Consider the following 72,089-nt stretch of genomic DNA (forward strand, 5'->3'; position numbering starts at 1 on the left):
CCCAGATCAACGTCGAATACATTTATGGTTTACTATTTATAGTTTTTTTAAATGTTGAATTTTGAACCAAAATTTGAATTAAACAACTAAAACTCTCAATATCTTCCAAACCTTTGGTCCGAATGAGCTGCATTTTTCAAGAATAATACTGGATACATGTTTGAGTTACCTCCAATTAGCTGCAATTTTTTGAATGAGCTAATTAAAACCGCAATTGGAGGTCCTCGGTTTGACCGATGTGCCGCCACGCATGCACTTATGGGTGGGAACCCACCCGTAAAAAATCACATAATGTATCTAAACACTGGATTAGACTTATTTGCAACGAATGGCACCAATATGTGGTGTTTTGTACAACAAAACCGCGTTGGAGGGATCCCCTGCTGCTCTCCTTCGCCAGATCTGAAGACGGCGCCCCTGTGCTGCTGCTTCCTCTTCGTCAGTCCTGCCGGATCCGGCGGCTGACTGCGTGGATGTGGGGTTGCGAGCTCTGGATCAGAGTAATTTCTTGGCCGGCTGCGGCGGCCACGACGCCGGCGGCGCTCCGGGCGCTGTTTCCTTCTTGAAGGCGGCTTCGAGATCCAACTCCCCCCCTCGTCCTCCCCCTGCACCCGGGTGAAAACCCACAACTTTGGTTGGGCGGCGGCGGTGCCCGGCTCCGTCACCTTCTTGAAGGCGCCGCTTTGGGTCCGCCGAGAGGTGGGACAGCTGCAGTGCGTTCTTGGCGTTCCTGATGGCGGCGGTTCTCTCTTTAGTGGTGTCGCTTCGCCATGGCGGTCGGCTGGTCCGGCTCTCGTGGTGATTGTGGTGCTCAACTCTTCGCCGTGTCTTCCTGGGGTGCTCCCGTTCAGAGAGGCTGGAGGTGGAGCGGCTTCATCTTGCACGGAGCTTTGGTGGAGATGTCAAGTCATGCCTGACAGACAGGTGCTACGCTTTGTCATGCCTGGTCGGCAGGTGCTACGCACGACAGATTTTTCAAAGACTTCAAGCTGTGTCGGCTGGTGGTACTTGGCAGCATGGTGCTGAGGTGTATCAGTGGCGACCGCGACGTGCTTAGCTGATTGCGTGCAGGGAGGAGGTGTCGTTAGGCGCCGTGGTGGCGTCGACGATAGCTGGACCGAGCAAGGTTGATGCATCAGTACAGTTCTGAAGATGGAGCGGTGGCAGTTGGCGGCGGCGGCCTCTGAGTGCACGCCGGACCGGTGAGACCCATGCCCGGCAGGCGTCTTGGATGGGACCCCAGGCCTTAGATGTTAGGTTTGGCTGCGATGTCTGTTTGGTATTAGGCCCAGGCTATCTGCGCCCCTTCATCAACTGGATAGGTGTAGCGACAGTCTGTTGCTTAGACGGCGGCTTTAGTCCTACTGTTGTATTTTTTGTAAGGTCTTGTGAGAATAATTAATAAAGTGGCCGTATGCATCGCCCAGATGCAGAGGCCGGGGGTCATCCTCCTTAAAAAGTGCAAAATTGACACCAATAGTTGGTGGTTTGTGCAATTTGCTTGTTTTCGCCTTTTTTTAGAACTTCCCGATTTTATTTTTTTTGAGAAAATCCCGAAATATGTGGTGCGGTCAAAATGTGGGCGCGCACGTGGTTTGCTAGGCTTGATTACGTGCATACGATATAGGCCCGACCCGTTTTCCGGCAGCCCATTTCTGGCCTCGAAATTTTTTCCGCGTTGGATGCTGCTGCATTCGGCACGATCCATGGGCCCCATATCCAAGGCACAAGACAAGACAGGCCCGCGGTAAACACGAGTGCTCCCCGGGCGACAGAAAAATTACAGGGACGCATATAGCAGCGTGCGAGGACTGTAGAACTATGTAACTGCACCGTCCGTACATCGAATGGTGAGTAGATCTGCTTTTCATTTGCCATGATTCCACGGCACGCCTCTCTGTACTGCAGAGGGTAGTTTCTCTATTCCGACCGTCTCGAAATCTACATCACTACATGGGAAGCACAAGCTCGGAGTTTAGGCATTGGTCCGAGTGAGCGAATAACTGACTTAAATTCATACTACTTTCTCTGACACAAATTAATCAACGCAGCGTCTATATAATGTAAAATGAGCATTGTATAGAAGCTGCACCAATTAATTTGAATCGGAGGAAGTACTTAACCGAGTTTAGAGTGGGTGTTCGTTAGGGACGATATATAAACCGGGCTCCAAATCAGGTAGGATATAGTAATACTGGTGCACTGTATAAACTAGGCCACTACGTGGTTCTTACTTTTTACTAGTACGGTACAGTATACCGTTGTTTCGCTCTTATACTATACCAAGGATGGGAGAAAGGAAGAGGTTAGCGCTCAAATCACATGATTAACCTGCAAAACGATAGTGGAAACCGCCAAATCCACAGAGCCCGAGCCTGCCACCGACATTGCATGTACTGTAAACATATGCATGGCACTAGATCCCAAGAACCCGGCCTCTGGCCCCTTCTCTCAATCATGTGGCGTTGTCTGTCGGGTGGGGCCTCGGCTTTTAGAGGCGCGGTGGGCCCCACCGTCAGGGTCCGGGCCTCATAGCAGCACTCGACTTTCGGATTATAAGTTGGGCGTAAGCACGCGGACACAGGAGAGAGCAACGGCGTGCATGACACGTCCCTCTCACGAGAGCGCGCGTGCCGCGGGCTGTTCAAACGGTGGATCTCATCATTTACATTAGCGGCGGCCGGCGTGCACCTTTATATTATCACGGAATCCATCTAAAAATAATCCATCGACCTGCAGCCGTCAGGCGCTGCGCATCGTTAACTGGCCCGTAAAACGTCACGTTGACATCACAGGCAGAACTCCCGCGCAAAAAAAATAATAATCACAGGCAGAACTACTGTTTTACTACGCCAGTTCAGATTGACTGATCACGGTGAAATGCTAAACGGCGCGATACACACGGATCTTCCTCCCGTGGGCGTGAGCATGTCGTACGGCGTACACAACCGTAGCAGTGGCCGGCCCGGCCCGGTGCCCCCACCCGCCCCATCCGACGATCTTTTCATCCCCGGCTGACCGGCGCAGTTACTCGCGCACTACCACCGGCATCTGCTAATCACGGCTCCCCGTGCCGTGCCGCGCTAAAAAGGCTTTATTATAGGCGCTACCGGACACACCGCGACCCAAAGGAAACACTGCCCCAAAACCCGCGGCCGCGGGGTTCACGGGAGGGCATCCCACGCCCTCACTCAGTCCACACTCTCCACTCCACCCCACTCCCGCTGAGCTACCGTCTCACCCTCACCCGCGGCCGCCTACCCCGTGGAAACGACGGGGCCATGGCGGAAGTAGCGGCGCACGCGCAGGCCGGCGAGGCGCTGGTGCTGGCGGCAATGCGGGGGCGCGGCGAGGTGGACACGTCGTCGCAGTTCGAGTCCGTGCGCCAGGCCGTCGACCGCTTCGGCGGCGGCGCCGTCTCCCCGTGGCGCCAGCCGCCGTCGCCGCCGCCGCCGCCGCTCCAGCTCCGGCCGGAGGTCAGTCTCACCCACATCCCCTCCCCCTCCCCACCCGCATCTATTATACAGGCTTTTTCTTTCACGCAGCTGGTGCCGAGTGGCGACGCTGTGCTGGTGGCCGTCACATCTGCTTTCCCTCTCAAAGCGCTTTCTCATTTCTCCGTTTAATATAACCGCCGCTTTCCTCGCGTTCTCGCCGCGCCGTTTGCTTCGAAATCTCGCTGCCGCGAATCAAGATGCGAATGATTCGAGGGAGGAGAGACACTTTGCAAATCGCAGCCGCAAAACATACTTGTTTCCCTTTTCAAGTGGAGTGGTTCCAGCGAGCAGTGGTTGTTGCGGGAGACCGTGACATGACGCCGTGGGGGCTCTGGGGATCCATTTCATAATGGCGTTTAGCACCAGCAGGTAGCCTGGCTTGCCCGACACTGCAAATTTGCAAGTAGTAATGCTCCACTGTTGGATCTTGAGGCTGATTGGTTACGGGCATCCGGCGAAATAGGTTGTCACTTTCCCTGTTAGCGAAGTAAATTTACATTAATCCTGGAAGAAATTCAGGGATATCTGAGCATCGAGTAGTATTGCAAGGTTCGTATGCTGCGGAGGAACTGTAAGAACGTGCCAATAATGCTAGCCTAATGGTGTAATTGCTACGGCATCACGAGCAGGATGCGTTGTGCACTGTAAGTATACACTAACAGAGCAAGTGAAGTACTACAGTACTCTGCTAGTGTGAGTCCTTGACAGTCCTTCTATGTACATTTGTACGTGTGGGGCACTGATGTTTCCCTAAAAATACCATGTATGGTGGATTGCGTAGTGAGGACGATTTGGTGTGAAATTAAGGCAACATGATTGCTTCTGGCTCTAACACTGTTCTGGGTCATATTTTGTTGAAGATCTTGTTCGTGTTCCTTACTCCATTCTTGATTTCACCTTAGTAAGTCATGTTCCTGCTATACATCTTTATTGTTCGAATAAGTAAATTGATTTTGTTTCATGTGGTGTCATTTTTTCCAGGAGGTAGAACTCATGAAAGTTGAGGAACAAACTGTGAAGGTCGAGATGGGGCTCTTTGTTAAGGAAAGCGAAACATTCAAGGTGCTGAAAGAGTTGGAGTCAACAAAGCAGGTTATTGATGACTTGAAGTTACAGATAGAGAAGGCAACATCAGAGTGTGGAAATGCAGCAATAGATCATGCTGATACCATGAAGATCCATCCACTTCCTAAAATAGAACAGAAAATGGATGACCATACGGGGCCACTGATCCAGAGCATAAATACCATACAGTCTCCACTAGCCACACTGATGAAGCTGAATCAGGCAAAAGCATTCCTGAGCATGGACACTGTCAAGATGTTTAAGTGCCAGATAGAGGAGGAGAAAGCATCCCTTGAGAGAACCCGTGAGAGGGTGCAGTTGAATATGGAGAAAGCTTCAGCATTGGAAGCAGAGTTGAGCAAAACTGCCGCGCAGCTACAAGCAGCAAAAGACCCGAAACCTGTGCTGGAACCTTATGACATATGGCTGCAGATGAAGCAGTTGAATGCTGAAAAAGACAAGCACAGGAAGATGGTCGAGGATTCGAAGCTCGAGATTGGTGAATTAACTTCCACAATTGAGCACACGAGGTCTAAGGCGAAGACTCTTCAGTTCAGGATTGTCATGGCCGAAAAGTTGAAGGAAGCCTCAAGGAGGGGGGAAGCTTATGCCCTCGCGGAGATGGGAAAACGACGCAACGTGGAGGACCCGGAGAGTGCTACATGTGACGTCACACTTTCTGTCGAAGAACACTCCAAGCTCCTGCGCGAAGCGGAAGAAGCAGAGGTTGCCTCTAGGAACAGAATAGACGCGGCAATGCAGGAGCTCGATCAGGCAAACCAGGGCAAGGCAGAAGTTTTGGAAAGAGTGGACGAGGCAATGGCCGCTGTCGAGTCCAGCAGGAAGGTTCTGGAGGAGGCCCTGAAGAGGGAGGAGGCCGCAAACAAAGCTAAGCTCGCAGCCGAAGATGCGCTCGGGAGGCTGCGGTCTGACCAAATAATCCTGAACTGGCGACCGACCGGTAACATTAACAGCAATAATGCTGTGAAGTTCAAGACCTCGGCAACGCCGGTGACACCCCGGAAGGCGGCGGGCACGGGGATCTACGACGTGAACGGCCTGAGCCTGGTGGCCACCACGCCGAAGAGCACCAAGGCGATGTCCATCGGGCAGATCCTGAGCATGAAGCTCGACTGTGAGTTCGAAACTGCCACCACCGGGAAGACTGCTGGTAAGACGGCGAGCTCAACGAAGAAGAAGAAGGTGTCGCTGGGGCAGATGCTGAGCCAGAAGTACGAGATGTACTCGCCGATGAGGATCGACCACGACGGCGCGTCCCGCAAGCAGTTCCACCCCAGGCGGCGCAGGCTGGGGTTCGTGGTGTACGCGCTGCTCCTGGCCAGGCAGAAGCACAGGAAGAAGAGGCAGCAGGCCCGGGCATCCTCCTGCACCAAGGTCGTGTAGGGTAGTGTAGTGTAGTTAGTTATCTTCCCAGGCCGTAGTACTTTATTAAGCTGTGTTTTTACAACCGGAATAAATGGTGCTCCTGGTTCGGCCCACAATTCACAACCGGAGTACTAGTAGTACATGTGTAATTAGTTGGTATATGCTATATGATCAAGGTGGATGTTTAGCAGCTGATCCTGGTTCCCAAAATTTTGGTGTGATAACCTGTAAATTCTCTCTCCCGGGACTCACTGAGGGTATTTCTAACCGATCCCAATAACCATTTAGAAAAATAAAACCCGGTTTTACTTCTCTAGCTGGGACCTAGCCGATCCCTAATCGGCGCTGGTGGAGAATAAATAGTCCTCAGCCACGCCGCCGCCTCTATATTTACTCCACCGTTCGGCGGCCGAGTAAAAAAAATTCACTTCGCTTCCTCTTCCTCTTCTCCTCCCGATCCCCCGCCGCCGGCGACTCCCTCCGTCGTTCCCTGGCGCCCCTACATTCCCATGGCCGGATCCCATCGCCATCGCTCCCCGCCGCCGATCCACAGCGCGGATCCGCGCCGCCACGCTCGCGGTTCGTCTTCAAGCGGCGCGTCCTTAAGCAGCCGCCGCCCCTCTAATGCGGCCACCGCCCGCCACATCGCCGACTTCCCCGAGCTCCCTCCGTCGTGGGAACCGCAGAGGAAATACCTCGGCGCCCGCTAGCGAGCGTGAGGGACTTGGGCTACGGAGATCACCGACTGCGAGACCCACACCAAAAAGTGGATCGAGTCGTTCCACACGGTGGAGCTCGCCACGCTCGGTACGACCGGTGGCAAGTTCGGCTCCATGGTGCGGCGGCGTGTCTAAACTTCCCGTTTGGGACGGCGCCGGTCCACCTCGTCCCGTCGACGCCGGGTGTGGTGACCTCGGTGATGGCTCGGGAGGACCAGGAGGCGAGGAAGAACGTCGCGTCAGAGGCCGCCGACGAGGAGTACATGGCAGACCTCCGCCGCCAGTACCCCGGGCTCGTGGAGGCGGGGCGGGCGGTCAACGGCGAGGTCATCGTCATCTCCGACGACGAGGAGTAAGTGGCACGGAGAAGGAGTTTGACGCCTAGGAGTGGCGGCGCATCTTCCCCGACTTCGGCGACGACAACATTGGCCTGAACCCAATGGGCGGTGGCATGTCGAGGCAAGACTGGCCTCTACAATGGCAAGGATGATGATGATGAGTAGTCTAGATTAGGGTTTAGTGTAGTTTAAGTTTGAATTTATGTTTAAAGTTTGGTTGTCAAGACAATGTGTTCGACTAGGTTAAACTTATGTTTAATTTATTCAAATTTCGGTCGAAACTAGGTTGAACTTACACATATTTGATTTTCACCCTATTATATAGGAGATCGGTTAGGTCCGTCTAAATCTTAATGGAGTAAAAATACCTCACTAAGAGTTTACTCGGCGGATCCTCCGTAGGATCAGTTAGAAATGCCCCGAGGAAGTGAGAGTACTTACCCAGGTTTATCTGTGGTTTGAAGCGTGGATGCGCCGTCGTGTTGCTTCCTCTTCCCTGTGTCGGTGGAGAGCCCTGGATCCCTCGCCGGTACTGGCCGCAGCGGCCTCGTTCCAAGTTGTCGCCCTGGCCTCGCCTCTCCGGTACATCGCTCAATCCTGGAGTCTCGCAATACAACTCAATCCCGGCGCCGGCGTTGACAAATCTGGCCGGTTGGAGCTCGACAGAGTTGGGGGACCTCCACTTTTCCAGGCCGTGGGATACTTTTTTTTTCTTGAGGGGTCCAGGCCGTGGTATTCTGGGCCGAATGTGGTAAACGGCCGTCGATGGGCCGCACCCTTAGCAAAATAGCACCGGCCCGGATCCCCGTGGCCCAGGTCCTGGTGAGTGAGAGGAGACAGGGAGAGGATCCGCCCAGTAGGACAGTTACATTTCCGGCCCATGAATCGATCCGTGGGGCCCACACGTGGTCCAGTCGGTGGCCGCTCCAGAGCGCGCGAAAACGCACCCTTCCCGCCAGCATCTCCCGCCCCCTCCCGCCTAAAACGCGCCCCCTTTCGTCCCCAAATCCAAACCCATCCCCAGACCCCGCCGCCACATTCCCCACTCGCATCTCCCCTCTCCCTCCCGCTCTCCCCTCCCACCCCCGAAGCAGCGGCGGCGGCGGCAGCCATGGACGTCAACGAGGAGGCCATGGCGGCCAACAAGCGCGCCTTCCTCGACTTCCTCGACCAAGACGTAAGCGCGCATCCCCCTTGCCCCCTTCCCCCCCGGTCGCTCGCCCGGCTCCTTTATGACGTTTTGCCCCTCTGCCGCTTCCGCAGGTCGGGAAGGGGGTGTACATGCAGGCCGTGCGCGACATGGTGCAGAGCAAGCGCCACCGGCTCACCATCGGCATGGACGACCTCCGCAACCATAACCTCGACCTCGCCCGCAGGTCAGCCCCCCCTCCCGCCTCCCTTTCTCCTCCACTCGTGCGCGGCCGATTTGCCCGGTCGATTCGGTGGTGACCCATTTTGTTGAATCTGTAGGGTGATACGGAGCCCCGGGGAGTTCATGCAGCCGGCGTCGGACGCCGTGACGGAGGTGGCCAGGAACCTGGATCCCAAGTTCCTCAAGGAAGGGGAGCGCGTGCTCGTCGGGTTCACCGGGCCGTTTGGCTTCCACAGGGTCACGCCCAGGGACCTTATGTCCTCCTTCATCGGCACCATGGTCTGCGTCGAGGGCATCGTCACCAAATGTAATTGAATCCCTTTCTCCCCACCGTAATCTGGTTTTATGCCGTTCAGTTGATGTGATTCATGATGTCAATCTTGTATTAGTATTAATTAAACTGGTCAGAAATTATCGGAAAGTTCCTGTCGTATTCTAGCATTTCTCTTTCTCGTGGGGAATAGATCTAGGGTTGAAATCGTGGAACAGCCAAATAAATCAAAGAGAGATAAACTGTCGCCCGTATTAGGTTTAAGGCAGTGCAGATACCACCATAATGTGGATGTTAAGCTTTCTCAGACACTTGATTAGTACATTAAACATCTAGTTTTGCACTTGTGGTGTGAGTGCAGCCAATTTAACTGACCAGATGGCAATCCAAGTGTAGCTAACTAGGCATGTGAAATCCTTGTCAGGTGCCAGCATCTACATAATTCATGAGTATTTTATATGATGAAGATAACATAATATTTTGGTGTAATGTCTTTACTCCCCTGGTGCTAATGTTCTTTTATTTTCTAAATAATAGGCTCTCTGGTAAGGCCGAAGGTTGTTAAGAGTGTTCACTACTGCCCTGCCACCGCGGCTTTTATGTCACGTGAATACAGGGACATCACATCTTTTGTAGGCTTACCTACTGGTTCAGTTTATCCAACTAGGGTATGCTTTTATGTTCTATTTCCATTTATTTTGATTCAAGGAAGCCTCTTCCATGTTGTATGGCTAAAATCTGAATTGCTTAGGATGAAAATGGCAATTTGTTGGTCACCGAGTATGGGATGTGTCAATACAAGGATCACCAGACATTGTCCATGCAAGAGGTGCCTGAAAATGCTGCCCCTGGACAGCTCCCAAGAACTGTGGATGTTATTGTGGAAGATGATCTTGTAGATTGTTGTAAGCCAGGTGACCGTGTCTCAATTGTTGGTCTATACAAGGCTCTTCCAGGGAAAAGCAAGGGCAGTGTTAGTGGTGTCTTCAGGTTAGTCTATCTACTGCCTTCACAGAAGTCAAATTTAAAATATCTAGTTGGTGTGATCTGATGTGGTTTTGTATTTCTATACCTACAGGACTGTCCTTATTGCTAATAATGTTTCACTTCTGAACAAAGAGGCAAATGCGCCTGTCTATACTCGGGAAGATCTGAAGCGAATGAAAGAAATATCAAGGAGAAATGATACATTTGACTTGCTGGGGAATTCACTTGCTCCATCAATTTATGGCCATATCTGGATAAAGAAGGCAGTTGTACTCTTAATGCTTGGTGGTGTTGAGAAGAATTTGAAAAATGGAACTCACTTGAGAGGGTTAGTGTTTATACACCAGATAATTGCTGCTGCTATATGTTTTCATTGGTTGTAATGCTCATCATGTATCTTTCATATGCAGAGATATTAACATGATGATGGTGGGAGATCCTTCTGTTGCCAAGTCCCAGCTTCTGAGAGCTGTTATGAACATAGCCCCATTGGCTATATCAACAACTGGAAGGGGTTCATCTGGTGTTGGTTTGACTGCTGCTGTCACTTCTGACCAAGAGACTGGTAAGTTGCTGCAGTTGTCCATACACTTGTGTTTGGTTTTTGTACAAGTTCTAACCAAATGCCTGTGTCCAGGGGAAAGAAGGCTTGAGGCTGGTGCCATGGTTCTTGCTGATCGTGGCGTTGTCTGCATTGATGAGTTTGATAAGATGAATGATCAAGACCGAGTTGCTATACACGAAGTTATGGAACAGCAAACTGTGACCATTGCCAAGGCAGGAATACATGCATCGCTCAATGCGAGATGTAGTGTAATTGCTGCAGCAAATCCAATATATGGATCTGTAAGTTCTTGCAAGTTCTTTTCTGTGCTGTTAATGTCATTCTACTGGTAAAATTTATGTTTTCTGATGATAATTTTTGGTTGCATGACAGTATGATCGTTCAATAACACCAACAAAGAACATTGGGCTTCCAGATTCACTGCTCTCTCGTTTTGATTTGCTTTTTATTGTTCTTGATCAAATGGATGCTGAGATCGATCGCCAGATTTCGGAACATGTTGCACGGATGCATAGATACTGCGCTGATGATGGAGGTAATTTTGTGGTTTACATGACAGTGAGATTTATTTCAGGGCATTCCAGTTCTTTCCAAGTGCTAAATTAAATAAAATAAACCTGTTAACTGCAGGAGCAAGGTCTTTTGATAAAGCAGGATGTGCTGAAGAAGAAGATGGTGATGCCAATGCAGCCATATTTGTTAAATATGATAGAATGCTGCATGGGCAGGATAGAAGGCGGGGCAAGAAGGCCAAACAGGACAGGCTGACTATCAAATTCCTGAAGAAATATATACATTATGCAAAGAACCTTATTCAGCCTAGGCTCACTGATGAGGTAACTTTGCATATGAGATGAGATATTCTTCTAGTCTATCAGCTCCATTTGTTGTTACTAATGTGTATAACTAGTAGCAGTTCCCACTGCCTCCATCATTGAGTACAATCTCTGATTACAATTATGCTGTGTACAATACTACTTTTCTGTTTTTTGCTTTGTTGGTAGCCTTTTCTATTGCATGTGAAAATATTCATGTGTTAGCATAATACTCCTGCTTTTCCATAAGATAAGGCACATAAGTTTATGGTATTTATGAAAGTGTAAGGATTTAGCATGTAAGAATGGGTATTGTTCTATTTATCCTGTAAAATACTTTGGGTGTCATGTTTTTCACTTATTTCTTAAGCATTTTATAAGTGAAATTTTAGTCAAAGTCCTGCATTGGAAACTGTGAAAAGTCAAATGTGCCTTATATTTTGAAATCTGGGGAGTCGCCTGCCATAGAATACAAGGAAAACAACAATGTGTGTAAAAGAATGAGTCATTAGCTTTAGAATCTAAACATTTTGTGCTCTTCCAGGCATCTGACCACATTGCAACTACATATGCTGAGCTCAGAGATGGTGGTGCAAATGCAAAGGTGATCATGGGTCCTTTCTTGTTTATGGTATGTGTTTATGGTTGTCAGTGCCTCATACTTGCATTTTTATAGTCTGGTGGAGGTACCCTTCCAATTACTGCGAGGACGCTGGAAACAATAATTCGTCTATCTACTGCCCATGCAAAGATGAAACTGAGACACGAGGTATTTTGCTCCATACAAATCCAATTACCAAAGCAAGTTACCTCCAACAACTATCTAGAGAAGCATTGTGCTTGTGATGCTTGTTTATAAGATTAGGCTACCGTTCTATTTTTGGAAATAGCTGTATTCATTAGTTTGAAAGATAGCAGACACAGTACAATTTTCGTTGAGAAAATATAGTGACATCACCTGTATCTTGTTGCAGGTTCTTAAAATTGATGTCGAGGCTGCACTGCAAGTTCTGAATTTTGCAATATTCCATAAGGAATTGACTGACATGGAAGACCGTGAGCAGAGGGCGACTGAGAAACAACAAGCTGAACAAGATGCAGGTGCAGATGGTGATAATGTAGATGTGCCTGGAGGCGCAAGCGGTGGCAATGCAGACGTGCATGGAAGGTGAGTTTACAGCTTTATGCAGTGTCAAGTGTTCTTTATTAAGAACCGAGTCATCCTTTTTAATATGGAAATGGCCCCTCTCAGTTGGACTTTTCCAGAAAATAGCCTGTCTCTATTTAACTGTAGTCCTGAGAATGCGAGTTATTTTGTTAGAGAATTGAACTCCATCCATCCCCCTTTATGTAGCCAAACGAATGTTCAATGGAGGTAACTAAGCCGCATATTAGGATTTTTTTGTTGACATGCAATCCAATCAGAACGAAGATAGAACATCAACTCCGCTTTACAGAGCTTTAGATTTCACTGAAGTACTCTCTACTTTTTGATAAAGAGAGCTTTACTGAATACTCAGAAGCAGTAACAATCATGGCTAACCAATGTCTTGACACAACTTGGTATGCCAAAAGCCCAAAACACTGCACATCACACATGTTTAACACATTTAGCTAGGTGTGCAAACTCATGAAAGCAATTTACTGTTTTGCTGCAAATTGAAAAGACCACAAATAATTGTTTGCAATCTTGAATACTATGTCCTCATGTGCTTTTTCTGTACTCTTCCTCTTCGCAGCTCTGGCAACGACCCAATGGATGTTGATGGAGGCTCAGGCAATGCATCAAATGATCAGGATGTTTCTTCACAGAGGTCATTGCTTTGCCTGAAATTTGCAAAATTTGAACCTTCTTGTTTGACTCTTCTTTGTGGCTGAATTGTTTTGTTTCCCTTGTGATTTTGTAATGTGCAGAATGGAAGCATTTGAGGCAATTCTTGGACAGCATGTGCTGGCAAACCATGTTGATCAAATGTCCATTGATGAAGTTGAGCAAACAGTCAACAGAGATGCAGCTGTTGCTTACACTAGAGGCCAAGTAGAGTTCATCCTGGAGGTATGGTTTAATTCAGGGTTTTCTTCAGTGAGGCACCGATACACTTCGCTTCTTTATATCTGGGATATTAAAATTCATTTCTCTGCGTTTTTCAGAGGATGCAAGATGCAAACAGGATAATGATAAGGGATGGCATTGTTCGCATCATCTAATCACAACATGGATTGGCGTTGGACAAGCTGATTGTGGCATGCGCTGTCCTGATCTGTTCTCCGCTTTGTCTGAATTCCTGGAGAGGCTTCCCTGAAACTCTGCATGTGTGTCTGAGCTGTCTGTTGATGTACTTTGTATCTTGATTTTTATCAGTGAGGTTTAAATTGATGGTACTATTTATTCATGTAATGTACTGTCTGACCTAGTGCTATTTAGTCCCTGATTATGTTTGGTTTGCATGGTTAAATGCATCTAAACTAGTTGCACCGGGCATATATGATAGCCATTGTCACAAGAAATGGCTTGATCTGTTGGTGGCCAAATTTGCCCTACCAATAGTGCTATAATACTTGGCTTTCGCTTGCTTGTTTGCCAAAATCTTGTAATCTTGCCAGTGCCTCGCAATCCTTGCACAGATCTTGCCATTTTATTACCGAAAAAGGCTTTTGCCTTGAATTTGAAAAGGAGGGCCAAGTGGATATTAAAATTTCTATGATTTTTCTTTGAAAGTGACATTTAAGATAAAAAATCCTACAGTTTTCTCTTGCTCCATTCCTTTGAATGAAATACATGAATAGTAGCATCATATGAAACTTTACAATTCTTGTCCTAGTACAAACGCACGCCCCCACAACACACATAGGCGCTGAGCGTAGCAACACCATCCCTAGCACTGCAAGCGATAGCCTTGAACATGCCATCGCGAATAAGTGAAGCTGCATATGATGAACCGTGGGCTTCAAGGCGGCGCCTTTAAAAAAGGGATGACACTGTAGCGCCGCCATCGCTCGATCTGAGGATAGAGTTTTTCTTGGAGCAATACGACGGACAATGAGAGCCGTGACGACGCCTTTAAGAAGGGAATGAGCTTTGCTGCCGCCGGTCCGTCCGAAGATAGAGCGGGTTTTCACCCCGGCGATCACTCACCGCCATCAAACGCCACATCCCGGCTACCACACCGCCCACACGGCCATGGCAATCGAGCAGCACCAAGCTGCGGGCTCTGCCCATGAGCACCGCGGAACCACTACCAGGGCCGCCGCTACCCCAACCAAAGACACGAGCGAAAAGGACCCGCCTTTTCGCACCCCTGGGCGGCCCCCAGTGCCGAGACCCAATGGGTCGGCCAAAATTGGCCTCCATCGACCCGTCCCGCGGCACCGGACGCGAGACGAGCTCGGTCCTGCCGCTGAGCGCGAGACGAGCATGGTCCTGTTGCTGGGTGCGAGACGAGCTCAGTCCTGCTACCAGGCGCGAGACAAGGTCAGTCCTGCTGCTAGGCGCGAGACGAGCGATGGACCGCAGCCGGGAGATGGCCGACCCTTCGACGAAAGTAACGGCCAGGCGACGAGGAAAGGGGTCGAAGGCCGACACAGACCGCCTACAGACGAGCCGACGCCGGAAGAAGCCAATCACCGCTGCAGCTGATCTGCCACCACCACAGCACCAATGCCTCCACGCCCTGGCTAGATCCGCCTGGAGCCCCACCACTCCGCACCAGAGCACCGAGAACACCAGTCGCATCACCACCACCACATCAGGGCCGCCGGCCACCCCTGCCATCGCCTACCATCACAATCCACCGGATTTGAGCAGGGATGCCCAGATCCGTTGCCCCCGCCAACCACCACCATCCAGGACAGAGCAGGAGGCCAGATCCGCCGCCAGCCGACCCCTGGGTACCGGAGCCCCTAGACGCGCTGGAGGGAGGGGAGGAGGCGGCGCCGGCGGCCACAGGACGCCGGTATGAGGGAAAGGGCCGGAGCAGGGCCAACCCGACGCCACCAAGAAGAGGGGAGGCGCCCCGCGATGCCACCAGCTGCGCATCGGAGGGAGCCGCCCCGCCGTCGCCAACGCCACGCGGCCTTAGGCCGGCGACGCCCCCGGCGGCGGCGAGGGAGGGGGACGGGGAGGCGACGCTAGGGTTTCCTCCTGGGGGCGCCCTCGGGAGCGCCTCGGGGAGGGAGGGAGAAGCGTTTTCTTCCTCGTCTTTTTTGTTTCGGGTTCTTCCCTTTCAACAAGCCTTGCCATTTTATTTCCTCTAGCCAATTTTGTTTGGCTGGTTAATGGTTGATGAAAATTGGTAGGGCATGAGTCAAAGGCCAACATCTTACTGTTTCCTCCTGGTTGCCACAGAGCATGCTAACAAGCGCTGATAGTTTCTTAAGTATCAGTTCACAAATCGCAACAGTCATATATTATCAGAAGGAGATGTATTTCTCAAATAATAAAACAACCCAATAGGAGAATCCTACAGAACTTAAATGCAACCATCATTATACCCCAAAATTACAAATCACTGTTTTCTGCAGCGATAACAATCTGAAGAGGCACCATTTCTGTATATTCAAAAACAATTTTACAGAAATGGGGAAAAACCAAGCCTTCGTTCCCAACAATGGTAGACATCTAGGTGAGAACTGCAAGCACATTTACTAATCTAAGAGGCAAATATGGTTGTGGGTCTCACCATGAAATATGTGTGTGTTCGATAGCGATTTCAGTTAGATTATTGTGGCAGTGGGGCATTTGCAGCTAAATGTTCTAACCGCTGTGGTGGGAGCGGCGGCGGCCACTGTCGATCCTGAGGTTGCTGTGCCTGCTGCTGTGGTGGCCACTGTGGATCCTGAGGTAGCTGTGCCTGCTGCTGAACATCGCCATGCCATGACCAAACAATGTCCTTGAGTGATGGCCTAATGTCTTCTTTCAACAGTTTCTGGTACTCCATAGTGTCACCATTGGTCTTCTTCAACTCGACTAAGAGAAAAGACGACGTGAGCTCATAGATTTCTGCTTCAAACTCAAGAGTACCCTTCTTTCCTTCCCTCGGTGCGGCCAATTTCATCGCTCCATTGTCTTTCTTTGTAACTTTAAGCTTCATGCGTTGGGCAAGTTCCTCCAGCTTCACAAATACAGCTGCTGGCGGCTCATTGGAAGCAAACCGGGCCTCCCTTTGGCTATATCTTTCATCGAACAAACCAGATAGATCGAACCCAGGAGTGAGGGAAATGATATTAAATGCATTCATGCTCGCCGGTCCATCGGAACTGTTGCGACGTGCAAGGCCAGACGCAGCAGCTTCACTCGCATAAGTCTTGTCTTTTCTCAGTGGTGTTCTCTCAACCGGCTTCCTATACCAAGGACTTCTCTTTATCCTTGCGATGGACATTCTAGTATTAGGATCTGGATCAAGGATCCCACTAAGGAGCTCCTTCAGCTCAGTGGAAAAATAACGAGGGCATCTGTACTCAGCCTTAGCAATCTTTCTATACAACTCCATAAGGTTTCTTTCATGGAAAGGAAGATAACCGGCAACAAGAACAAACAGAATCACTCCACAAGACCATACATCTGCCTTTGCACCGTTGTAGCCTTTCCTGCTGAGCACTTCCGGAGCAACATAAGCCGGAGTTCCACATGCGGTGTGGAGCAGACCATCTCGCCACTTTGACTTGGTTAGCGCACTTAAACCAAAATCAGAGACCCTAAGGGTCCCATACTCATCCACTAGTAGGTTTTCAGGCTTCAAGTCACGATGGTAAACACCTCTACTGTGGCAATAATCTATAGCAGAGATCAACTGGTGAAAATATGTCCTTGCCCCCTCCTCAGTAAGCTTCCCCTTGGCTAATTTGTTGAAAAGCTCACCGCCTTTAGCGTACTCCAGAACGAAGTAAATCTTGCTCCTGGTAGCCATTACCTCAAAAAGCTGCAGAACATTCGGATGCCTTACAATTCTCATTATCGAGATCTCCCTCTTTATCTGATCCACGAGACCAACCTTCAAGATCTTGTCCTTATCGAGTATTTTTATGGCAACAGACTGACCATTTGCTAGATTGCGAGCATAGTATACCTTTGCAAAGGTGCCTTGTCCTAATTGCCTCCCGATTTCATAACGCTGGGTCAAAACACTCCTCTCTTCCATTATATAAGCACAAAGCCTGAATTTTTATGATGGTCTATCGACAGACTGGTTCAGACTCAAAGAGGAATGTTAGAGAAGACAGAGTCCCTCTCTTCATCACGCTTCGGATATCGGAACACGGAGGAGTCGAATGAAACCAGTCTGCAACCCACCACTCTCATCAGAACCGAGCAAATGAACCTGGGACGACGCAGTGGTGACTTTGTCACTAGACAATTGCCTCTTCCAACACGAGCTCAAGTGAATCACCTTCAGTCGTCACCAGCCTGACAAATCCTACCTGCGAAACAAAATAAACAGATTAGAATACATGTGCAAGTGTATGACACACACATGACAAATCTTCGGGGAATGAAGGGGGCATTTTTACACCCCCTATTTCTTTGTGACGAATCGAAAATCCAATCTACATTTCCATGAGAAGAACGCAGAGATATATTATCTAGGGATCCCATATGTCTACCAGGGCAAACTCTGAGATCTGAAACGGTAAAATTGGGACATTCAACAGCATGGCCAAAGCTCGCACAAAATGGGGTGTCCTCTGCAAGATTTGCTACAAGTGTAACTCCAACATTGTCCAATCGGATTGCCCAACAGGAGCGTCAAACTCCTAGAATTGAGGCGACAAAATAAAGAAAGCAAAATTGCTCGCAGATTCCAATCAGATCGAGCGAAACCAAGAACCGGATCACAGTTCAGGGGCTAGGCTATTAAGCTCACCTGATCTGAAGAATAACGGAATTCCCAAGTCCCACAAACGGATGGATTCGATTGGATTATACCGCGACGCAGACGGAGGGTGGCACCTTCGGGACATTCGTGATTCCTATTGCGGCATTGCACGGCGGCTCGCTGGCGGCAAGGAGGCTGTCTGGGCTTCTCCGGCTCCCTTCGTCCTACGTGTGGTGGAGCGGTCGACACGGTGCGTTAGGCAGGCGGTGCGCGGCGATGTGGGGACCGAAGTTATTTTTTTCCTGTTTTTGCCCTCGGTTCTTGCGAGTTTCTGTGGGACGGACGGTCAGCGGGCTCACCTGCACTGGCCAAACTTGCGATAACATTATCTATTTTTTTTGGGAATAACATTACTTTTTTTTGCGGGAATTACATTACCTACTATGCCGTTATAAAGAACATCTAATAATGCAATGGTTTTAAAATATATACTACTCCTAGTTTTTTACACTGATATCTGGATTATATTTTTATGAGAAAATAACAAAGATCACGGATTCCACTGCAAATCTGACGTTAGATTTTTAACCATGACAAATCGAACATTTTTTATGGCAAATTATGTTCCCCGATGATGGAAAATTTAGTTGGCGAGCATGACAAGCTCGTCTCAGTTCATTTTTTGTCTGAAAATTGCCGTGCTTTTAGACTAAATTTGTCATAATCACGCCAATATGCATTGCCATAAAAACGTTAGATTTGCCATGCCTAAAAGTTTGACGTCAAGATTTTTAGTGTTTCTGAAGAACATATATTAAAGTTGACCAACCCTTACAACTGCATCTGGACAAAATTAATAAATTACACACCGGCCATTGGGGAAACTCCTCTCAGACTCGCTATTGGCGCATCGTGAGGGAAGCTCGATGCCACCTCCGAACCACTGAAACACCATCGGAGCCAAGAAAACTTTGTTGATGCAGCGGCCGAGAAGTCCAGTTATAGTTAGAAGATACCGACGACAACGGTCTGGAAAATAGATTGTCACCCTGAAGAAGGCGACAACGAAGAGGGTGGGATGAACAACCTAGATACGACCAGATAAACCTAGGGAGACATAACCTCACAAGCCTTCCTGTGGATGCCGAAGCTGGTCGAAAGTCGTAAGTCATGAAAGGAACTACAGTACGAGATACGAAGCGGCGGCATCTACTCCGTCTAAAGACACCTTCGACGATCACCTGCATAACAATAGAAACAACCAGATCCAGCACTCCAAAAGAGATTTCCCGACCTCCTCTACGGTGCTGATGAGCTGGCAAAGAGCCATCGAAACCTTACTTATTAAAACGAAGGAGTAGTATTCAAGCAAGCATATCAGATTTCATACATATCATGCATTGCCACCTTTTTAGAAAAGTGGGAAAGACCCTTAGCCTCTTAATCGAGTAGTATCAAGTTGCCGCCTAGGATCACTCGTGAAGAGGTTGCGTAAAATCAACAAAAACATCGACAATATTCGTTTTAGAATAGCTTTATAACTCAAAACTAATGGCTTGTTTCCCGCAAAAAACCTAATGGGCCCTTTAATTCAAAGGAATTTTGGAGGAATATAATCCGTAGGATTTTTTCCCTAAATTGTTTGTTTGATTCATATGATTGAATCATGCAGGCATTTTTCCTAATTAAGGATTCTTTTGCACCACATTTCATAGTAACTTTAGCATCCACTCCAACCTTTTGGAAATAATTCTTCAATTTTTTTCTATGATACAGTAAAATAAATGAGAATCTTGCAGGATTCAAATGTGCATTACATTATAATCCTATGTTTTTCCATCCGCCAAAAAAATCCTATGTTTTTCTATTCATATGTTTTTAGAATCATGCGAATCAAAGAAACCATTTAGGCCTCCTTTGGTTCATAGGATAGGAATATTGTAGGAATAAGAATTTCATAGGAAGTGAGATGACATGCATCTTAATTCCGATGAAGAAAGAGATGTCATTTGATGCATAGGATAGGAGTTTTTCCATTGAGTCTAGGCTAATGTTTTTTTCCTTTGAAATGTGAAGGATTGGACCCTATCCTACATAGGAATAGGAATCCATTCCTACAAACCAAAGGGCTCCATTGGAATTTTTTTCCTTTGAAAATCCTATCCTATGAAATTCCTACAAACCAAAGGAGGCCTTAGTAGAGCTCATTCGGCCAGCTATAGAATTATTCTCATGATATGTAAACGAATGTGTTATCTGCTTATTGTGGGAAACTAAGTTGGCCCTGAAACACGTCTCCAACAGATCAATAATTTATGAAGTATTCATGTTATATTTAAATAAGTTCTAAATAGTTTTGGTGCACTTTTATATTGTTTCTATGGACTAACATATTAATCCAGTGCTTAGTACCGATTGTTGTTTTCTGCTTATTTTTGGTTTTTACAGAAAAACCATACCTTCATTGTAGATAGGCCATTTTGTGAAGGTTTTTTTTCAAACTTGTTTTATTGCAAGTCTATGATTTTTCCCAGTAACTAGTTCACACAAAAGGGAACCATGCACAAGGATTTCATTTTTTGAGGCCTTTTCATTTTCTTTGATTTTTTTTCAAAATGTGGTCAAACTTGAAAGGTTGACGAATCCTAGCAGATGGTTGGGAATTTCAACTTTGGTTATGCCCAGTGCCTACACCACCAATTCACAAGCTAAACATGATTTTTTTCCATTTTTCAGGACTAAGATACGTAACACTTGTAATTCAAATCTGACCAAGTTCTGATAAATCTCAAATGGATGAAATATAGAAATAAAACTAGATAATTCCTGAAACTTGGGTAGTGTGCATCCAATGTGGTCTAGTTTGGATGAAAAATGGCTAGACCCAATTTCATAACTTATTTCTGGCACTTACTTCACAGAACAAGTCATTTCTAGCACTTGAAAATGGAAAAATAAGTTTCTATTCCAAAAAAATATAATTGCCATGCAAACATTGTCCGCCGTGGTAGCACCCATGGGTGTGCCAAATTTGTACATGTAAATATGAACTATGCCATGGATGTGGCCATGACCATGGGCATATGCCTTAAAATCCATACAAGTTCATAGCAGATAGGCCATTTTTTGAAGTTTTTTTTCAAAGTTTTTTCACTGCAAGTCTATGATTTTTTACCAGTAACTAGTTCACACAAAAGGGCTCCATGCACAAAGATTTCATTTTTCTTTTTTTTTCAAAATATGGTCAAACGTGCAATGTTGACAAATCCTGGCAGATGGTTGGGAATTTCAACTTTGGTTGTGCCTAGTGCCTACACCACCAATTCAAAAGGTAAACATGATTTTTTTCCAATTTTCAGGACCAAGATACATGACACCTTGAGTTCAAATTTGACCAAGTTATCATAAATCTCTAGAAATTCAGTAAATGGATGACATATAGAAATAAAACAAGATAATTCATGAAATTGGGAAGTGTGCATCCAATGTGGTCTAATTAGAATGAAAAATGGCAAGACCCAATTTTATAACTTATTTCAGGCACTTCACAAAAAAGTCATTTCGAGCACTTGAAAAATGGAAAAGTAAGTTTTTATTCCAAAAATATATATTTGCTATGCAAACATTGTCCACCATGATAACACCCATGGGTGGGCCAAATTTGGACATGTTATTATGAATTATGCCATTAATGTGGCCATGACCATGGGCATATGCCTTGAAATCCATACAAGTAAATAGTAGATAGGCCATTTTTTGAAAAAAATTTCAAACTTGTTTTATTGCAAGCCTACGATTTTTCCTAGTAACTAGTTCACACAAAAGGGCTCCATGCACATGGATTTCATTTTTGAGGCATTTTTCATTTTCTTTACTTTTTTTTCCAAAATGTGGTCAAACTTACAAGGTTGACCAATCCTAGAAGATGGTTGGGAATTTCAACTTTTGTTGTGCCCAGTGCTTACACCACCAATTCAAAAGCTAAACATCATTTTTTTTTCTAGTTTTCAGGACCAAGATACATGATACATATAGTTCAAATCTGACCAAGTTCTGATAAATCTCTAGAAATTCAGGAAATGGATGAAATGTAGAAATAAAACTAGATAATCCATGAAACCTGGCCAGTGTGCATCCAATGTGGTCTACTTTGGATGAAAAATGTCAAGACCCAATTTTATAACTTATTTCAGGCACCAACTTCACAAAAAAAGACATTTCTAACATCTGAAAAATGGAAAATAGGTTTTTATTCCAAAAATATATAATTGCTATGCAAAAGTTAATTGTCCACCATGGTAACACCCACGAGTGTGCCATATTTGTACATGTTATTATGAACTATGCCATGGATGTGGCCATGACCATGGGTGCCTTGAAATCCATACAAGTTCATGGTAGATATGCCATTTTGTGAAGTTTTTTTGAACTTGTTTTATTGCAAGTCTATGAATTTTCCTAGTAAGTAGTTCACACAAAAGGGCTCCATGCACAAGGATTTCATCTTTTGAGGCTTTTTTCATTGTCTTTGTTTTTTTAAATATGGCCAAACTTGCAGGGTTGACGAATCCTAGCAGATGGTTGGGAATTCCAACTTTGGTTGTGCCTAGTGCCTACACCACAAATTCACAAGCTAAACATGATTTTTTTTCTTTCCATTTTCAAGACTAAGATACATGACACCTGTAGTTCATATTTGACCAAGTTTTGATAAATCTCTAGAAATTCAGTAAATGTATGAAATATAGAAATAAAACTAGATTATTCATGAAACTTGGGCAGTGTGCATCCAATGTGGTCTAGTTTGGATGAAAAATGGCACAATTTTATAACTTATTTCTGGCACTTACTTCATAGAAAAATACATTTCTAGCACTTGAAAAAAATGGAAAAATAAATTTTTATTCCATAAAATATGTTATTGCTATGCAAACATTGTCCGCCATGGTAGCACCAATGGGTGTGCCAAATTTGGACATGTTATTATGAACCATGCCATGGATGTGGCCATGACCATGGGCATATGCCTTGAAATCCATACAAATTCATAGCTTTCGTTCTTGTGGAATAAGAAGCCCTCGTAACTTAATGAAAGGAAAATCGTAATTTTTCGTTAGGTATTTTACCAAATAGGATCGTCCAGTTCCTACAGAACCTATCACTAAAATACCTGATAGGGCTAAGCGGAACGAAAAGGGTTTTCCATGAGATGGTAAATTAAAATGATTAGTCCCACACGAGGTTTGGGAATAAGTGATTATCTGATAATGAGCAAGGAATATACGTCTTTCTGCTAAAGAGGATCTATTAAACTCATAATTCATTAGATCCTTGTTACCAATGCCAACTAGGTATCATAAGTAAATGGATCCCGGTTGTTCAATCCTTTGATAACCAAGGTCATTCTTTGCTAAAGAGAAATGCTCACTATGAGTCAGACTCAATAGAATTGGATCCATTCCAAATAGCGAGAATTAGGATTCTTGATCCCTCTCAATCTCTCTTTCAATTCGAGGATCCAGAGAGGTATTTTCATAGTCATCTCCAAATATTTGCCATCTCGGAATATTTCGATTCCATTTTCATATGATATGTCTTTCTATATGAAAATTGGTTATTTATGATGTACGATGATCCCTGTTAAGCATCCATGGCTGAATGGTTAAAGCGCCCAACCCATAATTGGTAAATTTGTGGGTTCAATTCCTGCTGGATGCACACGAACGGGAACATTCCATAAGTCTATTGGAACTGGCTCTCTATCCATGGAATCTCATCCATCATCCATACATAGCGAATTGGTATGGTATATTCATACCATAACATAAGAACAGTAAGAACTCGAATTCTTATCAATACTGGAACTCAGAGCATAGGAGGGAAAGTCGATTTATGGATGGAATCAAATACGCAGTATTTACAAAAAAACATCGTTTATTGATATACTTTTAATGTCGAATCGGGATTCACTAAGACAGAAATAAAGCATTGGGTCGAACTCTTCTTGGTGTTAAGGTGGTAGCTATGAATAGCCATTGACTACCTGGAAAAGGTAGAAGAATAGGACCTATTCTGGGCCATACAATGCATTACAGACGTATGATCATTATCCTTCAACCATGTTATTCTATTCCACTTCTAGATAGAGAAAAAACTAAAGGAGAATATTTAATAATACGGCGAAACATTTATACAAAACACCTATCCCGAGCACACGCAAGGAAACCGTAGACAGGCAAGTGAAATCCAATCCACGAAATAATTTGATCCATGGACGACACCGTTGTGGTAAAGGTCGTAATTCCAAAGGAATCATTACCGCAAGGCATAGAGGGGGAGGTCATAAGCGCCTATACCGTAAAATAGATTTTCGACGAAATCAAAAAGACATATCTGGTAGAATTGTAACCATAGAATACAACCCTAATCGAAATGCATACATTTGTCTCATACACTATGGGGATGGTGAGAATAGATATATTTTACATCCCAGAGGGGCTATAATTGGAGATACTATTGTTTCTGGTACAAAAGTTCCTATATCAATGGGAAATGCCCTACCTTTGAGTGCGGTTTGAACTATTGATTTACGTAATTGGAAGTAACCAATTAGGTTTATGATGAAACCTAGAACGATCACTGATCCAATTTGACTACCTCTACGGGATAGACCTCAACAAAAAACTGTTGAGTAACGGCAGCAAGTGATTGAGTTCAGTAGTTCCTCATAGAAAATTATTGGCTCTAGAGATTTTGTAATATGGAGAAGATAAAATTGTTTGAAGCACACACAGAACCGGAAGCGCCCCTTGTTTCAAAGAGAGGAGGACGGGTTATTCACATTTAATTTGATGGTCAGAGGCAAATTGAAAGCTAAGCAGTGGTAATTAAGACCCCCAGGGAAAATAGGGATGTCTCCTACGTTACCCATAATATGTGGAAGTATCGATGTAATTTCGTAGAGTCATTCGATCTGGATGCTACATGAAGAACATAAGCCAGATGACGGAACGCAGAGACCTAGGATGTAGAAGATCATAACATGAGCGATTCGGCAGATTTGGATTCCTTTCCTATATATCCACTCATGTGGTACTTCATCATATGATTCATATAAGATCCATCTGTCTAGAGATCGCCATATACATCTAGAAAGCCGTATGCTTTGGAAGAAGCTTGTACAGTTTGGGAAGGGTTTTTTGAGAGAAAAGAAGAATCTACTTCAATCAATATGCCCTTAGGCACGGCCATGCATAACATAGAAATCACACGTGGAAGGGGTGGGCAATTAGCTAGAGCAGCAGGTGTTGTAGCGAAACTCATTGCAAAAGAGGGTAAATCGACCACTTTAAGATTACCATCTAGGGAGGTCCGTTTAGTATCCCAAAACTGCTTGGCAACAGTCGGACAAGTGGGTAATGTTGGGGTGAACCAAAAAAGTTTGGGTAGAGCCGGATCTAAGTGTTGGCTAGGTAAACGCCCCGTAGTAAGAGGGGTAGTTATGAACCCTGTGGACCACCCCGATGGTAGCGGTGAAGGGAAAGCTCCCATTGGTAGAAAAAAAACCCACAACCCCTTGGGGTTATCTTGCGCTTGGAAGAAGAACTAGGAAAAGGAAAAAAATATAGCGATAGTTTTATTCTTCGCCGCCGTAAGTAAATACGTAACTAGGAATATGGAAAATTGCATTTTTGGAATTTGCAATAATGCGATGGGCGAACGGCGGGAATTGAACCCGCGCATGGTGGATTCACAATCCACTGCCTTGATCCACTTGGCTACGTCCGCCCCTTATCCAGCTAAAGGATTTTTTTATCTTTTTTCCATTGATCATTATTATATTGGACATAGAATGCCACTCTTTAAAAAGGAAAAAAGGAGTAATCAGTTCTGACACGAAAAAACTAAATCCTTTTGTAGCTCCTCATTTATTGGCAAAGATAGAAAAGGTCAATGATGTCGCTTGAAGCTACGTCGGTATTTCCCCAAAGAGGAAGGGATGATGCAGCACAGCGGCAGTAGGTATTTCCCTCAGATATGAAACCAAGGTTATCGAACCAGTAGGAGAACCAAGCAACACAACATAAACAACCCCTGCACGCAGATAACAAATCCTCGCAACCCGACGTGTTAAAGGGGTTGTCAATCCCTTTCGGGTACGGCGCCTCAAGTTGGCAAACGGACGTGAGATAAATTTGTAGTAGATTGATAGATCGAACGCCAAATAAAATAAATAGAAATAATACGCAGCAAGGTATTTTTGTATTTTTGGTTTAATAGATCTGAAAATAAATGCAAAAGAAAAGTAGATCGCAAAGGCAAATATGTGAGAAAGAGACCCCGGGGCCGTAGGTTTCACTAGTGGTTTCCCTCGAGAAAAATAGCAAACGGTGGGTAAACAAATTACTGTTGGGCAATTGATAGAACTTGAAATAATCATGACGATATCCAGGCAATGATCATTACATAGGCATCACGTCCAAGATTAGTAGACCGACTCCTGCCTGCATATACTACTATTACTCCACACATCGACCACTATCCAGCATGCATCTAGTGTATTAAGTTCATGGAGAAACGGAGTAATGCAATAAGAACGATGACATGATGTAGACAAGATCTATCTATGTAGAGATAGACCCCATCGTTTTATCCTTAGTAGCAACGATACATACGTGTCGGTTCCCCTTCTGTCACTGGGATCAAGCACCGTAAGATCGAACCCACTACAAAGCACCTCTTCCCATTGCAAGATAAGTAGATCAAGTTGGCCTAACGAAACCCACATATCGGAGAAGAAATACGAGGCTATAAGAGGTCATGCATAAAAGAGATCAAAGAAACTCAAATACTTTCATGGATATAAAAAGATAGATCTGATCATAAACTCAAAGTTCATCGATCCCAACAAACACACCGCAAAAGAGTTACATCATATGGATCTCAAAGAGACCATTGTATTGAGAATTCAGCGAGAGAGAGGAAGCCATCTAGCTACTAACTACGGACCCGAAGGTCTACAAAGAACTACTCACGCATCATCGGAGTGGCACCAATGGAGGTGGTGAACCCCATCCGAGATGGTGTCTAGATTGGATCTGGTGGTTCTGGACTCTGCGGCGGCTGTATCAATATTTCGTTGACTCTCCTACGGTTTTGGGAATATTGGGGTATTTATAGAGCAAAGAGGCGGTCCGGGGGGCACCCGAGGTGGGCACAACCCACCAGGGCACGCCTGGGCCTCCTGGCGCGCCCTGGTGGGTTGTGTTCTCCTCGGAGCACTCCCAGGTGCAACCAGGGCCCATTAGGTGTCTTCTGGTAAAAAAAAATCTCTGTGAAGTTTCGTTGCATTTGGACTCCGTTTGGTATTGATTTCCTGCGATGTAAAAAACATGCAGAAAACAACAACTGGCACTTGGCACTATGTCAATAGGTTAGTACCAAAAAATGATATAAAATGACTATAAAATGGTTATAAAACATCCAAGATTGATAATATAACAGCATGGAACAATAAAAAATTATAGATACGTTGGAGATGTATCAACATCCCCAAGCTTAACTCCTACTCGTCCTCGAGTAGGTAAGTGATAAAAACATAATTTTTGATGTGGAATGCTGCCTATCATGTCATATCATAATATTTTCTTTATAGCATGGACATTTGGACTTTTATGTGATTCAAAGCAATAGTCTAGTTTTGACATGATAATTTAAATACTCAAGCATATCAACAAGCAACCATGTCTTTCAAAATATCGACGCTAAAATAAGTTATCCGTAGCCCATCATGCTCAACTATTGATCCATTCATGAAACACACTCGCATATTAACTACACCCAATACTCAAGTACGATCATATTGCCTCCTAGTTGGTGCTTTTATAAGAGAAGATGGAGACTCAAATTCAAAAATAAAAGTTGCATAAAGTAAAAGAAAGGCCCTTCACAGAGGGAAGTAGGGATTTGTAGAGGTGCCAGAGCTCAAAGCGAAAAATTGAGAGATAAAAACATTTTGGGAGGTGTATCCTTCCACCAACGAAAACGACTTAGAGTTCCTAACACTTTCCATGACAGATATATCATAGGCGGTTTCCAAACAAAAAATAAAGTTTATTCCTTTTTCAACCATACTTTCACTTTCCATGGCTAGCGGTATCCACGGTTGCTCTCCATACCAGCACTTTCCAAGGAATTTATTATTTGACAACATAAAGTAAATTCATTTTTCATTTCGGGACCGGGCATCCCTAATACCTTTGCCTTAATCTCATGCAATGACAAGTGAATAAACACTCATCGTGAGAATAACACATCTAGCATGGAAAATATTAGCCACCCCTCACCGCTCCGCGAGCGGAACGAACACACAAAAGAGAAGTTTATTTTGAAAATTAGAGATGGCACATACAAATTTGCTTAGAACGGCAAAAGAATATAGCATATAGGTAGATATAGTGGACTCATGTGGAAAAACTGGTTTGAAGGATTTTGGATGCACAAGTAGAGATCATACTTAGTGCAAAATGAAGGCTAGCAAAAGATTGAGAAGCGACCAACCAAGAAACGAATAATCTCATAAGTGAGCATTAAGCATAATTAACACCGAATAATGCACCACAAGTAGGATATAATTTCATTGCATAATTATTGACTTTCGTGCTTGCATAGGGAATCACAAACCTTAACACCAATATTCTTACTAAAGCATAATTGCTCATCAACGTAACTCACATATCACATCATCATATCTCAAAACTATTACTAAGAATCAATTTTATTTTGTCCAATGATCTTCATGAAAGTTTTTAGGGCTTATTCCATATGTGCCCCTAATTCCTTAGTTGTGCTCAGTTTTCCCCACGCTCCAAACTTTTGCTCACTTTTCCCCACTCCCTTAGCTGAAACTCTCACAAATGTTCATAACAGACGTTTGCCATCTTGGCCGTTAACTGACTTGTGGGGCCACGTTGGACTCCGTTGACTGTGGCTGTGGCTTCGCTGGTTGGGCCGTGTTTGTGTTCATAGGACGGGCCCGTTAGTTTGTTGGTAATAAATTAAAAAAGCCTGCTATGGATGGATGCAGCCTACTATGCATGCCCGACTTTGGCATCGATGTAGCCCGCTATGCATGCGAACGCTGCCACGCACGCATCTAGTGATGTGACGCCCCCGATTCAATCGTACACTAATCATGCACGCAAACGTGTACGATCAAGATCAGGGACTCACGGGAAGATATCACAACACAACTCTAAAAACATAAATAAGTCATACAAGCATCATATTACAAGCCAGGGGCCTCGAGGGCTCGAATACAAGTGCTCGATCATAGACGAGTCAGTGGAAGCAACAATATATGAGTACAGACATAAGTTAAACAAGTTTGCCTTAAGAAGGCTAGCACAAAAGTAGCAACGGTCGAAAAGGCAAGGCCTCCTGCCTGGGACCTCCAAACTACTACTCGAAGCCGAACTCCACGTAGAATCATCCTCGGGATCTCCAGCTCCTGGACTCCAGCATCTGGTTGCGACAACCAAGAAGAATGCAAAGGGGGAAAAGAGGGAGAAAAGCAACCGTGAGTACTCATCCAAAGTACTCGCAAGCAAGGATCTACACTACATATGCATGGGTATCTGTGTAAAGGGGCAATATCGGTGGACTGAACTGCAGAATGCCAGAATAAGAGGGGGATAGCTAGTCCTGTCGAAGACTACGCTTCTGGCAGCCTCCATCTTGCAGCATGTAGAAGAGAGTAGATGGTAAGTTCACCAAGTATCATCGCATAGCATAATCCTACCCGGCGATCCTCCCCTCGTCGCCCTGTGTGAGAGCAATCACCGGGTTATATCTGGCACTTGGAAGGGTGTGTTTTATTAAGTATCCGGTTCTAGTTGTCATAAGGTCAAGGTACAACTCCGGGTCGTCCTTTTACCGAGGGACACGACTATTCGAATAGATAAACTTCCCTGCAGGGGTGCACCACATTACCCAACACGCTCGATCCCATTTGGCCGGACACACTTTCCTGGGTCATGCCCGGCCTCGAAAGATCAACATGTCGCAGCCCCACCTAGGCACAATAGAGAGGTCAGCACGTCGGTCTAAATCCTATGGCGCAGGGGTCCGGGCCCATCGCCCATTGCACACCTGCACGTTGCGTGGGCGCCCGGAAGCAGAACTAGCCCCCTTAACACAAGAGCAGGCTTACGTACCAATCCGGCGCGCGCCGCTCAGTCGCTGACGTCAAGAAGGCTTCGGCCGATACCACAACGTCGAGTGCCCATAACTGTTCCCGCGTAGTTGGTTAGTGCGTATAGGCCAGTGGCCAGACTCAGATCAAATACCAAGATCTCGTTAAGCGTGTTAATTGAAGTATCTGTGAACGCCGACCAGGGCCAGGCCCACCTCTCTCCTAGGTGGTCTCAACCTGCCTTGTCGCTCCGCCACAAAGTAACAGTCGGGGGCCGTCGGGAACCCAGGCCCACCTCTACCGGGATGGAGCCACCTGCCCCTTCAGCCCCCATCTCCGAACAGTATCATAAGTAATGTAACAGTATAAAGTATTTAGTATAAAGTATTTAACAGTATAAAGTATAAAGTATAGTGATCAGGGCCCGATAGTATAGCATGGCAGACGGACAAGAATGTAGGGCCACTGATGGAATACTAGCATCCTATACTATGCATGTAGGATGCAGGTAAAGGTAACAACAGTAGGAGCAAGGACAAACTATGCATCAGAATAGGATTATCGGAAAGCAGTAACATGCTACACTACTCTAATGCAAGCAGTATAGAGAAGAATAGGCGATATCTGGTGATCAAGGGGGGGGGGCTTGCCTGGTTGCTCTGGCAAGTAGGGGTCGTCAACAGCGTAGTCGGTCGGGGCACCAGCAGCGGCGTCGGTCTCGTAGTCTACCGGAGAGAAGAGGGGGAAGAAACAATGAATACAATGCAAACAGATGCATAACGATGCATGACAAAGCAAACAACGGTGTTAGGTGTGCCCTAACGCGGTAAGAGGTGATACCGGCGAAGGGGAGAAACATTCGGGAAAGTATCCCCGACGTTTCGCGTTTTCGGCCAAATGAAACGGAGGGGGAAAGTTGCGTGTTCTATATGCTAGGGGTGTGTGGCGGACGAACGGGCTGTGTATTCGGATTCGTCTCGTCGTTCTGAGCAAGTTTCATGTAGAAAGTATTTTCATCTGAGCTACGATTTATTTTATATTATTTTCTAAAGTTTTAAATCATTTTTAGAATTTATTTAATTAATTTAATTCAACATTATCCAGAATAGTGCATGCTGACATCATCAGCAGTCAACAGAGGTGTTGACTGGTCAAACTGACGTGTGGGTCCCAGCTGTCATTGACTGATTAGCTAATTAACATTTGTTAGTTAGGTTAATTAGCTATTAGGTTAATTAAACACAATTAATTAATTAATTGATTGATTGATTAATTAATATTTTTATTTCTTATTTTTATATTTCTTTTTATTATCCATTTTCGTTCTGGGGCTAGGCCCACTTGCCATTGGCACACTGGGGCCACCGGTCAGCGACCCAGCGAGTGGCCCTGGGGCGGTGCCTCATACGCAGGTGCCGGCGAGAGCTCCGGCAAGCCTCTCCCGCGGTGGCACTTCGCCGGAGATGGCTGGAAACGCGGTACAGGGGGTCTCCGGGCCTGCGGTTTGGACCTACGGGAGCGGTCCGGCATCGCGCACGTGATGGTGACGACGGCCGGCGCCAGGGACGACTGTAGCATCGCCGGCTTTTGAGCGAGGCGGATGGCCAGTGTGGGCGAGGGGCGTGGCCATGGGTGCTGCGAGACACGGCAGCGCGCGAGGCCAGGCGCAGGTGGGGGCTGGCGCGCGCGCGAGCAGAAGGTGGGCGGGGCACCGGCGATCCAGAGCTGTGGCGAACGTGGGCAGCACGCGACCGGCGCGCGGCGAGCGGGGCTGCGGGGCAGTGGGCTCGGTGAGGACGCGAGCGCGGGCGTGAGGCGGAGACGGCGCGGGGATGCGGGGGCATGCGCGTGCGGCACGGCAGCACGGCGCGGGCGAGTGCGCGTGCGTGCACACGGGGACAGGAGAGAGGAGGGCCCAGGCCTCACCGGGGTTCGTAGGGACGGGGGAACGAGGGTCAGGGTGGTCGACGGGGATGACGCGTGGTGGGGAGGCAGGCCGGCGGTGAGGAGGACGGGGACGTGTCGACAACGGAGAGGCGAGCGGCGTGGTTCCGGCGACGGGATCCGGGGAGGCGCGGCGTCGGGCCCGATCCCAATTGGATCGGGGGAGAGGAAGAGTGGGGGCGCGAGTGGGGGTGAGTGGTGCGGTTAGATTAGGGTTTCGGGGGAGGGGGGAGATGATAAGGGAGCGCCGGCTGGGCTGGCCGGCAGCTGGGCCGGTGGCCTGCTGGGCCTGAGCCCAGTGGGAGGGGGTTTCCTTCTCTCATTTTGTTTTCTGCTAGTTTTCTTTTCTTTTATTTATTTTACTTTTCTGTTTTCTTTTAGTTTCCTTTTATTTTTGTGTTAGCAAAATACCAAAATGGCACCGTATTTGATATTACCAAATATGCCACTTGCAACATTAACTTGCTACCCAAGCTAAAATAGTTTCATAATTATTTAATAACTAAAAGTATTTAAAAAATAGTTTTCGTTACTGTTTTATTTATCTTATAGTATTTAAATATTTTATAAAGGTGTGGTTTCTCCACCATAATTACCTGTGCATTATTTGCTTCACTCCGAACATTTTAGTTTTAATATTCGAAAACTTTTATTGTTTGCTTGATTTTGAATTTGAATTTGAATCGGTTTTTTGAACTAACAAGAGATTAGCAACAATAATGGAGGTGACGTGGCACCATTAGTAGAGGATTACTGTAGTTTAATTATCCGGGCGTCACAATTCTCCTCCACTACAAGAAATCTCGTCCCGAGATTTAAGAGGTGTATAAGGGGGGAGGAGTTCTGGTTACGAAATTCTAACGGGTCTTCTCAGTCTTGGTTGCTCTCCTCGAATAGGTCGATCCATAACGCTGATGTATTCATACTTCAGCTTGAGGTCATCATGATGAAGTCGGCATCCTTTCTTCGGGAACTCCATCGTACTTACGAAAAGGATAAGGGGTAACTTCGGAAGAACGGAACTCTACAAGGCCGGTATCCGGTTTATAACTCAGGGAATGTGGTAGAAAGTATCTCTCGAATTGAAACTTGGGAAAATCACCGAGAGAGATAAAAGAAGGCGTGAGAAGTTTTAAGCGGATGGGTAATCATTTAACGCCCAACCGAGAGTGTGAATGGGGTTCAGAGCAATCGGGAATAAGCATTGTGTCTGATACCAGACTTGATGATCTTTCGGGAGGTGGCTCGTGAATTATATACGAGGCCACGTGCGAGGAGTAACATTGGAAACCGGGGGTGTACAGGAGAGTCAGGTTTCGATCCCGTGGAACTGTGGGTTATGGGCCCACCATGTGGGTAAAAAGTAGGAAGAGGGGTGACGTCTTGCACGATCATGTAAGCAAGGCATGTCAGAGAATAACCGGCCAGTTATGTTGGCAGCATCGTTGGTACCAAGGGCGAGGGACGAAGAGAACCATTTTCCTGCTTGTTGAAACGAGACGGACCAGTAGGCAAAGTTCTCGTCCATCGGTGGTTACCGGAATGTCATCAACAAAAGTAACAGGGTCTTACTGACAAAATTTTACACCGAGGTGTTTACATAAGCAGGAGAATATTACTGCTTAGATCATATAGACCTCAAGAAAGGTCAAACCAAACAATGGAAAGGATAATATGATTATGAAATTAAACAGAACAATGGAAAGAAAAATGTGTTTAAACACATAATTCAGGGGTATATCCTTCCCAAGGACAAGCAGAGCATGATATCCATGACAGGATATAACGTAGAAAATCATTTAGGTTAGGGGAGAGGAAGTTCATGACATTACCCAAACAACGGTGTTTGAAAAATTGATAAAGGAAATTTAGCATGGTGCTTCAAATGTTCTTATTGAGGATCGGAGTACCACAGTCATGCTTCGAGATAGCATTGACGGGGTCTTCAAGCAAGGTCGGACTTTGGATACACGAAGGATCCATCAGGAACAACTTGTAGAATAAGTCTTACAATTTCCTCATGGAAGAATGGCTAGCCTTGCGAAAAAGAAAACTATAACAATAGGTCCTCTGGCCAGGGGTGATAAGCAAAGACACCACCTTACCGGGTTATGTAGAGACCAATGTTATAACTCTTGGAAATATTTCCCAACCATCATATCTGACCGAGATTCAGATCCGATTGGTGTCAGGATACCTCAGACTCAGGATGCCTGAGAAGAAAAGGTGCAACACAATTTGACGAGATGACATTGTGAGATTCTCGGAAATGATCTATGGAAGCGAGTTCCTAATCATGAGTTCATCATTTAACCAAGGAGAGGATGAGGAGATGGCTGATGGACTCAGCGACAATTCATCAAGAATTCCCAAATGATGGATTTCCACAATTATGTGAACAAGGAGATAACATTTGTCAAATCAAATGATATAATGAGGTATGCTCGAGGAAAACATACACAATTAAACATTGGTTGAAAGGTGTACCAAAAATATGGGCTGGGTTGCACGACCAACGTCGAAATGGCGATTGAGCAACCAACACACTAAATTGGAATTATTGTCCATTAACTTTGAAGCAATAGGGTAGCTAGAGATAATAAATTCGCACAACAGAGTTCACTCAACACGGGGACTAAGAAAAGAATGGTGATGGCGAGAAGCATCACTGTACCAAGAATTTTTAAGAGGTGGTGAAATTCTCACGACATTCTTGACATAAAAGATGGTAATACTCCAAGGTAAAGAAGAACAAATGATGGGTTGCAAGGAACTCAAGGTATAACACAAAACACGAACAAGTTTGTGTTGGAGGGAAGGCAATATGGTGGTCGATGATAACACAAATCATCGAGAGGAAGGATGGTATTTCTCATCAAGAATTCAATTGGTATCCTGGAAGGAGTCAAAATGTTGATGATGATCATGACACATTTGTTGAGAGACTTCATGAAGATGTAATCGATCGGCGATGACATCAAGTTAAAGGAATGATGAAACAAAAGGTTACTGGAACCATGGGTACGACACAAACTCTAAATCAAGCTTGTTGTTCAAGGACAAATGATATGACGAGGAAGATCGACGTAGGATTAGCTCACCGTCGAATTTTTTTTGCTCCGGGATGAAAGACCAGGTAGCACAGTTAAAATCGGCACGACAAGGATATAGCCAAGCAGGCTAGGAATGACATGATTGAGTTCAAACTCGTAAGTAATGAAGGTTACCAAGAGTTGCTTAATCGCGATGCGGACTTGAGTCAGTTATCGGTGTCTTTGAGTGTTTAATAACTCAGAGCCCGTGAAAAGTTGGAATCAATGAGAATGTAGCACTTGATGAAGAACTCATAAGAAGTTATGCAGTTCCGTGATAATATTGAGATACCAGGGGGTAATACTCGACGACAAATCAAAGTAGAGGTTGGACTGGGGTATTACTCTGCAAAAGACAAGTGCTTAAACTTGCACAAGAAATGGTATTTAAAGGAGAACATGGTCGGAAACCATGATCATAAATGATCGAACCATGGATACAAGATGAACTTATAACAAGGGGGGTAATTATTTTTATGAGCAGCTTCCATGATAAGTTATACATCGTGTCCATGGGCATGAACGCAAGGTTCAAGGTCGACTCCCACTTCTTCAATGTATAACCTTCCATTCACTTCTCGCTTTGATAAAGGCATTAGTGTTGAAAGTTTTACCTGATGAAATACCAGATGAGTATGACTTGTGAAAACTTCCGAGTTCACACATATTAAGGAAGGCATAGGTTCAACCCGTCAGGGTATCGTGGAAACATATACCACAAGCTTCAATAGTAAATACCACCAGCTCGAAAACAGAGCATGGTTGAGAAAACAGAGGATACAATTTACCCAAGGCTTTATATATCCGTGGAAAGACTCACAAGGTTATCTGAATATGAAGGACACTGTCGGATAATAATCCAACAAGAGGTCCGGTGGTCTACAACGGAGCTGATGTGAGTATCGGTACTCTATCAAAGGAAGAAGGAATGCAAGTGCATCGGATTATAGAAACAACTGACTAACTCAAAGCTTAAATGTAAAGGAATTATGAATTCCAAGACAAGGGATCAGAAGCAATGCTCTGATTAGGGATGGATAAGTTGAATAGACTTAGGGATACAACCGATCAAGGCATTGATTGGTCAAGAACCAGCTCATATCCAAATGACGTCTGAGCCGGAAGGATGAATCCTAGGATCTGATTGAGGATTGCGAGCATTCGCAACAAATTGAATCAACGTACTCAAAATGATAATGACAAGGGATGCCAATAAGATTACGAGACTTATGGGATTAAACATAATGCAAGCAAGCAAGAATTTCAAGAGCAATAGACTGCTTAGGATTTTCGAAAGATCAAATAGTATCTCGAAGACTTTTGTGAAACACATGAACAACTGGGAATGAGCGGATACTCGATAAGTGCGAGGAATTTACCGTAGGGGTATTCATGTGGCTAAGAATTGTAAGGCAGTAGGCACAAAGTATTGTCGAAACAATAGAGAGAATTTCCAGGTATCTTGTAATAACAAGATCAACGGGGAATCATTGTATGAATGGCAAGTGTACGTGGTTATCCATAGGGTTTATCGATGGAAGGGAATGGCACAAAGTATCGTGAGAACATCGAAGAGTATCGTCAGAATCTTCTGTTGAAGCAGTCGATCATCTGTAATGAAGGGGCTCTCTGGTAGGAAGTGGTAACGAGAACCTAGAGTTAGATTTTAGCAAAATCATTTAACCCGAATAGAAGAGAGATCAGAGTCCCAGAGTATAGGTCAAGGAATAAAAGATCCTAATACCACCTAATGGTGACGTGGGCCCATGGGCCGCACAGCCATGTTAGTAAAACAGTTTTCAGCGACTAGACTCAACTTCGGCCAAGGAGTGTGGAAGGGGATTCCTACAGGTAGTCAGCTCTGATACCAACTAAATTAGGGTTTGACCAGATTTCAAATGGCCATAACTAAATTAGAAAAACTCGCAAAAATATAAAAAAATGTAGTTCGTCCGTTTATGAGACCTAGTTACCATAAAAAATATAAACTCAGTATAGGGGCGTTTTTTTGAAAAATCATTTTTTGAAGTGATCTGTTGAAATCAAGTTCAAATGAATATTAATCGATAAATAGTGAGACTTTGTTTTTACCCTATATATATATGGAACAAGTGTTAATAAACATATATATGCCTCATTTAGACAAGGTCAAAAAAAACTTGATTTCAAATAGGGCTGTTTACCCTAGCTTTCGAGCTCGTTTCTAGCACATTTCTCATTTGGAGTGTTCACCTACAAATATTGGACTTCGAATGCTCGATCAAATACACCGCACAAAGCAATGAACCTCTAATGTTCAACTTCAACTTTGGCTCGAATCCAAATTTTGGCCCAAATACAAATATTGATTTAAATTCAAATTTTGATGGAAATTTGAATTCTGACTCAAATAAGAAACCAAAGTAGAAGCAACATTATTACAACTGATAAGTTTTCACAGTAGCTCAAATCTACCAAGTTTTAAGATGCCAACATCTTAATACAAATCTACCAAGTTTTAAGCGATCGACTCGCCCTCAAATTGACAACACAAACATTTCCCAACAACTTAATTCAAATTTTCGACTTGCTCCTTGTGTTTGCAGCTGGCTTCACCGTGTTGCTCCTGGTTTCCCTAGTTGAGATGCTCTTTTCTTTCAGACTCTTGTTCCTTTTGATCTTTACTTGGGGTTTTCGCCGTGGAGGTGCTGATGGAGTAGTTCCACTCGCCGAGCACTTGACGACCATTTAACAGTCATCTATGGGTTCAGTAATCTTTAAAGGCACAATTGGAAAAATTACCCCCTCCTCTTCCTCTCTTATAGCTTCAAAACCACCAAAGGCCATGGTTTCAAAATCTTCTGCTTCTTCATCTCTTGGCCTTTTCTCCCTAGAGCTGGTAAATAAAATTATAAGCCATAGGCAAAAAAGAGAACAAATGCAAACAAAAGGGTAGCTGCATTCTACAAATGCAAACACATACCAAGATGCTTCATTTGCTGCTGCATTCACCACTGCATCTTCAGTCTCCATTGCTGCTGCATTCTCCTCAGCATTGGTTGTTGTCCATCTTTCCTCCTCTCCAAATGATGCATCCACTGCATTGGTACAAAGCCTAGCAATATGCCCCAGAACTCCACATTTTTTGCAAGCACGCTTCTTTGGTAGACGACCCTCCTCACCTGCTCTAATCCTCTGGTTCCTTGGTCTTCCTGGTGGTCTAGTAATGACAGGAGCATGGAGTTTGAACCCTGGATCTACTATGTTCCATTGATCTTTCCCCAAGAGTGCAGGCACATTGTCAGCATAAGCAGCCATAAATTTGGCAACAGAGAAATACTCAGAGCAATATTGATCAACTTCACCATCTGCACCCCTGATAACGGTCATCAGATGTAGGGCATGTATGCATGGCTTCCCACGGATCTGCCATTGCCTACAAGTACATTCTCTAGTACTTAGGTTCACAAGATACCTCCATACCCTATTTTTAGTGTCAGTATAGGTAACCTCTCCCTCATATGTACCAGATCAAATACATTTCATCTTCAATCCTCTTGCCTTCAAGTGCAATGCCTTAATCAGTGATGGGAGCATTTGATGACCAACATATTGTGTTTCTGCAATTCTTTTGCGAAGAGCCATCTTTATCATGATCATCTGCCTCATCTTGTCAAATGCTTGCCACAACAAGAGCCCTTTCACTAACTTGAACTTTGAATTGAAGCACTCTGCAAGGTTACTGGTCACATAATCTACTTTGCAGATTTCGTTGAATTTGCTTATTGACCACACCTTGCCATGATGTGCATCCATGTACTCCTTCACAAGAGGATTTTGAGCATACAACACTCTCAAATGGTGTTCATGCTTCCTTTTGCTGCATGTATGATGCTGGCCATAAGTTCTCATCATAAACTTTACTTTTGAACTTCTTTTTGAAATTCTGTGCTAGGTGTCGCATACATTCCCTATGCTCCACTCCAGGGAATACAATTTCTACTGCACTCTCTAAACCCTTGCAAGCATATGTGTGTATAGCTAAACCTGGGGGTGTGCCTATAATGTTGCGCAACTGCTGCAGAAACTAGACCCAACTTTCCTCAGACTCTGCCTCCACCACACCAAATGCAACTGGGAATAGCCAGTTGTGTCCATCAATTGCAGAAGCTGCTACTAGCTGTCCTCTCCATCTTCCAGTCAAATGTGTAGCATCTACAGCCAAATAGGGCCTGCAACCATCTAGAAACCCCTGCCAGCAAGCCTTGAAACAAACAAAAGCCCTTCTGAAGCACTCCTTCTCAAATGACTTCCCTTTTATTTTGAATGGAACTGTATGCTTGTCAATCTTTACAACACTCCCTGGACTTGCCATCTCCACTTCAGCTTTGAAAGTGTAAAGCAGCTGAAAACTGTCATTCCATTGACCATTAATTCTGTCAAGAGCCTTTTCCCTAGCATTGAAAATTCTCATGTAAGGAATTTCTATCTTGTACTTCTCAAAAAGCTTCCCATGGAGTGCTGTTGGACCAAGTCCAGGTTCTTCTCTCAGCCAATCCAATATAGCATCTGCCACCAACCTAGTTTTTGCTAGCTTGGTTTTGGCCTTCCCCCCTCCCCCTCCAGGTGGACAGGTGTGCTTGTGTGGGCTTTTCTTTATCTGAAACAAAATAAAAGGGTAAAAAACAGTTAAGAAACCTTACTCAATGATCTGAAACTAAATTACTAACTGAACTTGGATTAGCTGAATATATTTGCTCTTTCTCATACGAGATGCATGCAACTTCCACCTACACCTAGGATATGGACAAAAAACTGTTAACCTTGCTGACTCACTCCTTTTAATCTTATAGGTGTTTTCAGATATAATGCACCATGTTGTCACTGCATTCCGACAGTCCACCATTGATTGGAAAATGGTACCTACACTAAGCTCAGGTTTTTCCCTGTTCCACTCAATTGTTGGCATGTCATCACCATCGTATTCATCCTCGATTAAGCTGTCCATGTTCTCCACCTTCTCTTCATCGTCAGTGTCATCAAACCTAGCTTGGCTGATGGGCTCCTCCGTATATTCATCATCCTCTGCTTGCTGACTGGCTACATCGACCAGTTCAGGAAACATCATCTCGTCTTCATCATCATTTGTAGGCACTGCCTCGTCAGGTTCTGCATCTTCTTCTACACCAACTGCAGAAGGTACACGAGAAGCAGCAGCTGAATCGGAACCAGAATTGGCAGCAGGCATGTTGTGGCTCCATGAACCACTTGCTTTACTTGGTGTCGACCTACAAGGAGTGCCGGGGTGCTGGCTATTAGCACAGACAGATGATGTCTGAACTCCCTTCCCCTTCGCCCATTCTGCGCGTGGCTGAAGCACATCGATTTGGAGTTTATCGAATCGGCAGCCAGCAATCCCAGCAAAAAGCAACGGCATATGATCGTTGCAAGTTTGTGGGAGAAATCTTTGCTCGTCACTGCTGAAATAATTTAGTTCAACAGCATCGACATCACTCCAGGGATAGGTGTTTCGGAGCTCATCTCACAAATCTTTAAAAGATATGCTGGTTTCTACCACTTTGGGATAGAAAAATGATGAAATCAAATGCGGTTTAGTACCACGCAGCACACTAGTTTCCATTCTAATCGCCAGCCGGAAAGCCAGCGCGGGATCAATCCTATTTTGTTGAAACAAAGGCTTCAGTTAGCCGGGTAAAATTGAGCACAAATTCGAACAATTCAAGCAAACAGAAGTCAAATACAACCTACAATACGACTTAGAACGTCAATTCGAGAGAAAACGATGCTTACCCAGGTTTAATCCATGAATTATCTGCCGCGGATTCGACCCAATCCTCTCCACGGTCGACTGCCTTCCGGGCGTCCTCACTCAACATCGCTATGTAATCCCAGATGGGGAGGTGGGCTATATCTGGCGGAGACGCGGCGTCGCCGACGAACGGAATAGGGGCATAGGGTGGAGGAAACAACTGCTGTGGACGCGTCACGACGCCGGCCGAGGGAGCGGGGCGGTGTGGTGCGGTGCGACCTGTCTAGATCAGTTTCAGATTCAGACAAGCTGCCCAATACGTGTCTCCTTGCGGTCCCACCCATCAGCAAGTAACGGTCAGACGAAGACTCGGTCCCACTCGTCAGCAATTAACGGTCAATGGACGGTCAAGACGGCAAACGCCCGCTATGAGCATTTGTGAGAGTTTCAGCTAAGGAAGAGGGGAAAAGTGAGCAAAAGTTTGGAGCGTGGGGAAAAGTGAGCACAACTAAGGAACCAGGGGCACTAATTTAAATATCCCAAGTTTTTATTATATCCTTCTTGGATATCTATCACTTTGGAACTAATTTTCATATGTTGCTTTTCATAAGCTCAAACAAATATAACTGAAGATCATGAGCATAATTTTCTTTCTCTCAAATTAATTTAAGTGAAGCAAGAGAGAATTTCTTCAAAAATAACTAAGCACACCATGCTCAAAAAGATATAAGTGAAGCACTAGAGCAAGTCCATAGCTCATAAAAGATTTAAGTGAAGCATAGAGAGCAATTCTAACAGGTCATGGCATAATTTTGGCTCTCTCAAATAGGTGTGTCCAACAAGGAATCAAGACTTAAAACACAAAATAAAACAAGCAAAGACTCATATCATACAAGACGCTCCTAGCAAAACACATAGTATGTGACAAATAAAAATATAGTTTCGAGTAAAATACCGATGGTCGTTAGAAGAAAGAGGGGATGCCACTCGGGGGCATCCCCAAGCTTAGTTGTTTGCTCATTTTTGGATAATAGCTTGGGATGCCGGGGCATCCCCAAGCTTAGGATCTTCTACTCCTTACTCCTTCATCCATCGTAAGATAACCCAAAACTTGAAAACTTCAATCACACAAAACTCAACAAAACCTTCGTGAGATCCGTTAGTGTAAGAAAAATAAATCACTACTATAAGTACTGTATCAAACCAATTCATATTTTGTTTTTGCATTATATCTAATGTATTCCAACTTTTCTATGGCAAAAGCTCATCAAATAAAACCATAGAGCCATCAAAATAAGCACACAACGCAAATAAAACAGAATCTGTCAAAACAGAACAGTCTGTAGCAATCTGATTTGTTCGAATACTTCTGGAACTCCAAATATTCTAAAAAATCAGGACGACCTGGGTAATTTGTATATTAATCTACTGCAAAAATTGGTATTTTATCACGCTCTAGTTAAAAATAAGAATTGTTTTCATGAGCGTAAAAGTTTCTATTTTCAGCAAGATCAAACAACTATCACCCAAGAAGATCCTAAAGGCTTTACTTGGCACAAACACTAACTAAAACACAAAAAACACAATCATAACATTAGCATAATTGTGCTAACACTCAATAATAGAAAGCAAAAAGCAAAAATAATTTTTATTCATTGGGTTGCCTCCCAACAAGCGCTATAGTTTTACGCCCTTAGCTAGGCATAAAGCAAGGATCTAAGTTTTGTCATCTGAAGTTTTGGCAACTTTTGTAAGGGTTTTCTCAAACCCGGGAGGCTCTTTACGCTTCCCCAAATTCTCCGGAAAAGAAACCATCTTTAGATCATCCAATCGCTTGTTGCAAAGAGTAATCAAGGTATTCATGCGATTGATACTACCATTGAGGTGTTTGAGGGGTTCATTATATTTCTGTATTTCAACCATATGTTTGTGTAAATCACCAAGTTTGTCCAACATTTGAACTCCCTCAGGGGTGAAAGAAAACCCCTTCTTTTGAGGTGGAACTCCCAAAATTCCTTCTAAAATTCCATAGGCAGCATTGGCATCAAGCTCAATAAAATTCCCTTTAGCGGCAAAGTCAAGGAGTTGTCTATGATGCAAAGCCAATCCAATGTAAAAATTACGAAGCAAGATCTTAGCGCCCCCCCCCTTTAAATTGCAAATGCGATAAGATTCCATAAGCCTGTACCAAGCATCTTTCAAATTTTCTCCTTGTTTTTGTTTGAAGTAAAGAACTTCAAAATCAGGTGACAAAGGAGGAGTAGGAACGCTAGCCATCAAGACTAGAAAGCAAGAGAACGGCGAACGAAAAAGAGGGGTGAATAAAAGGCAAAATTTTGTGGAGTGGGGGAGAGGAAAACGAGAGGAAAATGGCAAATAATGTAAATTGCGAGGAGATGAGATTTGTGATTAGGAACCTGGTATATGTTGAAGATCCTCCCCGGCAACGACGCCAGAAATTCCTTTTGATGTCGCTTGAAGCTACGTCGGTATTTCCCCAAAGAGGAAGGGATGATGCAGCACAACGGATATGAAACCAAGGTTATCGAACCAGTGGGAGAACCAAGCAACACAACGTAAACAGCCCCTGCACACAGATAACAAATCCTCACAACCCGACGTGTTAAAGGGGTTGTCAATCCCTTTCGGGTACGGCGCCTCAAGTTGGCAAACAGACGTGAGATAAATTTGTAGTAGATTGATAGATCGAATGCCAAATAAAATAAATAGAAATAAAATGCAGCAAGGTATCTTTGTATTTTTGGTTTAATAGATCTGAAATAAATGCAAAAGAAAAGTAGATCGCAAAGGCAAATATGTGAGAAAGAGACCCGGGGGCCGTAGGTTTCACTAGTGGCTTCTCTCGAGAAAAATAGCAAACGGTGGGTGAACTAATTACTGTTGGGCAATTGATAGAACTTGAAATAATCATGACGAATCCAGGCAATGACCATTACATAGGCATCACGTCCAAGATTAGTAGACCGACTCCTGCCTGCATCTACTACTATTACTCCACACATCGACCGCTATCCAGCATGCATCTAGTGTATTAAGTTCATGGAGAAACGGAGTAATGCAATAAGAACGATGACATGATGTAGACAAGATCTATCTATGTAGAGATAGACCCCATCGTTTTATCCTTAGTAGCAACGATACATACATGTCGGTTCCCCTTCTGTCACTGGGATCAAGCACCGTAAGATCGAACCCACTACAAAGCACCTCTTCCCATTGCAAGATAAATAGATCAAGTTGGCCAAACAAAACCCAAATATCGTAGAAGAAATACGAGGCTATAAGAGATCATGCATAAAAGAGATCAAAGAAACTCAAATACTTTCATGGATATAAAAAGATAGATCTGATCATAAACTCAAAGTTCATCGATCCCAACAAACACCGCAAAAGAGTTACATCTTATGGATCTCCAAGAGACCATTGTATTGAGAATTCAGCGAGAGAGAGGAATCCATCTAGCTACTAACTATGGACCCGAAAGTCTACAAAGGACTACTCACGCATCATCGGAGAGGCACCAATGGAGGTGGTGAACCCCATCCGAGATGGTGTCTAGATTGGATCTGGTGGTTCTGGACTCTGCGGTGGCTGGATCAATATTTCGTCGACTCCCCTAGGGTTTTGGGAATATTGGGGTTATAGAGCAAAGAGGTGGTCCGGGGGGCACCCGAGGTGGGCACAACCCACCAGGGCGCGCCTGGGCCCATTAGGTGTCTTCTGGTTGAAAAAAATCTCCGTGAAGTTTCGTTGCATTTGGACTCCGTTTGGTATTGATTTCCTGCGATGTAAAAAACATGCAGAAAGCAGCAACTGGCACTTGGCACTATGTCAATAGGTTAGTACCAAAAAATGATATAAAATGACTATAAAATGATTATTAAACATCCAAGATTGATAATATAACAACATGGAACAATAAAAAATTATAGATACGTTGAAGACGTATCAGTCAATATGAAGGAGGAGAAAGAAACAATAGTAACGTGGTCCCAGGCATCTAGCATTCTACCCACAATGGTTGGCCATACAATCGCGATTCATAATGGAAAGGAACATATACCTATTTACATAACAAATCCTATGGTAGGTCGTAAATTGGGGGAATTCGTGCCTACTCGGCATTTCACGAGTTATGAAAATGCAAGAAAGGGTACTAAATCTCGTCGTTAACTGAATTCTGAATAGAAAGATTAAGAAAAAAAGATTCAAAATAAAGTAAAGGTAGGCGGGGAATAACCTTATTTGTGACAAGTTTCAAACTAGTAAAGTATATCCCTAGGATAAAGAAGAAGAAAAGTGGGCTAAGGAAACTCACAAGGAAAGTTCCAACAGATCTTCTACTTAAGTTCGAGAGAGTTTTCAAAGAACAAAAACGTATCCCTATGTCTGTTTTCAAACACAAAGAGTTCTTGACGAGATTCGCTAGCGTTACTACAAGGAAACTGTTATGATATTGAACCTCATGCCCTATCGAGCATCTTATCCCATCTTAAAGTTGGTTTATTCGGTAGCCGCAAATGCTACTCATTATAGGGATTTTGACAAAGCAAATTTAATTATTACTAAAGCCGAAGTCAGTAGGAGTACTATTATGAAGAAATTCAGACGTCGAGCTCGAGGACGTAGTTTCCCCATAAAAAAGCATGCGTCATATAAAAATTGTACTAAATATAGTAAAGATATCTAAATAACCTTTAGATCCATCTAAGATTTCGATTCCCAGTAAAAAAATATAGAAAAGAAAAATATGGGACAAAAAATAAATCCACTCGGTTTCAGACTTGGTACAACCCAAAAACACCATTCCTTTCGGTTCGCACAACCAAAAAATTATTCTGAAGGTCTACAGGAAGATAAAAAATAAGGGATTGTATCAAGAACTATATACAAAAGAATAGGAAAAAGGGCTCGAATAGAAAAATAGAATCAGATTCAAGTTCCGAAGTAATTACACATAATAGAAAAATGGACTCAAGTTCAAGTTCCGAAGTAATTACACATATATAAATCCAAAAAGAAATTGATACGATCCACATCATAATCCATACTGGATTCCCAAATTTATTAAAGTAAAGAGGAGCAATCGAAGAATTAGAGAAAGATCTACAAAAAGAAATTAACTCTGTAAACCAGAGATTTAATATTTCTATCAAAAAGTTAAAGAACCTTATAGACATGCTAACATTCTTGCAGAATATATAGCTTTCCAATTAAAAAATAGAGTTTCATTCCGAAAGGCAATGAAAAAAGCCATTGAATTAACTAAAAAAAGTAGATATAAGGGGAGTAAAAGTAAAAATTGCAGGTCGTCTCGGAGGAAAAGAAATTGCATGCGCCGAATCCATTAAAAAGGGTAGACTTCCCCTCCAAACAATTCGCGCTAAAATTGATTATTGCTGCTATCCAATTCGGACTACCTATAGAGTATTAGGTGTAAAAATTTGGATATTCGTAGAAGAAGAATAAGTAATCTTGTCTTTGGATTCTGTCCGTTGATAGAATAAAAAATGATAAGAGATTTTTTTCCTGAAATCCGTGCAAAAGAAGAAATTATACCTCTTTCTATAAGATTTAACGAAAATTGATAAATCATTTAATATAATTTCTATGCTTAGTGTGTGACTCGTTATTTTGTCTTTTTTAATTTTTTATGAAAAGACTAAGTAATTATAGGAATTAACTAATAACCAACCTATTGCTTCGTATTGTCAAGATCCTAACTAAGAAACAGTCATGATGACCCACAAGTATATGAGATCAATTGTAGCCTTTTCGATAAGTAAGACTGTTGAACCCAACGAGGAGCAGAAGGAAATGACAAGTGGTTTTCAGCAAGGTAATGTCTGCAAGTGCTGAAATTGTAAGTAACAGAGTAGTTTGATAGCAAGATAATTTGTAACAAGCAAGTAACGATAACGGTAACAAAAGTGCAGCAAGGTAGCCCAATCCTTTTGAGGCAAAGGACATGTCAAAACGGTCTCTTATAATAAGCAAAGCGTTCTTGAGGGTACACGGGAATTTCATCTAGTCACTTTCATCATGTTGGTTCGATTCGTGTTCGCTACTTTGATAATTTGATATGTGGGTGGACCTGTGCTAAGGTGTTGTTCTTAATTGAAAAAGCCTCCTACTTATGATTAACCCCCTCGTAAGCATCTGCAACTACGAGAAAAGTATTAAGAATAAATTCTAACCATCGCATTAAACTTTTGGATCGAATCGGTCCCTTAAGGAATAGCGCATAAACTAGGGTTTCATCTTCTGTCATTCTTGCAACCCATCATCTAATAACTACTCTACAATGCATTCCCTTAGGCCCAAATATGGTGAAGTGTCTGATGACCCACAAGTATAGGGGATTAATTGTAGCTCTTTTCGATAAGTAAGAGTGTCGAACCCAACGAGGAGCAGAAGGAAATGGCAAGTGGTTTCAGCAAGGTAATGTCTGCAAGTGCTGAAATTGTAAGTAACAGAGTAGTTTGATAGCAAGATAATTTGTAACAAGCAAGTAATGATAGTATTAACAAAAGTTCAGCAAGGTAGCCAATCCTTTTGAGGAAAAGGACAGGCCAAAACGGTCTCTTATAGTAAGCAAAGCGTTCTTGAGGGTACACGGGAATTTCATCTAGTCACTTTCACCATGTTGATTCAATTTGTGTTTGCTACTTTGATAATTTGGTATGTGGGTAGACCGGTGCCTAGGTGTTGTTCTTACTTGAACAAACCTCCTACTTATGATTAACCCCCTCGCAAGCATCCGCAACTACGAGATAATTATTAAGAATAAATTCTAACCATAGCATTAAACTTTTGGATCCAATCGACTCCTTATGGAATAGCGCATAAACTAGGGTTTAAGCTTCTGTCACTCTCGCAACCCATCATCTAATAACTACTCCACAATGCATTTCCTTAGGCCCAAATATGGTGAAGTGTCATGTAGTCGACGTTCACATGACACCACTAAGGGAATCACAACATACATACTATCAAAATATCGAACACATATCAAGTTCACATGATTACTTGCAACATGATTTCTCCCGTGACCTCAAGAACAAAAGTAACTACTCACAAATGATAATCATGCTCAAGATCAGAGGGGTATTAAATAGCATATTGGATCTGAACATATAATCTTCCACCAAATAAACCATATAGTAATCAACTACAAGATGTAATCAACACTAGTAGTCACCCACAAGCACCAATCTATAGTTCTGGTACAAAGATTGAACAAAAGAGATGAACTAGGGTTTGAGAGGAGATGGTGATGTTGAAGATGTTGATGGAGATTTCCCTCCCCAAGATGGGAGAGTTGTTGGTGATGATGATGACGATGATTTCCCCCTCCGGGAGGGAAGTTCCCCCAGCGGAATCGCTCCACCGGAGGGCAAAAGTGCTCTTGCCCAAGTTCCGCCTCGAGACGGCGGCGCTCCGTCCCGAAAGTCCTCTCCTTATTTTTTCTAGGTCAAAATGACTTATATACTAGAAGATGGGCACCGGAGGTGGGCCTGGGTGAGCACAACCCACCAGGGCGCGCCCAGGTGGGTTGTGCCCACCTGGTGGGCCCCCTATGGTACTTATTGGCGCCAATATTCCTCAAATATTCCATAAAAAATCTCCGTAAAGTTTCAGCTTGTTTGGAGTTGTGCAGAATAGGTGGTCTGACGTAGCTTTTCCAGTCCAGATTTCCAGCCACCGGAAATCTCCCTGTTTGTGTGTACCTTGCATATTATGAGAGAAAAGGCATTAGAATTACTCCAAAAAGCATTATTATGCATAAAAACATCATAAATAACAGTAGGAAAACATGATGCAAAATGGACGTATCAACTCCCACAAGCTTAGACCTTGCTTGTCCTCAAGCCAAAACCAAAATCGAAAAACATGTCCACATGCTTAGAGAGAGAGAGAGGTGTCGATAAAAACAAAATACGGACATAGAAGCATCATGTAGATTATTATAACATCAACAAACTTTAACACAAAACTTTTATCATAGACTCCACATGAATAAGTGACAATTCATCGCACAATTGAAGTATAAAGCATAAACTCTATTAGAAACCAACAAACTATGTTCTCAGTCAAATTCGCAACTACAATTCATCATCTTTTCAGGAAGGGTCACGTATCGGAGCCTTTAGGCAAGCCCACATACTCAACCATCATATAGTCTTCTATTATTGCTAACACTCACCGCATACACATGAGCAAAACGTTTCAACCAGATACATAGAAAGATAGGGGCTTATAGTTTTGCCTCCCAACGTATTCACCTCGAGGGTGATGTCAATAATATATAATAACTCATGCTACACATATTCAACTGGACATATGTGCCTAGATCTTTCCTCACACATGATGCTTGCCAAAGGAGAAAAATAAAAAGGAATAGAGAGAAAAACTTTGACTCTTGCATAAAAGTAAATACATAAAAGTAAAAGATAAGCCCTTCGCAGAGGGAAGCAGAGGTTGCCATGCGCTTATTTGTTTGCATGCTCAACCCCTTAGTGCAAAACAACATCGCGTTGTATTGCCCCTTGTGATAGCAACCTTTATTATGTAGTCTGTCGCTTTTATTCTTCACCATCACAAGTTCGCACAACGCTAAATTTTCTCTTACAATAAATGATCTCACACTTTTAGAAGCAATTTTTATTGCCTTATTGCACCGATGACAACTTACTTGAGGGATTTTTCCCAATCCCAAGGTAGGTATGGAGGACTCTTGAAAATAAGATAGAGGTTTAAGGGTTTTTGGATGCACAAGTAGTATCTCTACTTAGTGCGGAATTTTTGGCTAGCAAAGATCGGGGCAAGCACCACATGTTGAAGGATCTATGACAATATAACTTCTATGTGAATATGAACAAACATAAATCATTACGTTATCTTCCTTGTCCAACGTCAACAATTTTGGCATATAATATTTTGATGGGGGCTCACAATCACAAAAGATTTCTAGGATAGTGTATTTATATGTGAATCTTCCCTTCCCTTATTAATTCTTTCATGAGTTGCATCATTGACCAATGCTATGTTTGTCAATCTCTAATAAAATTTTCTACTTATACTTTTCTTTATGTGGTGCCATGACCTACCATAAGATTAGCATATGATATTTTTCATTTATTTATTTTCTTTTTATTGCAACATGAAAGTAAAGAAAGCAAAAACTCAAACTAAACTTTATTATATATCTCACACACGATTACAAGGATAGATCACTAAGCAAGCTCTTGAAAAGAAAGGATCGAACTAAACTTTTATTCATCTGAAGCAAAAGATCAAACTAAAATAAGTAAAGGCAAAAGATAGTGGGGATGATACGATAACGGGGCACCTCCCCCAAGCTTGGCGGAAGCCAAGGGGAGTGCCCATACCCGATACTCAATTTTCTTTCGGTGATGAAGAAGATGGTGGTGTTGATGGAGTAGAGGCGATCTTGTCCTTCATGATCAAGAGATTCTCGAACCGACGAATGACGCTCCGGAGGAAGATGATGCGCTCTTGATGCAGAATATTTTCACGGGTAAGACACTTATTTTGCACATGAACCATTTCAATGATGCGAAAAGCTTCAATCTCAGTAGGAGTAAGATGAGGATAGTAAGGTTTAAGGATATCTTCTTCTTCCTCGGCTGGAAATGCTTGCTCGACCACCGGGGGTTGATCTACGGTAGCCTCCTTGCTCTGGTCTCCCTTGATGGCTTCTACGGGCTCCTCTCTCTTCAACTCGATCTTCACCAACCAAGCATCCTCTTCTACGTTGTTGGAGGAGGAAGAAGACATGATGTCTGGCTTAACAGATCTGAGCAAAAACAGCGAGAAAAGAGAACAGAAGATTTCTCCGCGATACGGTGGTCTATAGGTTCGGGGGGTATATAAAGATTTTTTATCTTGGGAAACAAGCAAGCGGAAGAAAAACGAAGTCCGGAAGGTGCACCAGGTGGGCACAACCCACCTGGGCGCGCCAGGCGCGCCCTGGTGTCTTGTGCCCACCAGGGTCACTTTCCCGGTAGTTTCCCATTTTCCTAATTTTCTAAATATTCCAAAACAGAGAAAAATATATTTTTGCGGATTATTCGGAGTCCGTTTACTTAACGTATCACGTACCTCCTCTTGTTCACGATTCTGGAGTGTTCCGGAAGGACTCTTTTATGTGTTCTTCCGATAACATTGTTTGGATACTATTACTTTCAACATTAATGGGTGTACTTGAGATATAATGTTTTATTCGTTGCCCATTAACAACCTTCGGGTTAGTACCTTCGGCATTATTTATTTTGATAGCTCCAGACCGATAAACCTCCTCGATAACATAGGGTCCTTCCCATTTGGAGAGGAGTTTTCCTGCAAAGAGTCTGACACGAGAGTTGTACAAAAGAACATATTCTCCAACATTGAACTCATGCTTTTGGATTCTTTTATCATGCCATCTTTTAACCTTTTCTTTAAATAATTTGGAATTTTCATAAGCTTGGGTTCTACATTCATCTAATGAGCTAATATCAAATAACCTCTTTTCACCGGCAAGTTTGAAATCATAGTTGAGTTCTTTGATTGCCCAATATGCTTTATGTTCTAACTCAAGAGGCAAATGACAAGATTTTCCATAAACCATTTTATAAGGAGACATACCCATAGGATTTTTATATGCTGTTCTATAAGCCCAAAGTGCATCATCTAATTTCTTAGACCAATTCTTCCAGGACCTATGAACAGTCTTTTGCAAAATTAATTTTATTTCTCTATTGCTAAGTTCAACTTGACCACTAGACTGAGGATGATAAGGTGATGTAATTCTATGGTTAACATCAGACTTGGCAAGCATTTTGCGGAAAGCACCATGAATAAAGTGTGAACAACCATCAGTCATTAAATATCTAGGGACTCCAAACCTTAGGAAAATAACTTCCTTACGCATTTTTATAGAGGTTTTGTGATCAGCACTACTAGTTGGAATAGCTTCTACCCATTTAGTAACATAATCAACAGCAACCAAAATATGTGTATACCCATTAGAGGAAGGAAAATGTCCCATGTAATCAAATCCCCAAACATCAAATGGTTCAATAGCAAGTGAATAATTCATAGGCATTTCTTGACGCTTACCGATATTACCTATTCTTTGACATTCATCACAAGATAAGACAAACTTACGGGCATCCTTGAAGAGAGTAGGCCAATAAAATCCGGACTGCAATAGCTTGTGAGCAGTTCTGTCTCCAGCATGCACTACAAAAAAAAGACACATCCGTGACATTTTGGGCCGAACCAAATTTTTTCTGTCATGCTTATGACACTTCTGTGACGATAATTGTGACAAAACCCGGTATCATCATAAATGTGGTGGGCTCCTACTTCTATGACAAAAAATCATGACAGAAAATGGGCTTTTCATCCTGGGCGGGCCGGAGACGCAGCTGCATGACATTCTTTGGGCCGTCCATGACGGAAACAACCATGGTAGAAGCGAGGGCGAGGAAAATATCGGGGAGTTCCCGGTTATGGTGGGTGGTCAGGGGCCGAGCGATGCGCGTTTCTCTCATACACGTACGCGCGTGTGTGCGAGGCATTGCGCTCTAACTGAACCCGAGCGAGGCGTTGGGCTCTAACTGAACCCGAGTGATTGCAGTAGCTACGTTATTGAACCCGAGCGATCGATCCGTTGCCGTTAACTGAACCCGAGTGATTCCTTCGCTACTGCTGCTAACTGAAGCCGATCGAACCCTGTTGCCTCCTTCCCTTGATGAACATTGAGCGTTGTTGGGGGGTTTGGATGAACAGTTCCCGGTGGGGGGTTGGATGAACAGGACCCCATGGTGTTGCCGCTGGATGAACAGGACCCCGATCGATCGAGCCGGTTTGGGGGTGGATGAACAGAACCCCGTGGAGAGCTGGATGAACAGGACCCCCTGGAGGGCTGGATGAACAGGACCCCGTGGAGGGCTGGATGAACAGGACCCCGTGGAGGGCTGGTTGAACAGTACCGGTGGAGGGCTGGATGAACAGTAGCCCGTGGAGGGGTGGTTGAACATGACCCCGTGGAGAGGGCTGGTTGAACAGTAGCCGGTGGAGGAGCGGTGGAGGCTGGATGAACAGGAGCCCGTGGATGAACAGTCACAGGTGGAGGCTGGAGGAGGTCAACGGTGGATGAACACTAGCCCGTGGAGGCTGGAGGAGGTCGACGCTGGAGATGAACAGTATCCCATGGAGTCCTGTTTTGTGGTACGCCACATCCCTCCCGATGAACAGGACCCCCGTTTTGACCGTAGCGCTCCAACACAAGTCTGTTTCCTCCGTTTTGTGGTACGCCACACCCCTCCCGAGCAACAGGACCCCGTTTCGACCGTAGGAGGTCCAAGAGAAGTATGTTTCCTCCGTTTTGCGGTACGCCAGTGTTGGGGAACGTAGTAATTTCAAAAAAATTCCTACGCACACGCAAGATCATGGTGATGCATAGCAACGAGAGGGGAGAGTGTTGTCCACGTACCTTCGTAGACCGACAGCGGAAGCGTTATCACAACGCGGTTGATGTAGTCGTACGTCTTCACGATCCGACCGATCAAGTACCGAACGTACGGCACCTCCGAGTTCTACACACGTTCAGCTCGATGACGTCCCTCGAACTCCGATCCAGCCGAGTGTTGAGGGAGAGTTTCGTCAGCACGACGGCGTGGTGACGATGATGATGTTCCACCGACGCAGGGCTTCGCCTAAGCTCCGCAACGGTATTATCGAGGTGTAATATGGTGGAGGGGGCACCGCACACGGCTAAGAGATCTCAAGGATCAATTGTTGTGTCTCTAGGGTGCCCCCTGCCCCCGTATATAAAGGAGCAAAGGGGAGGCAGCCGGCCAAGGGGAGAGGCGCGCCATAGGGGGGAGTCCTACTCCCACCGGGAGTAGGACTCCTCCTTTCCTTGTGGGAGTAGGAGAAGGGAAGGGGGAAGGAGAAAGAAGGGAGGGTGCGCCCCCCTTCCCTAGTCCAATTCGGACCAGACCATGGGGAGGGGTGCGGCCACCTTTTGAGGCCTTTCTCTCCTTTCCCGTATGGCCCATTAAGGCCCAATACGAATTCCCGTAACTCTCCGGTACTCCGAAAAATACCCGAATCACTCGGAACCTTTCCGAAGTTCGAATATAGTCGTCCAATATATCGATTTTTACGTCTCAACCATTTCGAGACTCCTCGTCATATCCCCGATCTCATCCGGGACTCCGAACTCCTTCGGTACATCAAAACTCAATAAAACTGTCATCGTAACGTTAAGCGTGCGGACCCTACGGGTTCGAGAACTATGTAGACATGACCGAGACACGTCTCCGGTCAATAACCAATAGCGGGACCTGGATGCCCGTATTGGCTCCCACATATTCTACGAAGATCTTTATCGGTCAGACCGCATAACAACATACGTTGTTCCCTTTGTCACCGGTATGTTACTTGCCCGAGATTTGATCGTCGGTATCTCGATACCTAGTTCGATCTCGTTACCGGCAAGTCTCTTTACTCGTTCCGTAACACATCATCCCGTAACTAACTCATTAGTCACAATGCTTGCAAGGCTTATAGTGATGTGCATTACCGAGTGGGCCCAGAGATACCTCTCCGACAATTGGAGTGACAAATCCTAATCTCGAGATACGCCAACCCAACAAGTACCTTTGGAGACACCTGTAGAGCACCTTTATAATCACCCATTTACGTTGTGACGTTTGGTAGCACACAAAGTGTTCCTCCGGTAAACGGGAGTTGCATAATCTCATAGTCATAGGAACATGTATAAGTCATGAAGAAAGCAATAGCAACATACTAAACGATCGAGTGCTAAGCTAACGGAATGGGTCAAGTCAATCACGTCATTCTCCTAATGAGGTGATCTCGTTAATCAAATGACAACTTATGTCTATGGCTAGGAAACATAACCATCTTTGATTAACGAGCTAGTCAAGTAGAGGCATACTAGTGACACTCTGTTTGTATATATATTCACACATGTATTATGTTTCCGGTTAATACAATTCTAGCATGAATAATAAACATTTATCATGATACAAGGAAATAAATAATACTTTATTATTGCCTCTAGGGCATATTTCCTTCAGCCAGACTCCTCCCGATGAACAGGATCCCGTTTCGACCGTGGGCGGTCGAACACAAGGCCGTTTCCTCCATTCTGCGGTACGCCAGGCCTCGTTTCGATCAGCTGTTCCGTCCAAGCCGGTTGGCTCCCGATGAACACGACGTATTCCGTTGCCTCCCGATGAACACGACGCATTCCGTTGCCTCCCCATGAACACGACGACGCAGTTTTTCCGCTTCCGACCTAGCCATGTACACGAGCCTTGGCCGTACGTATGCGCGAGTAGGTGTTTGAGACCCCGCCCGTATGTACGTACGTAGCCGTATTTACTTTCTTGCACCCTGGCTGCTGTACGTACGTGTACACGATATTAACAGGACTGCGTGACATGCTACGTGCGCGCATCTACTACGACACGTGCCCTTCTTTACACGGCCACGGTTCATAGCTGCAGCCTGCAGACAGACCAAACGTATGTACATACACGTTCGTGACCAGAATGACAACGCTACGTATGCTTCGACTAGGTGGGTCCCGACTGTCAGGCACTTCCTTGCGTCTTTTGATGTGCTTGGTTCTCTTGTGAAATCTGGATTCCTTTGCCAAGGCAATTGCACCAGTATTGTCACAAAAGATTTTCATAGGACCCGATGCACTAGGTATGACACCTAGATCGGATATGAATTCCTTCATCCAGACTCCTTCAGTTGCTGCTTCCGAAGCAGCTATGTACTCCGCTTCACATGTAGATCCCGCCACGACGCTTTGTTTAGAACTGCACCAACTGACAGCTCCACCGTTCAATGTAAATACGTATCCGGTTTGCGATTTAGAATCGTCCGGATCAGTGTCAAAGCTTGCATCAACGTAACCATTTACGATGAGCTCTTTGTCACCTCCATATACGAGAAACATATCCTTAGTCCTTTTCAGGTATTTCAGGATGTTCTTGACCGCTGTCCAGTGATCCACTCCTGGATTACTTTGGTACCTTCCTGCTAGACTTATAGCAAGGCATACATCAGGTCTGGTACACAGCATTGCATACATGATAGAGCCTATGGCTGAAGCATAGGGGACATCTTTCATCTTCTCTCTATCTTCTGCAGTGGTCGGGCATTGAGTCTTACTCAACTTCACACCTTGCAACATAGGCAAGAATCCTTTCTTTGCTTGATCCATTTTGAACTTCTTCAAAACTTTGTCAAGGTATGTGCTTTGTGAAGGTCCAATTAAGCGTCTTGATCTATCTCTATAGATCTTGATGCCCAATATATATGCAGCTTCACCGAGGTCTTTCATTGAAAAACTCTTATTCAAGTATCCCTTTATGCTATCCAGAAATTCTATATCATTTCCAATCAGTAATATGTCATCCACATATAATATCAGAAATGCTACAGAGCTCCCACTCACTTTCTTGTAAATACAGGCTTCTCCAAAAGTCTATATAAAACCAAATGCTTTGATCACACTATCAAAGCGTTTATTCCAACTCCGAGAGGCTTGCACCAGTCCATAAATGGATCGCTGGAGCTTGCACACTTTGTTAGCTCCCTTTGGATCGACAAAACCTTCTGGTTGCATCATATACAACTCTTCTTCCAGAAATCCATTCAGGAATGCAGTTTTGACATCCATTTGCCAAATTTCATAATCATAAAATGCGGCAATTGCTAACATGATTCGGACAGACTTAAGCATCGCTACGGGTGAGAAGGTCTCATCGTAGTCAATCCCTTGAACTTGTCGAAAACCTTTCACAACAAGTCGAGCTTTATAGACAGTAACATTACCATCAGCGTCAGTCTTCTTCTTGAAGATCCATTTATTTTCAATGGCTTGCCGATCATTGGGAAAGTCAACCAAAGTCCATACTTTGTTCTCATACATGGATCCCATCTCAGATTTCATGGCTTCAAGCCATTTTGCGGAATCTGGGCTCACCATCGCTTCTTCATAGTTCGTAGGTTCATCATGGTCTAGTAACATAACTTCCAGAACTGGATTACCGTACCACTCTGGTGCGGATCTTACTCTGGTTGATCTACGAGGTTCAGTAATAACTTGATCTGAAGTTTCATGATCATCATCATTAACTTCCTCACTAATTGGTGTAGGTGTCTCAGAAACTGGTTTCTGTGATGAACTACTTTCCAATAAGGGAGCAGGTATAGTTACCTCATCAAGTTCTACTTTCCTCCCACTCACTTCTTTCGAGAGAAACTCCTTCTCTAGAAAATTTCCGAATTTAGCAACAAAAGTTTTGCCTTCGGATCTGTGATAGAAGGTATACCCAACAGTCTCCTTTGGGTATCCTATGAAGACACATTTCTCCGATTTGGGTTCGAGCTTATCAGGTTGAAGTTTCTTCACATAAGCATCACAGCCCCAAACTTTAAGAAACGACAACTTGGTTTCTTGCCAAACCACAATTCATAAGGCGTCGTCTCAACGGATTTTGATGGTGCCCTATTTAACGTGAATGCAGCCGTCTCTAAAGCATAACCCCAAAACGATAGCGGTAAATCAGTAAGAGACATCATAGATCGCACCATATCTAGTAAAGTGCGATTACGACGTTCGGACACACCATTACGCTGTGGTGTTCCGGGTGGCGTGAGTTGCGAAACTATTCCGCATTGTTTCAAATGTAGACCAAACTCGTAACTCAAATATTCTCCTCCATGATCTGATCGTAGAAACTTTATTTTCTTGTTACGATGATTTTCAACTTCACTCTGAAATTCTTTGAACTTTTCAAATGTTTCAGACTTATGTTTCATTAAGTAGATATACCCATATCTGCTTAAATCATCTGTGAAGGTGAGAAAATAACGATATCCGCCACGAGCCTCAACATTCATCGGACCACATACATCTGTATGTATGATTTCCAACAAATCTGTTGCTCTCTCCATAGTTCCGGAGAACGGTGTTTTAGTCATCTTGCCCATGAGGCACGGTTCGCAAGTACCAAGTGATTCATAATCAAGTGGTTCCAAAAGTCCATCAGTATGGAATTTCTTCATGCGCTTTACACCGATATGACCTAAACGGCAGTGCCACAAATAAGTTGCACTATCATTATCAACTCTGCATCTTTTGGTTTCAATATTATGAATATGTGTATCACTACTATCGAGATTCAACAAAAATAGACCACTCTTCAAGGGTGCATGACCATAAAAGATATTACTCATATAAATAGAACAACCATTATTCTCTGATTTAAATGAATAACTGTCTCGCATCAAACAAGATCCAGATATAATGTTCATGCTCAACGCTGGCACCAAATAACTATTATTTAGGTCTAAAACTAATCCCGAAGGTAGATGTAGAGGTAGCGTGCCGACCGCGATCACATCGACTTTGGAACCATTTCCCACGCGCATCGTCACCTCGTCCTTAGCCAATCTTCGCTTAATCCGTAGCCCCTGTTTCGAGTTGCAAATATTAGCAACAGAACCAGTATCAAATACCCAGGTGCTACTGCGAGCATTAGTAAGGTACACATCAATAACATGTATATCACATATACCTTTGTTCACCTTGCCATCCTTCTTATCCGCCAAATACTTTGGGCAGTTCCGCTTCCAGTGACCAGTTTGCTTGCAGTAGAAGCACTCAGTTTCAGGCTTAGGTCCAGACTTGGGTTTCTTCTCCTGAGCAGCAACTTGTTTGCTGTTCTTCTTGAAGTTCCCTTTCTTCTTCCCTTTACCCTTTTTCTTGAAACTGGTGGTCTTATTGACCATCAACACTTGATGTTCCTTTTTGATTTCTACCTGCGCAGCCTTTAGCATTGCGAAGAGCTCGGGAATTGTCTTACTCATCCCTTGCATATTATAGTTCATCACGAAGCTCTTGTAGCTTGGTGGCAGTGATTGAAGAATTCTGTCAATAACGCTATCATCCGGAAGATTAACTCCCAGTTGAATCAAGTGATTGTTATACCCAGACATTTTGAGTATATGCTCACTGACAGAACTATTCTCTTCCATCTTGCAGCTGAAGAACTTATTGGAGACTTCATATCTCTCAATTCGGGCATTTGTTTGAAATATTAACTTCAACTCCTGGAACATCTCATATGCTCCATGACGTTCAAAACATCGTTGAAGACCCGGTTCTATGCCGTAAAGCATGGCACACTGAACTATCGAGTAGTCATCAGCTTTGCTCTGCCAGACGTTCATAACATCTGGTGTTGCTCCTGCAGCAGGCCTGGCACCCAGCTGTGCTTCCAGGACGTAATTCTTCTGTGCAGCAATGAGGATAATCCTCAAGTTACGGACCCAGTCCGTGTAATTGCTACCGTCATCTTTCAACTTTGCTTTCTCAAGAAACGCATTAGAATTCAACGGAACAACAGCACGGGCCATCTATCTACAATTAACATAGACAAGCAAAATACTATCAGGTACTAAGTTCATGATAAATTCAAGTTCAATTAATCATATTACTTAAGAACTCCCACTTAGATAGACATCCCTCTAATCCTCTAAGTGATCACGTGATCCATATCAACTAAACCATGTCCGATCATCACGTGAGATGGAGTAGTTTCAATGGTGAACATCACTATGTTGATCATATCTATTATATGATTCACGCTCGACCTTTCGGTCTCCGTGTTCCGAGGCCATATCTGTTATATGCTAGGCTCGTCAAGTTTAACCTGATTATTCCGCGTGTGCAACTGTTTTGCACCCGTTGTATTTGAACGTAGAGCCTATCACACCCGATCATCACATGGTGTCTCAGCACGAAGAACTTTCGCAACGGTGCATACTCAGGGAGAACACTTATACTTTGATAATTTAGTGAAGGATCATCTTATAATGCTACCGTCAAACAAAGCAAGATAAGATGCATAAAGGATTAACATCACATGCAATCAATATAAGTGAAATGATATGGCCATCATCATCTTGTGCTTGTGATCTCCATCTCCGAAGCACCGTGCTTGTGATCTCCATCTCCGAAGCACCGTCATGATCACCATCATCACCGGCGCGACACCTTGATCTCCATCGTAGCATCATTGTCGTCTCGCCACCTTATTGCTTTTACGACTATCGCTACCGCTTAGGGATAAAGTAAAACTATTACATGACGATTGCATCTCATACAATAAAGCGACAACCATATGGCTCCTGCCAGTTGCCGATAACTCGGTTACAAAACATGATCATCTCATACAACACATTATATCACATCATATCTTGACCATATCACATCACAACATGCCCTGCAAAAACAAGTTAGACGTCCTCTACTTTGTTGTTGCATGTTTTACGTGGCTGCTACGGGCTTAGCAAGAACCGTTCTTACCTACGCATCAAAACCACAACGATAGTTTGTCAAGCTGGTGTTGTTTTAACCTTCGCAAGGATCGGGTGTAGCCACACTCGGTTCAACTAAAGTGAGAGAGACAGACACCCGTCGGTCACCTTTAAGCAACGAGTGCTCGCAACGGTGAAACCAGTCTCGCGTAAGCGTACGCGTAATGTCGGTCCGGGCCGCTTCATCTCAATACCGCTGAACCAAATTATGACATGCTGGTAAGCAGTATGACTTATATCGCCCACAACTCACTTATGTTCTACTCGTGCATAGCATCAACGCATAAAACCAGGCTCGGATGCCACTGTTGGGGAACGTAGTAATTTCAAAAAAATTCCTACGCACACGCAAGATCATGGTGATGCATAGCAACGAGAGGGGAGAGTGTTGTCCACGTACCCTCGTAGACCGACAGCGGAAGCGTTATCACAACGCGGTTGATGTAGTCGTACAACTTCACGATCCGACCGATCAAGTACCGAACGTACGGCACCTCCGAGTTCTACACACGTTCAGCTCGATGACGTCCCTCGAACTCCGATCCAGCCGAGTGTTGATGGAGAGTTTCGTCAGCACGACGGCGTGGTGACGATGATGATGTTCCACCGACGCAGGGCTTCGCCTAAGCTCCGCAACGGTATTATCGAGGTGTAATATGGTGGAGGGGGCACCGCACACGGCTAAGAGATCTTAAGGATCAATTGTTGTGTCTCTGGGGTGCCCCCCTGCCCCCGTATATAAAGGAGCAAGGGGGAGGCAGCCGGCCAAGGGGAGAGGCGCGCCATAGGGGGGAGTCCTACTCCCACCGGGAGTAGGACTCCTCCTTTCCTTGTGGGAGTAGGAGAAGGGAAGGGGGAAGGAGAAAGAAGGGAGGGTGCGCCCCCCTTCCCTAGTCCAATTCGGACCAGACCATGGGGAGGGGTGCGGCCACCTTTTGAGGCCTTTCTCTCCTTTCCCGTATGGCCCATTAAGGCCCAATACGAATTCCCGTAACTCTCCGGTACTCTGAAAAATATCCGAATCACTCGGAACCTTTCCGAAGTCCGAATATAGTCGTCCAATCTATCGATTTTTACGTCTCGACCATTTCGAGACTCCTCGTCATATCCCCGATCTCATCCGGGACTCCGAACTCCTTCGGTACATCAAAACTCAATAAAACTGTCATCATAACGTTAAGCGTGCGGACCCTACGGGTTCGAGAACTATGTAGACATGACCGAGACACGTCTCCGGTCAATAACCAATAGCGGGACCTGGATGCCCATATTGGCTCCCACATATTCTACGAAGTTCTTTATCGGTCAGACCGCATAACAACATACGTTGTTCCCTTTGTCACCGGTATGTTACTTGCCCGAGATTTGATCGCCGGTATCTCGATACCTAGTTCAATCTCGTTACCGGCAAGTCTCTTTACTCGTTCCGTAACACATCATCCCGCAACTAACTCATTAGTCACAATGCTTGCAAGGCTTATAGTGATGTGCATTACCGAGTGGGCCCAGAGATACCTCTCCGACAATTGGAGTGACAAATCCTAATCTCGAAATACGCCAACCCAACAAGTACCTTTGGAGACACCTGTAGAGCACCTTTATAATCACCCATTTACGTTGTGACGTTTGGTAGCACACAAAGTGTTCCTCCGGTAAACGGGAGTTGCATAATCTCATAGTCATAGGAACATGTATAAGTCATGAAGAAAGCAATAGCAACATACTAAACGATCGAGTGCTAAGCTAACGGAATGGGTCAAGTCAATCACGTCATTCTCCTAATGAGGTGATCTCGTTAATCAAATGACAACTTATGTCTATGGCTAGGAAACATAACCATCTTTGATTAACGAGCTAGTCAAGTAGAGGCATACTAGTGACACTCTGTTTGTCTATATATTCACACATGTATTATGTTTCCGGTTAATACAATTCTAGCATGAATAATAAACATTTATCATGATACAAGGAAATAAATAATACTTTATTATTGCCTCTAGGGCATATTTCCTTCAGCCAGACCCCTCCCGATGAACAGGATCCCGTTTCGACCGTGGGCGGTCGAACACAAGGCCGTTTCCTCCATTCTGCGGTACGCCAGGCCTCGTTTCGATCGGCTGTTCCGTCCAAGCCGGTTGGCTCCCGATGAACACGACGTATTTCGTTGCCTCCCGATGAACACGACACATATCGTTGCCTCCCCATGAACACGACGACGCAGTTTCTCCGCTTCCGACCTAGCCATGTACACGAGCCTTGGCCGTACGTATGCGCGAGTAGGTGTTTGAGACCCCGCCCGTATGTACGTACGTAGCCGTATTTACTTTCTTGCACCCTGGCTGCTGTACGTACGTGTACACGATATTAACGGGACTGCGTGACATGCTACGTGCGCGCATCTACTACGACACGTGCCCTTCTTTACACGGCCACGGTTCATAGCTGCAGCCTGCAGACAGACCAAACGTATGTACGTACACGTTCGTGACCAGAATGACAACGCTACGTATGCTTCGACTAGGTGGGTCCCGACTGTCAGGCACTTCCTTGCGTGCGAAGATGTAGCTGGTGGGTCCCAGCAGTTAGGGGGTGAATCATATTTTTGCCCGTAATATGGACGCACTTCCTTGCATGCGTAGATGTAGCTGGTGGGTCCTAGCAGTCAGGGGGAACGTTTTTTTTCGTGAAATACGTTGGCCCGTCCGGTGGGTCCCTGCTGTCAGGTGGAGGAATCATTATTTTCCGCGTAATAAGGAGGCACTTCCTTGCTGCGGCCGTGGACCCAGCTGTCAGCCTCTCCACGTACAGTACTCTTCCGATGGAAGTCGTTCGTTGACCACATTGACCACGCCGCGCCGAGAGCACCAAGGCGGTGGACGACGGCGAGGCCTAGGAAGGGGACGACGCGGAGCCGGGGAAGACGCAGAAGTGGATGCCCACGCGGAGAGGAGTACGAGGGTTCACTGGTTCGGCTACGGTGTGAGGCTGTCGTCGCCGCAGAATAACAGGGGGTGTGGGTGAGTACAGGGATGGCCTGGCCAGCGGTGGGAGTAGTAGGGGCGGTGAGGCCTCTGCGGCAGCACAACCAACCACGGGACGCAGGAGCAGGCGGCACGACCGGCACTGCTTTGGGCGGCTGGAGCAAGAAGAACAGAGGTTGAAGAAGCACGACGGCCGTTAGATGGACATCGTACGGTCAATGCAGCTAGAATCGTTTATATTGACTAAGTTGACAAAGCCCTTAGTACGCGTCAACTTAGTAGGCCCACAAGTCAGCCTCCGAAATGGTGCGCCCCAGATGTCAGGGGAAGGAATCATTTTTTGGGCGGCTGAAACTAGAATATCCGAGATTGAAGAAGAAGCACGACATCTGTTGGATGGACATCCAACGGACATTGCTGCTAGAACCGTGTGTTGACTATAAGTTGACAAAGCCTTGCATACACGTCAACTTACTTTTTTTAGGGGACGCGTCAACTTAGTAGGCCCACAAGTCTGTGGCAGAGAACTTATAGCCCATTTGCGATTTGTAAGAATGCACAACCCATTTTTGAATTCTAATGGAATTTACTACAGCCCATTTACATTTTGCTAAAAGTACAACCCATTTTCTAGCTAGGACAACGATTAATAATTTCAGCCAACCGTTCAAAACAGAATTCAATAAAATTTCCCACATTTTGATGGGATCTGAAATATTTTTATCCCGAAATTTTTAGTCAGATTAAATACAATTTCAATATAAATTTGTATTACGTAAAAATCCAACGAAATATTGCACGCGCAACAATTAATGAAATTAAAATTTTCAAAATCCAAAAATAATATTTTATAAACTAATTACGTGTTTGGTGCATTTTTTTATAGTTACTGCTCAGTTTTTATAATTACATCCCATCTATTATTTCTTAAAGCCCATTTTCTTGTTAAGCCTAATGCATCCCTCCTAGAAAAGATTTGCAGCCCAGCGGGGCGGAGAATAACCAGTTGACCTTGCCTGGGTATTCCTCAAAAAAAAGTATAGCTGGGCTAGCCATTTTCAGCTTGAGAAAAATTAATATCTGGGCTGGATATCTGGCCTGGGCTAGACGGGCCACAGCCCGCCCAGTTAATACTCTGCTTTCCTCTGAACAACAACGAAAACATCGCTCAAGAAAACCTCTGCAGTGCTCACACCTCAAAGACACAAATACTGCTCGAGCTACTTGGTCCCAGCTGTCGGCCGCTCGTTGTGCAATTCTCTCGTTTATTGACTACATAGGTTGACAATGGTGTGGGACCGTGATGTCAGGAAACTAGGAGGAAGCAAAAAAAATATAGTTGTATATAATAAGGAGGCACTTGCGTACGTGCGGCTATGGCCCTGGTGGGTCCCCATTGTCATCCTCTCCAAGTAAAGTCATCTCCTCATTCCTCATGTCCGTTAACCATGTTGACAACGCGAGACGGCGGCGCCAGGGCGAGCGCAACAACTCAAAGGACGACGGAGAGGGCCTCGCGGGCCCTACGGATGGTCTGATACAGCGCCCGCTGCTCATTCGAGAAGCCGGGATCATAGGGCCACATGTCCGCGATGGCATTGTCATTCGCTTGTTCACCGGTGCTCGTTGAGGAGACGGAGGTTGCAGCACAGGTCCTCCTGCGTTGGTAGCTCTTCCGCCATTAGGGCGTCGAAGTGCGGCCGCACCTGCTCTATGGTGAACACGGCATGAACCGGCTTGGACAGTGGCGCCGACTCCTGGTCGGAAGCTACGTGCATCGTCTGATTGTCGTCGCTCAGCTCGGCGAGCTCGCTGGCGAGCCAGCATGTCCGGCTGCTGGACCGACCCGCTGCCAAGCACGAGTCTGACTGCCCTAGCCCACCTAGACCGCCTCCCTCGCCCGCACGCGCTTTCTGCCCGAAACGGTCATCGCCGCCCACACCGCTTCCCGGTGCAGGCGATTGCTCCGCCTTCAAACGACACAATTGACGTCCGTCCGTCCGTCCGTCTGCCGCCCACATTAATGATACGCGGTTACCGAGGCAACTACTCCGGCACCATACGTCCGTCCCTCCGCCGCCCACCATTGCTATATAAACAGTTATGTGCCTATCTTTCCTCATGCTACCCATATTCAACTGGACATATGTGCCTAGATCTTTCCTCCCACATGATGCTTGCCAAAGGATAAAAATAAAAAGGAATAGAGAGAAAAACTTTGACTCTTGCTGATACATCCATTTTGCATCATGCTTTTATATCGATATTTATTGCATTATGGGCTGTTATTACACATTATGTCACAATACTTATGCCTTTTCTCTCTTATTTTACAAGGTTTACATGAAGAGGGAGAATGCCGGCAGCTGGAATTCTGGGCCGGAAAAGGAGCAAATATTAGAGACCTATTATGCACAGTTCCAAAAGTCCTGAAACTTCATGGAGGCACTTTTTGGAATTAATAAAAAATACTGGTGAAAGAATCAACCAGAGGGGGCCCACACCCTAGCCACGAGGGTGGGGGCGCGCCCCTTGTCTCGTGGGCCCCCTAGCAGGCCTCTGGTGCCCATCTTCTGCTATATGAACTCTTTAGTCCAAGAAAAAATAAGGAAGAAGCTTTTGGGACGAAGCACCGCCACCACGAGGCGGAACCTTGGCAGAACCAATCTAGGGCTCCGGCGAAGCTGTTCTGCCGGGGAAACATCCCTCCGGGAGGGGGAAATCATCACCATCGTCATCACCATCGATCCTCTAATCGGGAGGGGGTCAATATCCATCAACATCTTCACCAGCACCATCTCATCTCAAACCCTAGTTCATCTCTTGTATCCGATCTTTGTCTCAAAACCTCAGATTGGTACCTGTGGGTTGCTAGTAGTGTTGATTACTCCTTGTAGTTGATGCTACTTGGTTTATTTGGTGGAAGATCATATGTTCAGATCCTTTATGCATATTAATACCCCTCTGATTATGAACATGAATATGATTTGTGAGTAGTTACGTTTGTTCCTGAGGACACGGGAGAAGTCTTGCTATAAGTAGTCATGTGAATTTGGCATTCGTTCGATATTTTGATGAGATGTATGTTGTCTTTCCTCTAGTGGTGTTATGTGAACGTTGACTACATGACACTTCACCATTATTTGGGCCTAGAGGAAGGCATTGGGAAGTAATAAGTAGATGATGGGTTGCTAGAGTGACAAAAGCTTAAACCCTAGTTTATGCGTTGCTTCGTAAGGGGCTGATTTGGATCCACATGTTTCATGCTATGGTTAGGTTTACCTTAATACTTCTTTTGTAGTCGCGGATGCTTGCAAGAGGGGTTAATCATAAGTGGGATGCTTGTTCAAGGAAGGGTAGTACCCAAGCACCGGTCCTCCCACATATCAAATTATCAAAGTAACGAACGCGAATCATATGAGCGTGATGAAAACTAGCTTGACGATAATTCCCATGTGTCCTCCGGAGCGTTTTTCTTTATATAAGAATTAGTCCAGGCTTGTCCTTTGCTACAAAAAGGATTGGGCCACCTTGCTGCACTTTATTTACTCTTGTTACTTGTTACCCGTTACAAATTACCTTATCACAAAACTATCTGTTACCGATAATTTCAGTGCTTGCAGAGAATACCTTACTGAAAACCGCTTGTCATTTCCTTCTGCTCCTCGTTGGGTTCGACACTCTTACTTATCGAAAGGACTACAATAGATCCCCTACACTTGTTGGTCATCAAGACTCTTTTCTGGCGCCGTTGCCAGGGAGTGAAGCGCCTTTGGTAAGTGGAATTTGGTAAGGAAAAATTTATATGGTGTGCTGAAATTTACTGTCACTTGTTACTATGGAAAGTAATCCTTTGAGGGGCTTGTCCGGGGTATCTTCACCCCGACCAGTAGAGCAAAGAGTTGCTCCTCAACCTACTGAGCCTACTGAAAATGTTTACTTTGAAATTCCTTTCCATATGGTTGAGAAATTGCTAGCTAACCTTTTACAGGAGATGGAACATATCATCCCGATTTGCACCTAATCTATGTGGATGAAGTTTGTGGATTATTTAAGCTTGCAGGTATGCCCGAGGATGTTATCAAGAAGAATTTCTTCCCTTTATCTTTGAAGGGAAAGGCATTGACATGGTTTAGGCTATGTGATGATATGGGATCATGGAACAACAACCAATTGAAATTGGAATTTCATCAAAAGTTTTATCCTATGCATCTTGTTCATCGTGATCGTAATTATATATATATAATTTTTGGCCTCGTGAAGGAGAAAGCATCGCAAGCTTGGGGGAGGCTTAATTCAATGTTATATTCATGCCCCAATCATGAGCTCTCAAGAGAAATTATTATTCAGAATTTTTATGCTCGGCTTTCTCTCAATAATCGCTCCATGCTCGATACTTCTTGTACTGGCTCTTTTATGATGAAGACTATTGAATTCAGATGAGATTTATTGGAAAGAATTAAACGCAACTCTGAAGATTGGGATCTCGACGAAGGTAAGGAGTCAGGTATAACACCTAAGTTTGATTGTGTTAAATCTTTTATGGATACCGATGTTTTCTGTGAATTTAGCACTAAATATGGACTTGACTCTGAGATAGTAGCTTCCTTCTGTGAATCATTTGCTACTCATCTTGATCTCCCTAAGGAGAAGTGGTTTAAATATCATCCTCCCTTGAAGTAAAAGTAGCTGAACCTATTAAAGTTGAAGAAAAGACTATCACTTATAATGTTGATCCTGTTGTTCCTACTGCTTATATTGAGAAGCCACCTTTCCCTGTTAGAATAAAGGATCATGCTAAAGCTTCAACTGTGGTTCGTAAGAGTAATACTAGAACACCTACACCCCCTGAGCAAATTAAAGTTGAACCTAGTAATGCTATGGTTAAAGATCTCTTGGCTGATAATATTGATGGGCATGTTATTTACTTCTGTGATGAAGCTGCTAGAATTGCTAGACCCAATACTAAGGGTAAACATAGACCTGTTGTTGGCATGCCTGTTGTTTCTGTTAAAATAGGAGATCATTGCTATCATGGTTTATGTGATATGGGTGCTAGTGTCAGTGCAATACCTTATTCTTTATATGAATAAATTATGCATGATATTGCACCTGCTGAGATAGAAGATATTGATGTTACTATTAAGCTTGCCAATAGAGATACTATCTCACCGGTTGGGATTGTTAGAGATGTTGAAGTCTTGTGTGGGAAAATTAAATATCCTATTGATTTTCTTGTTCTTGCTTCCCCACAAGATAACTTTTGTCCCATTATTTTCGGTAGACCCTTCTTGAATACTGTTAATGCTAGGATAGACTGCGAAAAGGATGTTGTTACTATTGGATTAGGGGATATGTCTCATGATTTTAATTTTGCTAAATTTCGTAGACAACCCCATGATAAAGAATTGCCTAGTAAAGATGAAATTATTGGTCTTGCTTCTATTGCCGTGCCTCCTAACGATCCTTTAGAACAATATTTGCTAGACCATGAAAATGATATGTTTATGAATGAAAGAAGGGAAATAGATGAAGTATTCTTTAAACAGGGACCTATTCTGAAACACAACTTGCCTGTTAAAATTTTAGGGGATCCTCCTCCACCCAAGGGTGATCCCGTGTTTGAGCTTAAACCATTACCTGATACTCTTAAATATGCTTATCTTGATGAAAAGAAGATATATCCTAGTATTATTAGTGCTAACCTTTCAGAGCAAGAAAAAGAGAAATTATTGAAAACTCTAAAGAAGCACCGTGCTGCTATTGGATATACTCTTGATGATCTTAAGGGCATTAGCCCCACTCTATGCTAGCACAAAATAAAATTGGAGAAAGACACTAAACCAGTTGTTGATCACTAACCACGGTTAAATCCTAAGATGAAAGAAGTCGTAAGAAAAGAAATACTAAAGCTTTTGGAGGCAGGTATAATTTATCCTGTTGCTGATAGTGAGTGGGTAAGTCATGTCCATTGTGTCCCTAAGAAGGGAGGTATTACTGTTGTTCCTAATGATAAAGATGAATTGATCCCACAAAGAATTGTTACAGGTTATAGAATGGTAATTGATTTCCGCAAATTAAACAAAGCTACTAAAAAGGATCATTACCCTTTACCTTTTATTGATCAAATGCTAGAAATATTATCCAAACATACACATTTTTTCTTTCTAGATGGTTATTCTGTTTTTTCTCAAATACCTGTGTCAAAAGAGGATCAAGAAAAGACCACTTTTACTTGCCCTTTCGGTACCTTTGCTTATAGAAGCATGCCTTTTGGTTTATGTAATGCACCTGCTACCTTTCAAAGATGCATGATGGCTATATTCTCTGACTTTTGTGAAAAGATTGTTGAGGTTTTCATGGATGATTTCTCCGTATACGGAACTTCTTTTGATGATTGCTTGAGCACCTTGATCGAGTTTTGTAGAGATGTGAAGAAACTAATCTTGTCTTGAATTGGGAGAAGTGCCACTTTATGGTTAATGAAGGTATTGTCTTGGGGCATAAAATTTCTGAAAGAGGTATTGAAGTTGATAAAGCTAAAGTTGATGCTATCGAAAAGATGTTGTTTCCTAAGGACATTAAAGGTATAAGAAGTGTCCTTGGTCATGCCGGTTTTTATAGGAGGTTCATTAAAGAGTTCTCAAAAATTTCTAGGCCTCTGACTAATCTCTTACAAAAAGATATTCCTTTTGTCTTTGATGATGATTGTGTAGAAGCATTTGAAATACTTAAGAAAGCCTTGATTTCTGCACCTATTGTTCAGCCTCCTGATTGGAATTTACCCTTTGAAATTATGTGTGATGCTAGTGATTATGTTGTAGGTGTTGTTTTAGGACAAAGAGTTGATAATAAATTAAATGTTATTCAATATGCTAGTAAAACTCTAGACAGTGCCCAGAGAAATTATGCTACTACTGAAAAAGAATTTTTAGCAGTTGTATTTGCTTGTGATAAGTTCAGACCCTATATTGTTGATTCTAAAGTAACAGTTCACACTGATCATGCTGCTATTAAATATCTTATGGAAAAGAAAGATGCTAAACCTAGACTTATTAGATGGGTTCTCTTGCTACAAGAATTTGATTTGCATATTATTGATAGAAAGGGAGCTGAGAACCCCGTTGCAGACAACTTGTCTAGGTTAGAGAATGTTCTTGATGACCCACTACCTATTGATGATAGCTTTCCTGATGAACAATTAGCTGTCATAAATGCTTCTCGTACTGCTCCATGGTATGCTGATTATGCTAATTATATTGTTGCTAAATTTATACCACCTAGTTTCACATATCAGCAAAAGAAAAAGTTTTTCTATGATTTAAGACATTACTTCTGGGATGACCCACACCTTTATAAAGAAGGAGTAGATTGTGTTATTAGACGTTGTGTACCCGAGCATGAACAGGAATAGATCCTACGCAAGTGTCACTCCGAGGCTTATGGAGGACACCACGCTGGAGATAGAACTGCACATAAGGTATTGCAATCCGGTTTTTATTGGCCTACTCTTTTCAAAGACGCCCGTAAGTTTGTCTTGTCTTGTGATGAATGTCAAAGAATTGGTAATATTAGTAGACGTCAAGAAATGCCTATGAATTATTCACTTGTTATTGAACCATTTGATGTTTGGGGCTTTGATTATATGGGACCGTTTCCTTCCTCTAATGGGTATACACATATTTTAGTTGTAGTTGATTACGTTACTAAGTGGGTAGAAGCTATTCCAACTAGTAGTGCTGATCATAACACCTCTATTAAGATGCTTAAAGAAGTTATTTTTCTGAGGTTTGGAGTCCCTAGATATTTAATGACTGATGGTGGTTCGCATTTTATTCATGGTACTTTCCGTAAAATGCTTGCTAAGTATGATGTTAATCATAGAATTGCATCTCCATATCACCCACGGTCTAGTGGTCAAGTAGAACTTAGTAATAGAGAGCTCAAATTAATTTCGCAAAAGACTGTTAATAGATCTAGAAAGAATTGGTCCAAGAAACTCGATGATGCATTGTGGGCCTATAGAACTGCATATAAAAATCCCATGGGTATGTCTCCGTATAAAATGGTTTATGGAAAAGCATGTCACTTACCTCTCGAACTAGAACATAAGGCATATTGGGCCATTAAAGAGCTCAATTATGATTTCAAACTTGCCGGTGAGAAGAGGCTATTTGACATTAGCTCACTTGATGAATGGAGAACCCAAGCTTACGAGAATGCCAAACTGTTTAAAGAAAAAGTTAAAAGATGGCATGACAAAAGGATACAAAAACGTGATTTTAATGTAGGTGATTATGTGTTGCTATTCAACTCTCGTTTAAGATTTTTTGCAGGAAAACTTCTCTTTAAATGGGAAGGGCCTTACGTTATCGAGGAGGTCTATCGTTCCGGTGCCATAAAAATCAACAACTTCGAAGGCACAAATCCGAAGGTGGTGAACGGTCAAAGAATCAAACATTATATCTCAGGTAATCCCATAAATGTTGAAACTAATGTTATTGAAATCGTAACCCCGGAGAAATACATAAGGGACACTTTCCAGAACGTTTCAGACGCCAAAAAGGAATAGGTATGAGGTACGGTAAGTAGACCGACTCCAAAATAGTTCTAATGGTAATTTTTCTCCGTTTTGGAATATTTAAGAAAATAGGAAAATAAGAAGCAGTCTGGGAAGGACACGAGGCGTCCACGAGGGTGGAGGGCGCGCCCCCTGCCTCGTGGGCACCTCGTGTGCCTTCCGGACTCTGTTTTCTTGCACGATACTTCTTTTGGTCGGTTAAAATTCATTATATAATCTCCTGAGGGTTTTGACCCTCGTATCACGCAAATATCC

The 72,089-nt window shown here is 44.1% G+C and overlaps 3 protein-coding genes and 1 non-coding gene across 5 annotated transcripts; 2 read left to right on the forward strand and 2 right to left on the reverse strand.

Annotated features, from left to right (window-relative positions):
- The first annotated feature begins 3,125 nt into the window (after positions 1-3,125).
- Positions 3,126-6,140, forward strand: LOC123182364 (WEB family protein At2g38370). Its single transcript, XM_044594905.1, has 2 exons — positions 3,126-3,476; positions 4,479-6,140. The coding sequence occupies exons 1-2, from the start codon at positions 3,282-3,284 to the stop codon at positions 5,964-5,966; spliced, it is 1,683 nt and encodes a 560-aa protein (XP_044450840.1). The 5' UTR covers positions 3,126-3,281; the 3' UTR covers positions 5,967-6,140.
- Positions 6,141-7,985: 1,845 nt separating this feature from the next.
- LOC123182365 (DNA replication licensing factor MCM3) lies at positions 7,986-13,408 on the forward strand. The gene is made up of 16 exons (XM_044594906.1): positions 7,986-8,182; positions 8,269-8,381; positions 8,476-8,684; positions 9,186-9,316; positions 9,400-9,638; positions 9,727-9,963; positions 10,046-10,200; positions 10,273-10,481; positions 10,573-10,735; positions 10,831-11,036; positions 11,560-11,619; positions 11,692-11,784; positions 11,990-12,183; positions 12,755-12,829; positions 12,930-13,071; positions 13,167-13,408. Exons 1-16 carry the CDS (start codon positions 8,117-8,119, stop codon positions 13,221-13,223), a joined length of 2,349 nt encoding a protein of 782 aa, XP_044450841.1. The 5' UTR covers positions 7,986-8,116; the 3' UTR covers positions 13,224-13,408.
- A 1,984-nt stretch (positions 13,409-15,392) lies between these two features.
- On the reverse strand, positions 15,393-18,164 carry LOC123182366 (CBL-interacting protein kinase 28). Of its 2 annotated transcripts, XM_044594908.1 has the most exons (3): positions 17,616-17,666; positions 17,402-17,432; positions 15,393-17,145 (listed from the first exon to the last, which is right to left on the reverse strand). In XM_044594908.1, the coding sequence occupies exons 1-3, from the start codon at positions 17,664-17,666 to the stop codon at positions 15,734-15,736; spliced, it is 1,494 nt and encodes a 497-aa protein (XP_044450843.1). In that variant the 3' UTR covers positions 15,393-15,733. The 2 variants fall into 2 exon arrangements, with proteins under 2 accessions (XP_044450843.1, XP_044450842.1); XM_044594907.1 differs by lacking the exon at positions 17,616-17,666 and adding an exon at positions 17,876-18,164 and having other exon boundaries at positions 15,393-17,432.
- Positions 18,165-25,541: 7,377 nt separating this feature from the next.
- TRNAH-GUG (transfer RNA histidin (anticodon GUG)) lies at positions 25,542-25,615 on the reverse strand. Its single transcript has one exon. It is a non-coding gene; the product is annotated as a tRNA-His (tRNA).
- Positions 25,616-72,089: the final 46,474 nt, after the last annotated feature.

This window comes from Triticum aestivum, chromosome 1D (genome assembly GCF_018294505.1).
Source record: "Triticum aestivum cultivar Chinese Spring chromosome 1D, IWGSC CS RefSeq v2.1, whole genome shotgun sequence".
Classification (NCBI taxonomy): Eukaryota; Viridiplantae; Streptophyta; class Magnoliopsida; order Poales; family Poaceae; genus Triticum; species Triticum aestivum.

Excerpts from the sequence above, each read along its gene's own strand:
- LOC123182364 (XM_044594905.1), top strand. The coding sequence starts at position 3,282 with ATGGCGGAAGTAGCGGCGCACGCGCAGGCCGGCGAGGCGCTGGTGCTG. Across the intron at positions 3,477-4,478 it reads CGCTCCAGCTCCGGCCGGAG|GAGGTAGAACTCATGAAAGT; the intron begins GTCAGTCTCACC and ends CATTTTTTCCAG.
- LOC123182365 (XM_044594906.1), top strand. The coding sequence starts at position 8,117 with ATGGACGTCAACGAGGAGGCCATGGCGGCCAACAAGCGCGCCTTCCTC. Across the intron at positions 10,201-10,272 it reads CACTTCTGACCAAGAGACTG|GGGAAAGAAGGCTTGAGGCT; the intron begins GTAAGTTGCTGC and ends GCCTGTGTCCAG. Across the intron at positions 12,830-12,929 it reads CAGGATGTTTCTTCACAGAG|AATGGAAGCATTTGAGGCAA; the intron begins GTCATTGCTTTG and ends TGTAATGTGCAG.
- LOC123182366 (XM_044594908.1), bottom strand. The coding sequence starts at position 17,666 with ATGCTGTTGAATGTCCCAATTTTACCGTTTCAGATCTCAGAGTTTGCC. Across the intron at positions 17,433-17,615 it reads AGATCTCAGAGTTTGCCCTG|GTAGGATTTGTCAGGCTGGT; the intron begins GTAGACATATGG and ends TTTGTTTCGCAG. Across the intron at positions 17,146-17,401 it reads CAGGCTGGTGACGACTGAAG|AGAGGAGTGTTTTGACCCAG; the intron begins GTGATTCACTTG and ends ATATAATGGAAG.